This window comes from Parasteatoda tepidariorum, chromosome 1 (assembly GCF_982258835.1).
Source record: "Parasteatoda tepidariorum strain Cologne lab strain chromosome 1, Ptep-v5.0, whole genome shotgun sequence".
NCBI classification, from domain to species: Eukaryota; Metazoa; Arthropoda; class Arachnida; order Araneae; family Theridiidae; genus Parasteatoda; species Parasteatoda tepidariorum.
The window spans coordinates 72,686,442-72,758,530 of record NC_141755.1 but is presented as its reverse complement, the minus strand read 5'-3'; the positions used below and the strand labels follow the sequence as shown (position 1 = coordinate 72,758,530).

Sequence of the window (72,089 nt, the reverse complement as noted above, 5' to 3'; positions counted from 1 at the left end):
TCCATAATTACCGGTGCATTTTTATCGTCAAGAAAATCACTTGGCAGTTTTACCATATTGTTTTAGTTGTTATCAGCCTAAAATTAATAAAACTTATAAATGTATTATTTTATTATAAATATTTTTATATCCTTATTTTAAAAGTATTTACCTGTACAGCTATTATTATTAAATTTTCTAAATTAAAATTTTAAACCTAAGAGAATTATTATTTTTTATTATTATAACGTATAGTTTCACGCTATACTAAGGTACAGATATTTAAATCGGCGTCTAATCTTAATAAATGTTTTACAATTATAATTTTTTGTGCGAATTGCATTAATATACTATTATGTATATTACAGTTAAAGAGATTCTTTAAATGATTAAGAACTTAACAATCAGCTTCATGTTGAAAAGGATGCATGCAAAAATAGTATTTAACGTATCCGTCCGTTTGATAAGCGAAAATATTAAATCACAGTAGTGAATCATACAGTCGAACCTCGTTAACGTGAAATTGGCTGGACTTCCAGAATTATTTCATATTAACCGGATTTTATCTAATCCGATACATCACGAGTCAAATGTATTACGTAATATTACTAAATATTATGTACTAGTCGGGATAACCTGGTTCGTAGGGTGTTGGGCCTATGTCCAAGAGGTCGTGGGTTCGATCCCCGCCGGCCGAAGACTCCCCGTGTAGTAAATGGTGACTGATGCACGTTAAATCTGTCGAGTCACTAAGTCCTCCATGTTCCCATAACAAATCAATACCTCTAAGGGTACTGATCCAGGAATTTCCTTGTCTTCTGGATTGGGTTCAAAATGACTACGGAGTTGAACATTAGTAGTCGCAAACCCAAAATTTGGTCGGCTGTTCAACGACGGTTATAAAATAAAATATTATGTATTGTATTAATGTACGTAAACAATACTATCATGTCCCAAACGAATTGAAATAAGCTTAAAATTTTTAATCATTTTATTTATTTGCTCATCTGCTACTTCTAACAAGGAAAAATAGAAAAATTATTCTTCAAACTAAATAATTAGCACTTATTATCTGAGGATGTGTCCAGTTTCCCTTCATATTAAGAGATAATCAACTTGAAAACTTCATGGTTAACATGTGAAATACAATTATAATAAATTGCTGACTAACGGGACCAAACATGTGTTTCATGTAAAACGGTATTTCATGTTAAGCGATTTTGTGTTAATGAGGTATTTGTTATAAGAATATTTATTATTTTAAATGTTTTTTTAAAAAATAATAACTTACAAAAATTGCTTACTTTGACTAATAGATCTTGATAGCGAAATGTTTGGATGTGCGAAGTGGAGGCACAAGCGTAAGCAAGCAGAATCCTTTTTAGAACATATATTTTACGAGAGTAATTTCAACTTTCGTAGAAAAAAAAACTGTTTTATGAAAAGAAACAATAATTATTTCGAAGCAATCATTGGGGTTGATGAGCGACAGTAAACGAGGGGGCTTAGCCCTCTAGTCAAATATAAAATGGACAGGTTAACTTCGACGGAAACAAAAAGAAAGATTGTAAAAGAAGTAAGAAAAGATATAGTTATCTAAATCCTTTTCAACTGATATTTTTAATTTCATTTCGCGGTGATATTTAATAGAATCGTTCGAAAGGAAGATATCAAGTATAAAATATTTTGCTAAAACATTTTTTAAAAAAATTTAAAATTTCAGATAGTTTTTCGAAAGCTCCGTCATCATACGAAATAATGCTTTTTTTACGTAAAGTATGCTATTTTCGTAACTGCTGTCAGTTTGCTACACTTACTCTCGACTGTTAGAACAAATTTAGCCTATCCAAATACAGCGCTGTCTATGCTTATTCTGAAATGGCTCAAAACATCAATATGGAGAAAAGCCACAGTTTTGTGAAAATGAAAAGTGTTTGTGGTCTAATTTTTTAATAATTTAAAACTTGCTCCAATGCTGCTTTATCTGGGCTCATAAAAATTTTAAAATAGAAGAATTCAATAATTTTCATCTAAACGGAAAAATGTCGCTAAATTGGTGATTTTTAATATGTGTAATAACTTTCAAAATATTTAAGTTATTTGTCCGTTCTAAAACCCAGATAGTTCTTCATGTCAAGATGATATGTAAGCTTAAAATCGTCGCTTTGCACTCTTCTCTTCAAGTGTAAGGTATTTATGGCTTTTTTTTTTTTTTTTTTTTTTTTTTTTTATTGGCGACAGAGCTTCGAAAGACCTTGTTAAAGAATAAAGTTCATATTTCTTTGGTTTCATGCCTTTTAAGTAGAATCTTATTTGAGATAATTCGTATTTGAAATGTCCTAAATGAAATAAAATCATTACCAGCTATCAGATTATTAGTTCTAGTCACGACGTTTTTTCTATCTAATTTAACTGATATATATTAACAACGGATGAAATGGAACTAGAAATGGAATTATCTCTCTTCAGAAATTATTTTCTGAACATGTGAGCGCCATCTTGTGTCTTATTTTAGAAAAAAAGTGTTATGTTTAAATTTACATCTCATCTTGAATTTACAAATTTTCAACTTCTAATCCAGCATTTAAAAAAAAAATTTAAAAAATCAGTCCTAGAGTTTCTCTATAATTAGGCATAATTCTTTTTCAAGCATCACGAAGCAGTATTTTTAGATTAGAAATCAACTTCTAATTATTAAACAAGATTTTTTTAAATGTATTTAAGAAATGACAAACGTTATGTTGGAAAAACAAAAAGCAATGTTGGTACTATTTTTAACATCTTACTAGAAACGTCAAAATGCTGGTGCCTAACACAAAAGAAGTTTTAATAGCAATTAAAAAATGTGGCGCATATTATTTCGACAGTAAAAATTCGTCATAACGAATACCACATTTATGAGGTCTGCTAGTCTGCTATTACAATAGGTTTTCAAGATGAAATGTTTTAATATATATATATATATATATATATATATATATATATATATATATATATATATATATATATATATATATATATATATATATATATATATATATATATATATTGCCCAGTGTCCCTGAAATTCCAGTTTATAAAAAGTTGTTAAACCAGCAATATTTTTCTCGATTATTCTTCATCATACTTGTCGCTTGCAAAATGTCCTGATTTACTTTCACCCCTTTCGTAATGCTTCGACTTTTATTTCTTCCGTTACATTAGTGGAAGAAGATAAACTTATTGTTTATACTTTATAGCATATCACTGACATGAACTGCCAATAAAAAAAGAAACGAAAACCTAAATCTTATATCGCCGATTTTGACATGAGAACTTGCGGAGTTTTTGAGGAAGAATGTCCACAAAACTTTCCTCTTAAGTCTTACTTACACAATTTTCGACTTTCTAATTGAAAGAGAAAATGTTCTATGACCGTGAAAAGAAAAGAAAATAAGAAGTCAGGTGTTTGACCTAGTGGAATAAAGAATGAAAAAACTTATCAGACTTGGTGACTCTGTTGAGAAATTCATGTATTGTAACATTCAGTTTCACCCTATGCAATTTAATATGATGTGAATATAATTTTGTTTGAGGCATATATTCGGGTAATATAACTGTGCAAAATAAAAGATAATACTAATTTAATTTGCGTTATTAAAATTTATTTTTATCTAAACTGTACCATGAACGTGATTATAGCATTAAGTATCATTATAAACATGATTTGTATCAAGAACAAATTTTTTATCATCAGTTGTATCATAAAAAATGTTTTGTCGTTTTAAAACGATATATATAAACAACATAAACACTTTAAATATACAGTGTTATATGCTACCAATGATGGTTTTTACTAACAATGCTGACTGAAATGGACAACACCTAATCATCCAGAATGTTAAAATAAACATGCTGGTTCTTGTTAGTTATCAACTCAGGGAATAAGTCCTAACCACAACAAGAAAAACATCCACGAAACATCAGAGATACATGGTGTTCAGGGCTTAATTTGCTTGAGGACTTAGTCCCCTTACTTTTTTATTTTTTCAATACATTTTTCCATATTAGATGGAACGCATGGGATGATGTATGTTCTGAAGAATATTAACATACCTGCAAACTTTTACATGTTAAGTTTTAAATTAACCGTTTTTATCCTTTTTTTGCAAAATTTATAATAAACTTCTGTTTTCCAAAGTAAATTATAGGCTACTAATCTCGTGTTTATTGCTGCATATCTGGAAATATGTCTAATTGTTACTTTGTTTCTTTACATAAAGTTATCAGGTTCATTGTTTAGTATAAATAGCATTTTACATGTTTAGAAAAAATGTTTAAAGTGTTGATTTTGCCTGACTATAGAAATTTGCGTGACATTTAAAAATTAAAAATATATGCACAGTTAATATTTTGCTGTTTTTTTTAACTGATTGGTGTGTATCCCTCACTTTTTTTCCTAAAAATTAAGCCCTGGTGGTATTGAATGATTTATTTAGAGATGAATATTTTTTTGTCTGGTGACCTTACACCAGTGATTCCTAAAAGGTGCTTCGAATGGTTCCCAAAAGTTTTCAAATTGGAACAAATCTTGAAACCTGTAATTATATTCATATGTAATCATTATTTATTTAATATTTAGGTTATTTTTATTGAATTATTTAAGCAAAATGTATTGGAAAGGATCGCAGTTTTTAAAAAATAAAAATAATTTTACTTCTATTTTCCATCAAACTTTTTAATACTAAGGAAATAATTAAATTCAACTGTAAAAAAAAATTTGTTTTTTTTTTTTTTTAATAACCATTTTTAATGCCTGTTACAGTACTTTTTAATGCAAAGAAAATCATAATCCAGCTTATTTTATTCAGTTTCAGTGTCTGCATACAAATTTAAATAATTTTTCAGCTAAACATAAATTCAGAACTAGTCTGAAAGCCAGTGAATATCTGGCATGATACCTAATTTCACAACTATTATTGTTAAAACGATGAAAAAATTTATTTAATTCCTAATCGAAAATAGTTTTAAAATTACTTTTTTTGTCTTTCTTTGGTTACTATGTTCAGAATTGCTTTTATTACACTTATTACATCGGGGTGCCGCCAAAAGAAGGTCGATCATTTCGGGTTCAGTAACCGGAAAAAATTGAGAACCACTGCCTTACGCATCCCTTTGTACTTCAGTGTCTCGTACGGGGTGGGGCACTAAGCAAAAGTCGGGGGGGGGGGGAATTACATTCGGTAAGACAACAGATCCATTTTAAAAAACCGTAAAAGATACAAACAAAACAACATAAAGATTAAAAAGAATATATATACTTTGAAGAATAGCTTATTTTTGCCGAAAGAAATTTTTAGTTGTTACTTAGATAAGAGATTACGTGGAAGAAAAATAAAATAAAATAAACTCAATCTTTCTAAATTTAATAGTTTTTCTGCGCTATCTCTTAACTGTGACCCTGATGGGTATGTTATTAAGTGCCTTCCGTGGAGGCGGTCCGAAGTTTTACTCTGCTTTCCAACAATGGAAGGGCACTTTAAGAGGGACCACCTAATGAGTTTGATGTCGATGTCCAGAGGTAAAAGTCACGTGTCATCTCTCTTTTAACCCCGTCTGAAGAACTCAGTGAGAGTGAACTTCTGACTTCCATCAACGGTATCACGATCTCCTCTAGAGCCATCATCGTCAACTTCTCGAACGTTCAAGTTTTAAAAAATAATTCCGTAGGACAAGCGTTAAGTTAATAAACATGAGAAAGTTCCACCATCTTGATACCTGAAGAGATTAATAATAGGATTTTGGAAGAAAATAAAGGCAAGGCATATTAAAATCTTATGGTAACTTTAAAACCTTAAAATTATATATCCAAAGAATAATTCTATTCTGTAGAACAAGTGTTAAGCTAATAAACATGAGAATGTTTAACCATTTTGATACCTGACGAGATGGATAATAGGATTTTGGAAGGAAATAAAGATATATTAAAACCTTAAAATTAAGTATCCAATGAATCATCCTGTAGAACAAGTGTTAAGTTAATAAACGTGAAAAAGTTCCACCTTCTTGATACCTGAAGAGATGGATAATAGGATTTTGGAAGAAAATAAAGGCAAGGCATATTAAAATCTTATGGTAACTTTAAAACCTTAAAATTATATATCCAAAGAATAATTCTATTCTGTAGAACAAGTGTTAAGCTAATAAACGTGAGAAAGTTCCACCATCTTGGTACCTGAAGAGATGGATAATAGGGTTTTGGAAGGAAATAAAGGTATATTAAAACCTTAAGATTACTTTAAAGGCTTAAAAATTGTGTATCCAAAGAGTTAGAAGCAAGAAAAATATCCAATTACTAGACTCGAAAATGTGTGTATCTGTTCACAAGCCAGAAAACTTCAAAAGTTTTCCTTGATATTAAATTTTTTAAGTAGGTTGAACACATGACTTATGCAAATCTTCACAATTTGCCTTCAAACTTAAAATGTATGTTACAAATTAATAATAATGGATTTTAGAAAAAACTCCATTTGTGCAAACATTAATAAATTTAAGAACTACAAACTTCTGTAGTTATTCGCATTGATAATCAGAAACGTTTTAAGTTTCATCCTATATAAAAAAAAAATTAAAGGCTGAATAAAAAATAAATGGCTGAAAAGTGAAAAGGATTCATGAATTTGGAGAATAATATTTATTAGCAATCCCGATTGTGAAAATTCGGTGAAAGACATTCTACCATTTTCTTCTAATGCTCCAAATAATTCCAAAATTCAATTGTAACTTTCTTCAAAAATGACGAAAATTGGAAGCAAAATCTGAAAAATTCGTTATAGAGAAAGAATGTTATGAATGTTAATAGAAAATATATTATGAATGTTAATAGAAAATATATTATGAATGTTAATAGAATTCCAATTAAAAATTTCGTTATACGGAGAAATTCGCTGTAAGAGAGACTATGTTGTAGAGAAGCTTACTGTCAATGTATTTAAGTGTGTGAAAAACAATTATTTGAGCCAAAACCTAGTTTCAGAAAATTTTATAAAGACAAAACAGTATCTTCAACTTATATTTATACCCTTTTCAAGCCCCCCAAAAAGAGAGTGATTTTGAGGTCTTTTAGCTTTTTAGCGTGCAACTTCAGTTATACACATTAGAAAATTAATTTCATAAACATTAAAGACATTCATAACATTAAAGACCTTCATAAACATTAAAGACATTCATAAACATTAAAAAAAAAATTTGAGATAAAATACTTAGCCCCCACCAGTAGGAATTTTGTTTGAGATGTTAGAAATTCGTTCTTATTTGAACATTGTATAGAATTCAAACATAAAAAGACCAAATTTTTGGTTTTAAATAGCCAAAAGTAAGCTGTTTGGAAGGAAACTTAATTTACTAACAAATCATGTTTCATAACAATTTTTTTAAAGAGCTTTAACACAATTTTTCATTTATTAGATATGTGGTATCTTTTTTTGTTAGATTGTGACATCTTTATCAGATATGTGATATTCTCAAAACCTTTAAAATATTCGCACATTTCACCTCATCTTTCACCTACGAACTAAAAAATAAAAGAAAAACAATATGATGACATTCTACACCATAAGAATAAAAGGGGTGGGAAGAATCATTCTAATTTGAAAAACACTTGTTATGATCACATCAAGATACAAAAAATTTAAACTTTTGAAACGTTTCAAGAGAGATATCATAAATTCAAGATAAGGGATGGCCACGGAAATATTACCTCATTTTAATATCAAAGTTCATATACCTTCAGATCTAAGATCGTGCTTAGTTTTATAGTCACATTTATACGGAATCACTTGTCAAAACCGGAACAATTTACTGCCTTCAGGTGGAAGGCCTAATAGACCAATAAAAATTTAACAAGATGTTTTCAAAGATAATATTCTAAGCTAAAGAATATATTTTCTAGTTAGTATCGTGATTTCTTTCAATAGAATATTGCGATGGACTCCTATTTTAGATTCTCAAAACCTTCTAGCAAATTGCCTGCAGTTAGAATTATTTTCAATATAATATTGCGATGGACTCCAGTTTTAACTTTACCATAGTGCATGCAATTGGCATTCTTTTCAATTTAATATTGCGATGGACTCTAAATTTCACTTTCAAAAAGTATCTTGCAATATTGCGTAAAAATTATATTCTTTTCAATATGATATTGTGAAGGGACCCCAGTTTTAACTTTCCTAAAGCCATCTAGCAATATTGGCTACAATTGGTATTTCCTTCAATGGAATATTGCGATGTACTTCAAATTTAACCTTTCAATAGCAATCATGTAATGCTGTTGTTGACGTATGCCTGTTTAGGCAGAGGGAATGTGATTGTTCTTGTTTTCCAGTGGCGCCATCTATGGCCAAGAGTTCGACTTCTGCCACAACATACGTTGCACCCGTTTATAGGGCGGACCCATTCATACATCCACAGATCGTAATTTTGCCCTGCATCAGAAAACGATCGATTTCCAATCCAGTACCCCCAGAGGTCTTGATTTGCTATGGGAACATGGAGGACTTTTGCGACTCGACAGATTTAACGTGCATCAGTCACTTTACTACACGGGGAGTCTTCGGCCGGCGGGGTTCGAACCCACGAACTCTCAGATATGGGCCCAGAAACCCACCGACCAGGCTATCCCGGCCCTCATGAAATCATGTAATATTACACACAATTTACAATCGTTTCAAATATGATATTGCGATGAACTCCGATTCATCTTTTTAAGAGCCAACTTGTAATATTGGTATTTCTTTCAATAAAACATCGCAAAGTACTCTAAATTCAACCATTGAAAAGCCATCTTACATTTTTGCACGCAGTTGGGTTTTTTTAAAAATATATTACGATGGACTCCAATTTCATCTTTTCAGAAGCCATCTTGTAATATTACATACAATTGGTATTTTTACAACGTGGTGATGGACTCGAAATTTAACTTGCCAAAAGCCATCTTGCAATATTGGAAGAATTATTAAATACTTAGTCATGAATCAAGCAAGGCTGATTAACAAAGGTAATGATGTACTTTAAATTTTAAATTACTTATTCAAGTGGAAGAGAATTCGCTATGAAAAGTTTCGGCCACGGTATAGGGTCCTCTTAAAACTAAAACATTCTTTGTATCTTCTCTAACAGCGGGAACAAAAATATTTACTGCAACTTATTTTGAATTCTACTCATACTTATAGTTTGTCTACGATAAGAACTCCCCCTGACTCAAAGTCTGAGGCCGTTTGCTGCTATGGAAACAAGAATAGCGCATTTCAGGGCGGGTAGCTGCGCTTCACTCTAGGGATAACACAATAGACCGAAGAGATTCCCTTTCTCTCGCCGACCCGACTCGAAACCACTCCAAAACAAGAACCCCACACCCCTACTTGAAATAGTCATACCTCGTTGCCATAGTCACCGCCACAGGTCCAGACGAGTTCTTATTTTAGACAAACTATACCATACTTAAATGGTTATCTCTCGTTACCATAGTCACCGCCACGGGTCCAGATGACAAACTATATGTTATCTGTTCTAAATTTTAACTACTTATGAGAAATATTCCATATACAAAAATATGCCACTGTAATAACATTTTTAATTGAATTTTAGGGCATCAGTTTATCTTAAACAATAAATTTATGGGAAAAACTGTTGGCTTTCTGTTGCTATTCGCTGTTTCAAGAGTAAGCATTGTAAAAATATTACATAAAAACATTAGATAATACTTTAAAATATTTGAAAATGTTTACAAGGGATAAATTAACTAAAATATTTACATAACCTATTTTCTATAAAAGTAAAAACATTGTTTGCGGACGTGCATCAAACACTAGCATACTTTTCTCTAAAAATCTATTACCGAGTATAATAATTCATAAATAATTTAAGGTCATTATTTGTTAAAAATATAATCAAATAATCTTTCTTAAATCGAAACTTAATTCACGAATTATATTTTAATATTTGTAAGTCATTTTAAAAATCAATTTTATAGTTACGTTGACTCAGTTAGCAACATGATGTTCAAAATTGGTTTTTTAGTTCTAAAAAATAAGTTTTGAAATAATTTATGTCAATTATTGATTTGGGGAGAATTCAAAATTTACGCTGAAAAATTTTACTGCGAATTAAATTTAAACTTGATTGTTGCCAGAGCTTTAAGCTGAGGTCTTGTTTATGCTTCCACCTTTTTAGAATTTTCTATCTCATTCTAGCATATAATTAAAACAATATATTTTTAATTATTCTGAAATTAAAATTAAATTAGAAAATAACATTCTCCTAATCTTAAACCTCTTTTAAATGTAACAAAAATCCAAAACTATCTTAAGACAGAATCATAAATTCTGTAGAAAACAATAAAAACTAACCTTTATAAAGTGCCTCTGATCTAATCTCTTTCAATCCTAGAGAAATGTGAAAAGAACGATTGATCTCAACGGTGACAAAGAATGCCGACTTGTGAATATATTATTGGAATGAATTTTTATGAATGAACAAAAGTAAAATTAATGGTGTGAAGATAACGGATGCCGTCTAATAAGGATACAGTGAATTGTGAACAATTTTTATTTTTTATTTTTTTAAAGAATAAACGTGATGGTTAATATAAAATGACTTTCATTCATTTTTCATCTTTGAAGGAAGAAAATATTATTTGCTATATCTCAATTGACAAAACAAACTAGATCAGGGTCGTAGCCAAAAAGTTAACTCGGATTAGCAACGCTATTTTTAAAGTGGGGCATTATGTATAAGAATTACCAGAAGAATATGAAAAATTAACAACTTACCATACAGTATGAAAAAGAAATTATTTGTAGGCATTTACAGACACGTAACATGTACAGAGTATTCCAAAATCCCGTCTTCAAATTCAAAAAGGGGACAAAAGGCATCAAGATGAGGAAAACTTACCACTGAACATGAAATCGCAAACCACGTTGAGAGGTTAAAAATCGCGCTCTAAATCTAGAAGAAATGTCTGAATGCAGCAACGTACCTAGTTGTATAGACATGCAACATGTACAAAATATTCCAAAACTCCAACAACAAATCCATAGGAGTGATAAAAGGCATCAGGAAAAGGAAATCTTACCACAGAACATGAAATCGCAAACCACGTTGAGAAGGTAAGAATCGCGCTTCGAATCTAGAGGAAATGTCTGAATGCAGCTACGTACCTAGTTGCATAGATATGCAACACGTTCAAAATATTCCCAAATTCCATCGACTAATCCAGAGGGGTGATAAAAGGCATCAAAAAGAGGAAAACTTTAGACAGAACATGAAATCGCAAACCACGCTGAGAGGGTAAAAATCGCGCTTTGAATCTAGAGGAAATGCCTAGAGAACACACCGGAGAATCTCATTGCGCGGATTGTCGTCGCTTTAGCAAACATTAAAAGCCTACCTAGCATTTTCAAATTAGTCTGGAAATCGTTTTTACGTCGTTGCAGATGTTACAGTAACGTCAGAGTTCATCACTTCGAACAAATGAATTAATTAGTAGTAATTAATCAGTATAATTAAGACATATTAATGATCAATATTATTAAAAGTAGTAATTAATCAAATATATCTTTTTAGTATTTAGCAAGTTTGTAATATATTTTGTATATGTTTTGCAGTTTTGCATCAAAACCCATATAGATTTTTCGTGATTTTATTTAATGCTCTGAATGCCTTTTAACACTATTCTAGATCTGTCGGTTGAATTTTTTGAACATCTTGTAATTACAAAAATGCAAAATTTCTTAAGACTCAGGATCAATTTCTGAGACCTATAAGCTTTATGCTTATGCATAACGGCTTATATGTTAAATTTTTATAGGTGAGTAAAGTTTAATACACTAATGTAGTACCTTAGATCAGGTTTACTTGGGCCCAGCATTCAAAAAAAAAAATGATAGAGCACCAATGAGCGCAAAGGGATCCCTAATTTATGCTGTTCGCAATGATGAAAAGAAGTAAAATGTTGATGATTCGGGAAATTATGATCCATATTGGCATAAATTACAAGAGGAGCTTCAATAAATGTCAAAAAAGATTTCGTTTAAAAAAAAGTATAATGGTTTGGGGTGCTTTGAAGAAATCAAAGACTTTGCCGATGAGTATCTATTTTAAGATATTTTGAATTATTTCAAAAATTCATATAAAATTGCCAAATAGCTTTTATGTGACTTTAATAGTTTACAGATCCATTTAAAAAATTAAAATGTTTAAATATTCGCGAGATTGGGCTTGATTTATAGAAATCAATTCATTTTGCTTATCTTAAAACTAATTTGGTTTTAGGACTTTTTTGTGGATAGGTGGGTGGAAATTTCAAAATTTTACGTACTGTAAAGAACCGACCATAAATTTACACTTCTGAGCTTATTTATAACCGAATTTAATAATTTTGTTTTTATAAATACAATTAACTCGAAGAGAAATAATCAAATAAATGACCGCATAATGCGAAAGAAAACTGCTCCAAATGTTACCTACTTTCAAGTAAGCAAGCACAACATTTTTCTTAATTTTTATTTATTTTTTGAAGTTATCAGCAGATATCATAGATCACAATTAAACATTAATGAAGTTAGGGTAAAATACCTATTAAGCAGTAGAGATGAACCTTTAACCAATAAACTAATTTTTTGGTTAAAAATTTGTTTGGGTGTATTTTATTTCGATGAGTATTTTAACTAAATCCTAACTAGAAATATGAGATTTCTCACTAAGAGGAAACAAATATTTAATCAATTGTACATCATTTTGCTTATATTGAGAATCAGGGTAATACGATTTGAGTCATAATTTAAAACTTTTTAGCTTTACTAAAATAAAAGCAAATAAATTTACTGTTAAGGCTATAATTTTCTGCAAGAATTTATTTCAAACTTTTTTTTTGGTCATATAATTAATTGAGAAACAAGTATTATTAGATATAGTGTACAAAAGTTTAATTTAAAGTTCTAAAAGAAAAAGTAATGATATAAGTATTTTATTTATGTAAAATTAAAGACAAATTGAGAGGGGCTATATTTTTTGTGGATCACTGTTCTTCAGCGAATACAGTATAAAGAAACCTTAATAAAATTTATTTTTCTTCTAAATTCATCCGACAAAAGACCCATGCCTTATTGAAAAACAGATCTTTTTCTGCATCTCTATGAAACCAAATGCTTTCAGCACTGCTATCTTATTCAATAACCAAAAAAATACGTAAATAAAAACAATTTTCATGCCAATGTACACCGAAGAGCTATTACATTATGACCACCCTCCATCTATAACGATGGGCTCGTCCAGGTTTTCATGGTTTCTCGCCCAGGAAAAATGTTTTCATGGGGCACATTAGGACCCATAATCCTCATAGAACAATCCCTGGTGTTTACCAATAGGATAATTCACCATGTCATAAGGGTCGAATCGTCGAGGATCGTCGATCGTGCCACTCTAAAAAAATTTCAAGACTGAACTCATTTTTTGACCAAATAATACTGTATAGCGTTGTTTACCAAACTTTTAGAAATTTATAGCACACTGACACCAAAATTAACCTTTCCTTGATATTAGCCTACATATTAAATCAATCATTTGATTATTTTTTCTAATTTTTTATTTTATGTTTTTTTAACAAACAAAACAAAAATAACGACCAACCTTGTATATTTTTTAACAACTATTACTGAACAACCTGAAACCATTCGTATCCCTGTTTTTCACTTCACCATTACTTATTTTTTGCTCTAGCACTATAATTTCTTTCTTTTTTAAAAAAATAATCTTGATTTATCTTTGACCAGCATGACGATAGGTTATGGTGGAGGAAGCAAACTAGAGCAGACTTAGATTCATTAATAGTACAAAATTTAATTATACAAGTAGATAAAGTTCAGACAATCACATTTGTCAAGACTTTAAAGAATGAGATTTAGTGAAGCTGACAAAAAGAAGATAAATTTAAGTCCTGACATCAATACCATATCATATGTTTTCATTAAAATACAATATTTTTTTATTTCGACAAAAAAAAATTACAAAATTTCTAATGAAAAAAAAAATTATTTCTTTAATTGATAGAATTTATTAGTCTATTGATTTTTCTCAAGACTGAGAGTGGCACCCATGGGAACATTCCAGTGACTTTCAAGTCATGTCTTGGCCCCCAAATTCACCTGACCTTAATCCATTAGAGCATTTGTGGTCTTACTTGGAAAACCAAATTCGTGCTGCCACGCTACCCCCTCGCAACGTGAGGGAATTGCAGGACCAGTTGGTGAGCGCTTGGTACCAGATACCTCAGACTACCTATCAGCACCTTGTGGAATCAATGCCACGGCGAGTGCTAACAGTTTTGAGGGCTAAAGGTGGTCCTACATGTCATTAGCAGGGTGGTCATAATGTAATGGCTCTTTGGTGTATATTTTTGATGGGAGGTCACTATGTCTATCACACCTCTTCAAAGCACACTCCTATTCTTTTCTTCCAATTGTTCAACTGTTATCCCTTCACTCCTCATATTTTTACATTGTGAATTGAATTATGAATAATTTTGATAGAAATTTAATTTCATTACTAACCACAAATAGAGAATATCTTATTTATTTCAGGCTTTAAAAAGTCACAAAATCATATCACACAATTACTGAAAAACAGAAGCAGTAGGACAATAAGTGGAGAAAAATTTATCAGACACAAGTATGCATCACATTTAGTCATATTGCACAGCTTAAAAATATATACCAGTTTTTAGTAGGCATAACGAAAAGCTGCATTTTTTGATCAAGATTATAAGTTGCACCAATCAAAATAGTAATTTTCTTTCCTTAACAATCTTTTTTTAGTTATAGTTAGTTTTTTTCTTTCTCTTTTCACTTCCCAATATTTTATTAGATAAGACTATTCCTTTGAAATATTTAAAAATAAAATTATTCCTTCCCAATATTTAAAACTTTATTTTGATAAGATTATTCCTTTGAAATATTTAAAGTTTCACTATATTCCTTACCAATATTTAAAGTTTTATTAGATAAGATTATTCCTTTGAAATATTTTAAGTTTCACTGGATGAGATTATTCCTTTCCAACATTTAAAGCGTTATTAGATTCAAAATTTAAATGTGATAGATTTTTTTAAGTAGTTGACTCACATTCCTTAGCCAAAATATTACTATTAATCGCCCTATAGAATCTGAAATATATTTCCTACCTAATTTTTGTCAGTCACAGTAATCAGTTCTCAAATATTACAACTTAAAAATTATTTATGTAAAATAATTAATGTAACAAAAATAAAATATTCATAGTTTTTTTTTTTTTTTTTTTTTTTTGTAAAAGAATGAACTACGTAAAAATTAAAAAAATAGAGCACTTTTTCAACAAAATTGTTAAAATCAAACTTTTAATGAAAAAATGAAATTTTTTATGTAGAATGAATAATTATGAATTAATAGTATAATTATGAATTAATAATAACCTTTAAATAATGTAAGGAATAAACAAATTGTTTCAGAGCAAATCCAGCATTATTTAAAAAAAAGGGGAAAAAAGAAAAGAAACTAAGTTTAGAAATTGCACATTTTATCTTTCTTAAAATACAGTAGTAGTACTATAGAAAAAATTATGATTGTTAAAAGATGGTCATAGAAACTATTTAAACTTTTAATGTAAGTAAAAAAAAAAATTGATACTCCACCCCCCAAAGAATGGGGAGGGGGAACATACTGCCTACCCTTTAGCTGTTTAACGAACTGGTAATATAATGATGCATACTTTAAATCATGTTCTGATAAATGAAATTCACATGAAAAATAAAAGCAGTAACTAAAGTTCACAAAAAAAATTAAAAGAAAAAATCATCACCATTCAATTACAAATCGATATGAAACACATATATTACTATAAGTACACATTAAATGTATTCATAAAGAGACTACCTGATTTTGAAAGAAAAAAGCAAAGAAAAAAAAATAATTTAACAAAAATAGCTTTCGTTTTATGGCAATATTGCTATTTAGGTCATTGTATATCACAAAGCTACATTGCAAATCACAGTCAAAATATGATAATGAAATAATAAAAAATAAATAATCACTACTGCAATTAGTCCTCCAACTTAAATTACAAAAGTCGTCACATATAAATATTTCCCTACAATCAATGTTACTGATGTTACAATGTTACCACAGTCTAAGGCCACATAATTGTTTACATAAAATATTCAATAGTAATTTCAATCAAATGTAAGTAAAAAAAAATAATAATAAAATTCAATGAAAGCTGTATTTACAAAATTAGTTAAAGATGCTCTTACCTAATGTGAAAATAAAGTGACTCTCACACCTTCTATAAGCAAAAATTATCTTTTAAATATTAAATAACTTATACGAAAACTTATAACAAAATATTCTCATGCAAAATGCATCATAAAAATTCATTAACTATGACTCTTATCATGTAGGCTTTAATTTAAAGAAGAAAAAAAATCTAATATGAAAATTAGGATGTAATTGAAGATTAGGAATAACTTACATTCTTTACTTATCTTATTTTGTATTACTAAAACTAAAATTTAATAGAGAAAAATTTTAAAAAAATTAAGATCTTAGTGAGAAAATGTGTTGAGAAGAGTTGTACAAAACCAAGTAGGTGAATAAAACTAAGACTCAACATTTTTTACTACACTGCTATTGCAAACATGAATAGAAAAAATTCAGTAGATTTTACAAAATAATATAAACTTCATGATAATTGTTGCATAATGTACTAAATATTTTACGCATAAAGAATTTTAGAGATTTTTACAGTCATCAAAATATAAAAACTGCAATATTTTTCAGTTATGATTGACATTAAACATACTTGAAATGTTATGCATTGTGTTTACTCATAATTTGGAATATTAATCGACATTTAATTCATCAAAGATAATTAAAAAGATTGTTTTTTAATTAATTTGAAAAAAGTGAGTTCTGAATTAAAATAAACTGAACATTTTAAAACAAAAAAAGTTTTGAACTGATTTTGATAATTGAATCTCGCTTCATTATGTATTGGTAATACTTATTTAAATATTCAAGAAAGCAAACAATAATCTGTACAAAAATTCTATTTCAATAAGGATTTTTTTTTTTGATAACTTACTCAATTTTAGTGAATTTTCTAAAATATACAAAAACCTGGAGAATTTTAATTAAACCAGTAGACCAGGAGAAACTGGCAAAATCCAGTAGTCTACTGGTAAATCCAGTAGAGTAGGCAGCTATGCTACTGTCATTTATCAAAAATAACATGAAACTAATTGCAGACAGTCTCCAGATTATTTAAAGATAAATGAAAGACTGTGTAAAATATTTGATAATTAAAGTTATGATTACAGGACTTAATCCAAGATTTCACAATATAAGCCAAAGATAGCCATGCAATAACCATGTAAAACCCGGAAGAGAATCCAGCACTTGCATGGGTACCCATCAATTCCTCTACCAATTTTATTTTATAATTACAAATTGCTTGAAGATTTATTTTAGGTGATTTTAACATCGGGTTATGCATTTTTTAAGCTATTTTTCAATAATTAAAACAGGTTTTAAAACACACATAAAATATGCTAAGCCTTTTTTTTCTTTCCTATTAAATGGCCAAGTCAAATAAAACTGACTTATCAATTTTTCAATTGGATATGAAGCAGTGGCTATATTCTTGATTCTTTAAGTCAAAATCTCTAGAAGGTTGGAAACAGCGTCTCAAGTATAAATAACTGGCACACGAAGCTTCTAGCATTGAATGAGTAGATGACAGGAGTAAAATAATTATTAATTTTACTGTCTTTAGATAGGGTGATTTTTAAAACAACTTCCTAATGTTTCTTGCAGTTTTTATGCTTATTTTCACAATTATTTTAGTAAATATATTTACCAATGTTCTTTCACTATAAGGTTTATTTTTCTGTCATTAAATTTTTATTTATTATCTTTATCATTATTAAACATTATTATTCATTGTATTTATTAATAATATTATTTATTAATATTATTATTATTTATTAATATTATCATTACTTTTAAATAAAACGAGAATTAACAGATTATTTTATGCAAATGTATATTATGTATGTATAAATTGTGCAAAATATGAAATTATTATTAATACAAGCTTCTTACAGAAAGTGTGATAGTAAAACACTCTTTTTTCACAATATATGGTAAAAACAGCCTTAAAGACCACTTCAATAAAAAAATAAAAGAAAATAAAAATCACTTAACGAAAAACACACAAACATTAACAAGGACTAATATATATTTCATTCATATGGACATGAATTGCATCATTTTTTGAAAATACTTTATCAACAAACTTATTGATTTCAAACTATCATGCATAATTACTCTGTTATATACAATACAAATGTAACCACACAGTCATTTCAATTAAGTACACATAAATTTGAGTACATTTTTTAAACATATGCACAAATTCCATCACCATATATGCATAATTTCATCAAATATAAATAAATATTTACAAGTAGTATACAAAATATATTTGTAGAGGTAGAAAAATAAAATGTGCTAATTGCCATACACAAAAAATATTTGACTTACAAAACATGTAAAAGTACTTGATAAATACATTCCATAGAACAGTAAGTAAATTTAAATTGAGCTTGTAAATTCTCTTTTCTAAACTCAAAATGTAACTCAAAAAGGCAAGACAGTGGTAACTACTATTTTTCATATCAACCATAATTTTTTCAACCACCAAATGATACTATTTCTGATTAAACTTAATTTATTGCAAACTTTTATAGTGAGTGTAAGAATATTAATATAATGGAAACACTTAATATAAATTATGTGCAATAATTGCAGAAAATATAATAGTTTGTACACAAATACTATAACACTATTTTTCATAACTATTAAAATTAAACCTTGATATGGCTTTTATTTTTAGAACTTTAATATTTTTATACTTAGACATGAAAAACATAACAAATTTATTTATTTGATACAGTTCAAAATTTATTCCTATATTCTGCTATATAGTGGTTCTTTTGTAATTTAATGATATCATTACTTAAAGCAAATTAATTTAATTTTTAAGGATTTAATTTGATATGTTTTTTATTTGAGATCTTAAATCTTGAGCTTGTTTAGATAAAATAGTAACTATAAATATAATAATACTTTCTTCTCATATTCATTTGGCTAATGTTAAATAATAAACACAAAATACATTATTTTACAGCTTCAGTCGGATATAGTTTTTCAGCCCGCTGTTATTTGATTATTATATAAGTTATTAGTCCCACTTGGCAACTTGAAGAAATCATGGTCTACATCAAAGACAGACACCAAAATGATTAATATATTCAGCAAACATGTAATATCTACATCTAAGACATATTAAGTGATAACATATGAAATGGTTAAATTCTAAAAAAAAAGGAAAGACAATCGTACAAACTACAAATCACAGTTATATAAAAGTCTGAAGAAGTTATTTCAAATTATCATTGTTTTTTGAAAATAAAAATTACCACCAATGCAATACATTTCAAACACACAACATTAATTGCAAGTTCAATAGACAATAATGCATTAATAACAACTAGATTTTTAAATTAAAAATTTAATATTATAATCACAATTCTTTAATAATTTTAAATCAAATTTAATAATATAAATTTTTAAAGCAACTACAAGACAATGGGGCTTTCTTAACTTTGTTTATAAATTTTAAAAAAAAAATTTAAAAAAAAAGCAAACAATGAATTTTAAATAAAGCTCAAAAAATAAATTTAAATCAGCAATAAAATAATATGCTTAACTTATTTATTATATCTATATTCTGCAGCAATATTTATTGAATCTAAACTATCAAACATCAACTTATGTAACTATCAAAATTTTTCAAACTATAAAATCACATAAATATCTATATGCAGCAAATTATTAAACAAAAAAGAAATTTAACAGTTTACAAACTTTCCCTGCAAATTTATTTCATATGACACTTAGTAATATATTAATTTATATTATATTATATTTCAAATATATATATTAATATACATCAGACTAGCAAGAGTTTCAAAATAAGTTTTAAGAAATAAAAATTAATTAAATTTAAGGAATAAGTTTTTCTTTTAAAAATTTTTACACAAAAATTCATCAGTAATTTTGCACAAAAACAAACATCGAATTGAAAATAAAGGGTTGCTGAAGTACAATAGTTTATAAATAGAGTTAAAAATATCAAATAATATTCATTCATCATGCTATTCATTTAAGCTGATAAAACAAAAATTTAATTTAATATATATTTTTATACTTAGTGTGTTCTTTAATAAACCCTCAATAAATATATTTATTAATTTTAAACATTCAAATATAATTTTTAAATTGATTCACTGCACAGAATATGCAACAACAAAAAAAGGTAGTTATTATTTTCATTAGCAAATGAAATAACTTTCAATTTAAAATAACTTTTTAACGGAAGAAATTTTGTAGACTTAGTAATTTTTATTGTGCTTTGTAATTTTAAAAATGTTCATATTAAGTTTTTCAGCACTCTACCTATACACTCGACAAATGAGAAATTTGCTAATCAAAAATAATTGGTCAACTAATGCACCAAGATATGTGGCATTAGAATTTAAAAAAAGCAACTGTCTAGTTTGCATCAAGTATAATCAATAAATTATAATTATATTTAGTTTAGAGCAAAACAACTAGCATTCAAACCCAAAAAACACTTTGAAAACAAATTTTGTAAAAAGAAGAAAAAATTTAAAAGGCTCAGAAAAAAAAAGAGCATTAAATTCAAAAAATAGATTTATGCCTATCCTAAATACATTCGTTGTGAGGTAGATATTATATAAAACAGTGATATATTACTTAGTAAAAATTATTAAACCTCAATATTTCCTGGCACATGAATTAAGAACAATAACAATTTTCCTGCTTCTTTTCCAAATCAAAACCTTTAGTCTAGAGGAGCACAAACTTTTCAAAACAGGGGCATTAAAAAAAAAACTTCTGCAGACTTCAGAGGCTCTAATGACTTCAGTTTTTATGCCAATGATTACAAGTTAATTATAAATTAAAGTGGCGCAACAGCCAATGAAAGGTCAAGGCGCCCATCTCAGTTTTCTTGGCCTTGGGCTCAGAGGTGCAGACGAAAATGTTCCGGTTATGTGGTCAGCCAAACACCGAATCCACAGTATTTAGTACACGAGTATGCATGGTATTCATTTTATTGACCCACTGAAGGGATGAAAGGCTGAATCAACCTTGCCCAGCTCGAGGTTAGAACCCAGGACCTGTGGCACAAGAGCGTGAAGCGCTACCACTCAACCATCGGGATAACTTAACATAATGCATTAAAAACATAATGCAATTGCCTTAAAGAAATGGCAGAGCAGATTTTATATAATATTATATGTATAGATTTACAAAATATATGAATAACATTTTTGAATTAAAAAACATTTGAAATTTTACATGCTTTATAATTATAAGTAACTGATTTTAACTTTCTTAGTGTGAAAATTAATCTTATGATTTGTTATTATATTTAAATCACTAATTTTAAAATATATATGTATCTAACATGTGGTGATTACATTAAAAAAAATCAAAATGTTATGAGATTTATATTATATGCATTAGTACTTCTATATTTCAATTTTCTATGTTATTATGAAAGTATTTTTTCAAAGGTTAATGAATTTAGTTAAAAACTGTGATAACACTTTTTACACTATTAGTTTAAAAAGTTGGTTAGTAATTAATAATCAATTTTTCCAATAAATTTTTAGCTGAGGGGCAGGACCACACACTTGTGAGCCGCAATTCGACTGTAAGGCGTAAAATTGTAACCTAAGCTCCCAAAGAATGCCGTGGAAATTATTTATCACTTTTAAATTCAATTTAAAAAAAGTTTTGACCACTCTATATGTTAAGACCGCGAAGAATTATACTTATTTGCATATGACTGAATATACCTCAAAGTTGACAAAAGTATAAAATTCTTATTAATGCTCAATGAAGTTATATTTTCTAAGATTAGTAATTGACATTCTTTTTTGAGTTGTCACTTTTTTTAGTTTACTAATATAAAATAACATCTAACATTTCTTATAACATTAAGTTCAAATGCTTATTATCAAAATTCAATCAAAATAGTATAGAATAATCATTAATATCAAGATTTATAATAATTAAAGAATAAAAAAGTTACTTATAAATGAGTCTTATTTCAATCAGTAAAATTATTTAGAATTAACAGCAGTCTCACTTTATGAGTAGTTTTACTTTCAACATTTTTCATCAATATTAATAATAACTAAAAAAAAAGTAACTAGTTATGCACATCTTAATTTAGTCAGCAAAATCTATCTTTAGGAATTTATTCTAAACCTTTGCTAACAGTTTACTTTGAATAAAAAAAAAAAAGGAAATTGTACTAATAAACAAATTGCAGGAACTACAATTACATGAAAAACAAAATTAAACAAATCTACTCATGGCTATTGATTCTATAACTAGCCACTAATTATTTTTAAAAAAATTCCTTCACAAAGAATTAAAAATGATAATCAAGTCAAATTTTAAATTACTTGAACTATAATGAACAAACATATACACTGACTCACCTTTGCAATGGCATTTTTTATACATAATCTCTTTAGCTTTGTAACTACTGTTGATGCAGTAAATGTGTTACTTGACTTAAAAATGTTTCTAAAAAAGCCAACTCTTTATAACAATGATAGTTATTTCTTAACATATTAGAGTAAACTTTGTGTTATTGACTTGTAAAGAGATTTACAATATATTATTACAAATAATCTTCAGAAAAAACAACACTGTTAAAATATTAATAGACAATATAAAAGTATAAATTTACACTAGAGTATGTTTTTTTTTTTATTATTAAATTTCACTTAGAGACAGGATTGTGTTTTTTTTTTGTATAATCACATTCTGAATACTAGTACCAATGAGAATGAAAATATTAAATTAAGCAAATTAACAAACTGAAGAGGTTTAAGAGGTTCAACCTAATATAAATTTAACAAATTTTGAAATGTAATAACCATATTAAACTACAACTTTTTCTATACCAAAAAACTAAAAAAAATAATTACAAAGGATGTTTTTTCTCTTATACAAAAATAAAAAACACAAAGTACTCTTAAAAACACACTCAAAATCATTTCTATAAAGAAAACTACAAAAAAGCACCTTAGTACTAGTTTTAATTTGCCATTTTCCTTTAATATGCTTACATTTTTAAAAATCAGTCTTAATTTAATTTACTAGCAAATATACAAATGTAACAAAACATTATAACTTTCCCTTCTTTGTCAGTATTTAGGCGATTCAATATTTTTACAATTCTAATAGAAATTTAAGCAAATTTATAAATATGGCAATAATTAATATGAAGCTAAAAAAACATGAAACATTGTTTACATTAAGTTTTTAATGCTTTTATTTGTGAGAATAGACAAATCACTACAGAAATTTTTTCCGGATCATTAGGTATGCCAGAACGTTACGGGTATTTTCATTTTCTATAAAATGAATTTTCTCCTTAAAATGCTAAAAGTGGTTTCATAAACAATTTTTTGTTAAACCTAAATTAAGCAAATGTTCAACCCAACAAGTATCATTAAAAAAAAAAAAAAAAAATGAAAATGACAAAGCACTTTTTTGTTTAAGCAAAATAACATAGTTTCAGCTAAAGGGCTGAAAAAACATTCAAATTTGTTGCACAATGTGTTTTGTTAGTCTTACAATTTACAAAAAGCAAATCCAAATTTTTCATAAATATTAAAATAAGAAGTTGGATTATTTGTATGTGCAAAAATGTTTATAATAATTACATGTTGTACAATAATTAGATACTTTAATTAAATCACAGCACATTGTCTTAATAACAGGAAAATAATAGTTATGTTTTACTAAAATATGGTTTAGTTTAAGAAACCACTTTTTTTAAGCCACAAAATATTAGTTACATATTTAAAAAAAACACTAAATTTTTTTTTTCTTTTTTGGTCCCTGTACCACAATGGTTAACACAAATAAGCATTATTAATACTTAAAATGCTTAATCTTAAAATAAACAAAATAATTACAATAAAAACTATATATGTAATGAAATCTATTAAAGTGCAGAAAATAGACATTGACATTTGTCGAACCAAATTTCTAACTTAACTTTTTTTTAAACTACTTATATTTGGTTGAATAATTCTAAAGCAATTTTTAAAATCATTGCAGACTAGATTTAGTTTTGTACTTATTTATACTTTGTTCTCATTTAGCAAACACCGTTGCTGTATATGATACTTTAGTTCATTTATTCTAGTTAGATCAATGTTTCTCAAATTTTGACTGCTGCTCTGAGAACCTTTAAAATTTTCACACTTAAGTCTTGGTAACAAAAAGTAAATCAGTGATAAGTTGGTAGGTAGTGCCACAATGTCATCACATAGATAGAGAACTTAAAAGTCTCCGTGTAACATTATTTAGCAACCATCTTACCTTTGAAATAAACTGAAATTGTTACCCATCTTTAAAAAAATGTGTCTATTTTAATGCCAGAAAATAAAAATTGACACTTGTGTTATATGGTAAAAACCATTTTAGATTAAGTGTTTTCCCAAACGTTTCATGAATGGGTAAAAATTTGTCATATATAAGTGAAGTTTACTTGAATGTTACCTAATTAGGTTAAGTCAACAATAAGTTTAACATGAAAATGACATAACTGATTAAGCATTAAAACAAAACTAAATGTTCTGAAAGAGGATTTTCTATTTTTATTTAAACCTTTAAAAATATTTTTTATGTTATAAGATTTATTAGTTAAAAATTAAAGAGGAATTTATTTCTATTTTTTAACTGAATTTAACAGAAAACAAAAAGTTAATGATTTTTTTGTTTAGCTCCTTACTTTTCTTTCCGGAAGAAATTAATTCAAATGGTAATATTGGTAAAAATTACCAAAGCTCTTTAGACAAAAATTTACAGATGAAAAGAAAAACTTGAACGAATTTCAAGAAAAAGTATAATATTTAATGAGTAAAATTATGGAAATTTTATTAACAAATTTTTGCAACATCAAGTAATTTTTTAAAAACGCAAAACAAGTTGTAAATAAAGAAACACAGGAAAATTTTGAGAGTATAGTTCTGCATTGTAATAGTGAGAAATTGGTTTTTCTTTTCTCAATCATTAATAACTCTTATAATTACAAAACTTAATTGAAAAAAAATTTTTTTTGTATTTAATGAATACTACAAATTAAATTTTTGAGGAAAACATAAATTTAAACATTAAAAATTAAACTTAATATTTTTTTCTCTCACAATCAAACTGCAAAAAAATTCATAAGCAGCACAAATATTATAGAAGTCACAAAATTTCTGAATTTGGCACACATCTCAAAAAATACTATCCCAGATAATATTTTATTAAAAAAAAAAAAATACTGTCAGGTGAAAAACATTCAGTCAAGTCTTATTATAATGAATAGCTACATAACACATTAAATTATGAATAACAAGTTAATTCTCATAATTTATATTTAAAAAAAAAGAATTCAGTTTACATTGAGAAATCTATTTTTGACTTTTGCTGCACACTGTATTTATTAGTACAGCTTTCAGAAGATCTTAGGTTTTCAATGACAACATTGTCACATCCTTTGGAGAATGATGGTTTCCTTAACAGCTTCATCCACTGTAGCTTGACACCACCTTAAAGCGTGTATTTGGAGACTATTCTTGAGAGGCAGTGATCTTTAGTTTCCTTCAAGAGTTAGTCCACTGAAGGAAAGAGAGAAGATCTCTAACAGGTACATGATGGGCTAGGGCCTTTACTCTCAGATTTCGGTCATCTGTCAATAAGACTACTTCCCGGAACAAGGTGATGGGATCATCTGGAAAAAAATTACACAATAAGTCTATGCAATATGATGAGTTTGGTAATGAAATTCTAATTTGGTTCAACACGCCTTATTTATATCACATGTAAGTCGACTTTTTGTCTTTGGCTTTGTTTTTAGCTTTTGCTTCATCTTTAGAGTAACTTTTTATTAGTTTCTCTATGCAAGCTATAAGCTGATATACTCATTTCAACATCTGCTTTTACGGGGTTCTCACGCAATTTCAGAAGAAAAAAAAATTATCTGACTTTTCCAAGTATATCAGGAGAATTTAATGAAAATCAAGGCCATATTATATGTAATACCATGCAATTTTTTCTCTGAAAACTTTGATTTTTATTAGTAATATCAAATTTTGTGAGCAAAAAAATATCACTGAATGAGGATGGAAGTATGGAAGTTACACTAAAACGTGAAATTTTTTCAACAAATAATTCTAATGGATGTTACAATTATTTAACTCTAATCTCAATAATGATTACTGTGACTGAAAACTCTGAGACTGGTTATTTTCCAGATGATGTAAGAATTTTCCAGGCTTTTGAAGAAAAAAAATTTCAACATTCTCTAACTATTCCCTGTTTTTTAAGACTCAAAACATTCTCTGACAACTACAAGTTTTCTCTGTTCTCTCTGACCCGTGGGGACTCTGATTTTAATACCTTTAAGAATTTATTGTTTTGATTACAAATTACACAAATACACTCTATGAATCTCTTAGTACTTGAATATTTGACGTAATTGATTGAATTTTTTTTAAATAATAATTTTATTTACGAAAACAGTGTAATAAAAAAAATTTTACAACAGGAATTTATTGCTATGAAAGAAATACATAAGTTTATTATAATTGAATTGATATGGAAGCATATTTCCTTTTTTGCAAAGTCTTAAGTCCAGTTCACATTTAATTTATTGTGAGCAGAATCTGTTTTTGAGATATAAAAGAGAGCTCCGAATGCTCACTAAAACTAATTTTTGGAAACGTTCATTTTTTAAACTCAAGCTACACTTTATAGAGATCATTTAATAAAAATTTTACAGAAGAAATTATTAGCATGCAGAGTGATAAAACCTTCTTATCTATAGATGAAAAAATATATAGATCTACACATGAAAAATATCTAATAAGCCTGTAAATGGACTTATTGAGAAAAAATTTTGTCATAAAGATGAATTATAATTTTACTACATCAACTTAAACATGACAATTTACTGTTGGATATTGAATTTTCTAAAATTTTGTTTTAAAAAAATATTCATAAATTGACTATTTTTATTTTATAAGAATAAAAACCTAAGTCTGGATATCTTAATGAATGCCATTCAAAACTTTATGAGGCAGTAACAAGAATATAACATTCCCACAATGCATAGGATGCATATGTGAGTTGAATATGAGAAACAAAGTAAAACAAAATACTATTACTTCAACAAAAAGAAAGATTTTCTGATTACATAACTAAGAAACAAAAGGAAACCTCACCCATTGAAAAGAGACAAGTTAGGACATTACAAAATGATTTTGTAAGTAATAGATTAAAAAAAAAAACTTTCAGCAAATCAGAATCTTTAGAGGGTTAAGAAATATATGTTTTACTTTGATATAATTAAATCAAATCTTGGGAAATATTTTTAATGCATACCTGGATTTTTAGGCATAAAATTTTCAGCCCTATCTTTGCAGTAAAACAAACAACAAGTTAAAATGAGATCATCATTTGTGCCCTAAAAAAATCAAAAGTAATAAAGTACATAATAAAGTAAAGTAAGTAATAAAGTAAAAGTAAAGACTCTTTACATTAGTAATATGTATACAGCATCCTAAATCAGACTGACAGTCTTTAAAAATTTATGACAAAAAACTTAAGGCAAAAAAAAAAAAAAAATCCAAGTTATTAATTCATGTTACACAGCATGTTTATTTCAAAAATTTTTGATTTAAATTCAAAAAGAATTTTTTAAACCATGCAGTAGATTGTAATAAGTAACTCAAAGGAGTGTGAATAAAAATTGCACCACAATCTATAGAAAGCTTTTAGTGATTGAAAATCACATAACAGTTTTGAAATATCTGTTATCAACTACAATCACTTGTCATAATGTGACAGCTTGTAATGTGCTTCTTAATTATTTTTCCTTCATTTATAGGTGGAATATCCCGTGGAAAATTTTTGAACAAAAACTAGAAATTCAAGGAGAAAAATTTAAGACTTGTCGCATGAAATTGCTGCAAGAATAATTTTAAAAAATCAAAAAACACTTCAGTTACTTTTCTTTGATAATTTTTTTTAAACCATCAATCCAATTTAGGACCATTATTTTAACACTTTTTAGACTTAGCTTGTTATTATTAACAAAATAATTATTTAAACTTGAGTATGTATTTTTCCATACCAATATTGAAACAAAATGTATGAATAAGTTTCAATAATGTAAGCATGAACTAAAAAAAAAATTTTATTATACATTTAATAAACAAACATTTATTTCAGATTCATATATTAATATGAAGCTATTTGTTTTGCTTACCTTGTTTTGACCCATCTCTTCACTTCTGAAACTGATGGTGTCTAATATGGATCCCTTTGAAGTAATTGCTCTCAGATGAGGATGCCTAGAGGCAAATTGTTGTTCAAGGAAAAGAATAGTTTCCCGAGAAAGAGCTGTCACACGACTGGAATGTTCACTACCTCTTGAACCTCTGGCCAAACCATCCAGTTCATTGATCACTATAAAAAAAATGAATTTTATTTTCTATATCATAATGTTATACATTATTTCATTGAATTTATAAAATTTCATTGAATTTGTAATGGAATTAAGAAAAAGCTAACCTAAACATCTCCGTCAATTGACCATATGGGAAAACTATTAAGGGCTTTTCAAACAATTAGATTTGAAAATACATATAACAAAATAAATTTTAAAATGTTAAAATGAGTGTATTGTTAAATCGCAAACAGAGATACTGGAAGCATCTGATTGAGAAAAAAAAACAACTTTAAATTCATGTTTAAAAAAATTAATTACATTTGTAGTCACTTCTGTACATAAAAAATATATGAATAAAGTGACATACATAAGAATTCCATGATAAAAAAAATTTTAAAAAACAGTGGCCGATTTACTCAGGCTAAACCTAATATTTTAGCTTTAAAAAAAAAAAAAGAAGAAACAGAATTGAGTTTCATAAGTTCTCAAATTAGATCAACAATCAACATTAAACAATCAACATTCAACAAAAACAATCAACATTAAAAAAAAAATCTTTTTTTTTTGTTGTTGTTGTTCTCTTCAATATTTTTAAAACTTATTTTCCCGACACAGTTCTGAAATTGTTCTTTTGCACTGAAAACAAAGTTTAATCAATTCAGTCTTTGATTAAAATCATTCATATTTGATTAACTTTTAAACAAACAAAGCATGACTTTTAGAATATTTCAGCAACTTATATAATACAGATTAAAACAACATATTTCCAACATAAATTAAATGAAGACCCTATTTGAATAATGGGGACATCTCCACTTTCGCCCATTTTAAGATACAGCCCTTTCAAATAATAAGTGTACTATTTTTAATCTGTATACTGTCCGATTTGTGGTGTGCTCAATTTAGTACTAGTAAAAATAAGTTTGATGAAAAATGAAATGAAAATAGGGCTAATTCTATTATTTAATAAGTGGAGTTGGGCCACTACTTTAATAAGGCCTTCAAATATAACACAATGCAATAAAATCTTACCAACTAAAGGAATAATTAAATGAAAATCAGTAGAAGCCAAAATATTTTTAAAGAGCTTGAGATGGTCGATGAAGCAATTTGTATCAGGAACCAGGTATCTAGGTTTAATTTTAAGAACAATAGGACGCTGACACTGGTGCTTGTGCAATACAGCCTGAAATAAATCAGAAAGGTAACAGATTGTAATATAATACCCATCAAGACACTTAATGATATAATTTGCTAAATAAAATCTTGAAACTTACTTGAACCCGAGCTTGGTATTTTTGTTGCTCTTCCCTAGCTTTGCTGAGTGCTTCCTTGCGAGACCAGAGATCTGAAAGCTCATTGCTGACTGATGTTCTACTAATTGAGTCCTCTTGCAATTTATCATTCAAATGCTCTTCTCTAAATGAATCCTCTGAGGACTAAAATTTAAATTTGCATTACATAGCTAATAAAATAATTTTTAAAAAATATTTAACATAAGTTACAAATTTATATTTTTCCAAATCATTCCATTTAAAAAAGTTTTGAATTGAATGCACGTAATGCATGAAGATTTCAAAAGGATGAAATTCTTTATTATCCAACAAATATCTTTAATAATGAAAGGAAGAATATTTGTATCCACCTAAGTATGATCAATCTCGGAGTTATCTTTCTTATAACTCCAGAATCGCCAAGCGCCACGATCCTGAAATTCTGGCAGTGGGTGTAAAGAGTGATTTTCTGAAATCCTAAAAGCCATAATTTAAAAGCTAAAAATCAATGTTTGGTGATTTTTATGATATTCCTGCACATTAAAACTCATTACCTTAAAGCAAATTATACTAGATTTTAATTTTATTTTTCATCATAAAATTCACACATTTTCCTTAAAAACAGAGTGTTTCTTATTTTTTTAGGACAAGATTTTCCATTTTTTTTTGCAAAATAATATGAGAAACGTACTTATTTGTGAATTCTCACCAACATGTTTAAATTATAAAATTAATAGATTCTTGGATATTTCAAATTTAGATGATAAAAAATAACAGGATTCTTCTCTCATTTACAACACAATTGACAAAAGAATATTTGATACACTGTTTCTCCATGTTTGTGAAAAATAAGTTTTCTCTCCCTTCCAATGAAGAAAAAGGAAAATATTTTGTTAATCATTCTTAGCTTCGCTCTCTTTCGTGAACCAAACGTTATCCTATCAGGTATCTAATTACCTGATAAGATAAAGTATATCAGGGTATATAATCTTAAAGTATATCAGGGTTGCCAATCAAATCTGGAAAAAAAATTCCCTGTGTTTTCCCTGTACATATTATACGCAATATATTAAGAGGAAACAACAATTACTGTACTCTTGTGTGAACTACATTGGGCTAACTACATGTATTAGTTTTAATTGCTGGAAAAACAGCTGCAAATTAACAGCAACAGCAAATTAATTGCTATAGTAAATGAAACAGTTTAGTATAGCTGAAATATCATGGTTAAATATCCCATAGATAATGCTTTGAATGGTCACCATTTTTTAAAAGACAAAAAATAATAAACAAAATTCTCTGTATTTTCCCAGTTTGTAAAGAAAAAAAAATCAAAATTCCCTGCATTTTCCCTGTTATTTTAGGTGACTTTTAAATTCCCTGTATTTTCTAGGTTTTCCCTGTTCTTCCTGTAGAGTGGCAACCCTGTATATAGGCTTAGCTACATAAATATATTTGCGATTTAATCAACCTAAAAATATATTTAGATATGAATAAAGCAAAATTTAATTTTAAAAATTACTTAAAGGATGGGTTATATATTTTAAAAATATCTTTTTAATAAATAAACTTATAGATGAAAAAAAACTAAAGAACTGATTGACAATACATTTCTATTACATTTACCTTAGATAAAAATATCTTTTAAATAAAATATTTCTTCTTATATTTCTTATATTCTTATAAATATTTCTTCAAAAACGCAAAAATTAATTCACAAATAATATTTAAGAAAAATGATGCTCTTTAAAATCACATTTCATCTTGAAATCATTGAGATTTTTTCACAAAACAATACCATCTCACCCTATTGGCAAGAATTAAACAATGGGGAAAAGCAGCTCACATTTTCTCCTTAAATAGCATTTCAGAACTTCGTAATCTGAAAATTCATGCTGATTCTATAACACTAGATAATGTATATATTTGTATAAACTTTTGGAAGAAACCAATAGTTCAAAAGTTTGAGCAAATTAGATTCTACTACACTGAAATTCGGTCATGTTATGTAAAAAATATAGCACAGTAACTCACCAGTAAAACACTCCGTTCATAAGTTTCTTCATAAGATAAGTTCTCAAGTAAAGCTACAAAACATTTAGCTCCAACATCAAATTCTAAATAAGGAGGAGACACTCCACACAAATAATCCCCAAAAAACTGTATTTTGCTTATTCTTAAACAGTGCCTAGCTTTATCCTAAAACATAAAAACAAACTATTCATTAAAAAAAAAAAAAAAAAAAAAAAAAAAAAAAAAAAAAAAAGTGCACCAAATTACTCTAATCTTACACTTGGAAATTAAAAAAAAAAATTAGGAAGAGTCATTTAGAGTTTAAAAAAATAAATTCTCATGTGCAATAAATGTATGAATCAAGATTAATCAATAACCTAAAATTTCGTTTGTTAATTTTACAATTACTTACATAATTTACTTGCACATAAACACAAGAAAAAATATTAAATAAGAAGAAATATTATCAGGTAATGTTTAAGTAAAAATATATTTAAAAAAAAAATTTTAAATTTAGCAAATTTGCAAAAATTTATATTATAAAAAAAAATGAAATTAGCTTATCAGTGCTGATTTTAAAAAAAAAATTATTAGGACACAAGCATTAATTATGAATTACTTGGGCTTGTACATGAAAATAAGAAAAAATTAAAATAAAAATTTTTAAAAAACAATACACAAGATTAAATTCTAATAATGCTGAAAACATTTGTTTATAACAACAAGTTTATTAAGTATAAATATTTTTAAATGAAAGAAATTCTCAAATTCAATCATCTAAAAATTCTCACAGTATTTGGATTGAACTTCTACTGTAAAATATTTATTAAGTACAGGGTTCATGCTCTACTTTAAAAATAAAATTCAAGTACTTTTCAAGGACTTTTTAAGACTTATTATAAAATTCTCAATGACTTAAATTTCAGTAAAAGATGGACTAAAATGTAACATTTTAAACTAAAATGTTTTGACGATAATAGTTAGTTGACAATAGATGTCAGACGATAATAGCAGCACTGAAAAATAAGACTTCCATTGCTCTCTCTCTTGATTTCGGAAAGTGATCCAAGTATAAAAAAAAGCAAGGGTGATTGGCATCAAGTCAAGAATAAAATTCATGATGAATAAAAACGTTGGACTTGAATTTTGCATAAGGCCTATTTTAAGCTAGGTATACAACCTCTGAATAAGCAAAGATTCGGGCAGAGGACGGGGATGTTCTATATAAAACAGTGATATCAATTAGATATTTAAAAACAACTCTGCCGGGAGATTTTTATTTAATATTTAAAGTGGCAGAAGCATTTAGACAGTGAAATTTAAATTGTTCTTAAATATAATTTTGAAATTTTGACCACTTTCAGTTCCACTTAAATCAGTTTAATATGAAGATCGATGATTGATATTAAAATCGCCTGAATAAGAATAGAGATTTTGTCAGAATCTGGCACAGTTCCCAATATTTAAAATTCCTAAAATCAGCCGAACATTCATAAAATCCTAAAATCAAACAGTACATGTCATCATCTGATAGGAGGGAAAGTCGTTCTCTCACACTTACGCGCGTCAAAAGTTAAACACAGAAATAGATCTGTTTTCCTGAGTTTTCGATACTTTTCAAGGTAATTTTTAATTTTTCAAGGATTTATTATCATTTTCAAGTACTTCTAGGGGCCCTTGAAAATCAAAATAAAATTCAAGTACTTTTCAAGGTTGTTTCAAGGCCGCGGGAACCCTGTAAGTATAACTCAAAAGAGCTGAGACAAAAGACACTGATAAATTTGATCCTGCACTTAAACTGGTATTGAAAAACTAAATTTTCAGCAGGAACTATTAAACATAAAAATTAAATATTACAAAAATAAAATAAAATTTTTTTAAGCACAATAAGAAAAATATCGATTAAATGAAATCTAGAAATTACAATTACTGTTCTTACTTAAATAACTTTGTTTTGAATTACACACTTTTGATAGTTAATAAATGAGAAAATACAAAAATCCTGAATAAATAATAAAAATTTCACAGAAAAAAATTCAATCAAATAAAATGCATCCTTAACTAATGGCCTTAAATTTTAAATGTACTGATCAAACTTTGTAACTTTAAATTTAATTAATGCAAATGTACAAATAGTAGATTTCATCAACTTACAATTGTAAAGTATTGTGAGAAATTTAAATTAAAGTTTATGAAAAATACAGTAAGAATCAAAGCTGTCATATGGAAAAATAAAACTTCAAGCAAGAAAAAGAACGATACTCTTTTTCCATAGAGGAAAAATGGGGGTAATGAAACAGGTTACCCTGATTTGGATACGGTGAATTCGAGCAAGCTTTTATTTATGTATTTGTTTGTATTTTGATTTCTTTTTTATTATAAATTTATTTTGTGTTTATTATACAGTTCTCTTCAAAGCCCATCAGATTTTTTCATTTTAAAATTTTTAACAGGGTAGTCAACTGGATCGTATTTAGGAAAGTTAAATATTACAAAACTAGCATTTGAGGCACGGTGGCTCAGGAGATAGAGTGTCATCACTAGCCATCACTAGTTGATACGAGTTCTGCACCCGGTTTGCATCGCCCACAGTGCTGACGTAAAATATCCTCAGCGGTAGATGTATCATGGGTTCGAGTCCCCTTTCTGTCAGGCTAACCCTGGCAGGTTTTAATGGTTGTCCTCTGCATGTAATGCAAATGGGGGTTAGTTGAATCAAAAAATCTTCCATGAAGGCGAATTTCTCCCAATACTTGATCCAGGAATTCCCTTGTCTTCTGGATTGGGTTCAAAATTACAAGGCTTAGGAATTAAACATAAGTAGTTGCAAATCAAAAAAAAAAAAAAAAATTGGGTCGGCTGTTCAATGACGGTTATAAAATTAAAAAAACTAGCATTTTCAGAATGAGAAAATATTGCTTACTTTATCATAAGGAAGTATTGCATAAGCAGGATTCTGAATAGAGCCCAAAAGAGGAACAAAACCAGCAAAAGTAATATCTTCTTCTAATATAATACATTCACTATCTATTGTGAGGAGAAAAACAAAAATAATCTTAATTTTTAGCTATTGTAAAGTTAGAAATAATTTTGATTAAGATTAGCAATGTAAAGAAGAAAATTGCATCACACAACACTTACTACTAGCATTATGAGTTACAATGACTGGATTAGTTATGTCTATTTCTTGTAGAACAGACAATAGATTAGCAAATGAAACCCATATATTGTTGTTCACCCTAGAAGAAAATGAATAAAAACTTAGTCTACAACTAACAAGTAAAACAAATAATACTAAATAGCTCCTATATCTAAAGAGAAATTTACCACAAGCCACTTTAAAATTATCCAGATTAGGGTTGCAAATAAAAATAAAAGTGGAATCAAATACCATTATTGGGAAATTTTCCCTCAAACCTTACTTTCTTACTTCATACCAGAATTATTTCACTTTATTTTCCAGCAAACAGACACATAGCAACATGAAATTTATACCAATTATTGATTACTTAATTCAGCTCTTGTGATATACAGATTTATTTTAATTTCTAGTTCCTTTGAAAAATAACTTATTTAATATAACAATATAATAACTTTGAAATATTTTAGTAAGAAAACTAATGTTTAACTTACTAACCATTTTTTGGCACACAATAACATAAATAACTAAACAAAAGTGCCAAGCATAGCTTTTAAAAACTAATTAATATATGGTAATTTAACATCGTTATGACATAGAATTGCAACTTTAAATGGTTAAGATTAATTTTATAAACAAGAAAAAACACAGACCAATAAATTGGAGATTCTAGAAAATAAAATACTTTGTTGATACATGCTAACTCAATAGAAATTTTTTTACTTTTTGCCAAAATTTGGCACTCAATCAATCACAAACTGTTAGCTCTATCTCATAACACTCTAAACTACTTCACGAAAGAAGAACTCTGGTACATTTTAATTTTAAAGAAATATTAATTTCACAGAAAATGGTTTGATTTGTTACTATTTGCTACGATTTGGCTCTCTGTCATTCCCAGACTGTTACCTGTATGCTGTAATAGTATGAAGAACCTTTTCAAAACAAGAATTATAGTAAAACATAATTCTAAGAAATGTTTTAATTTGTTACTATTTGCTACAATTCGGTTCTCGGTCAATTCTCTGACTTAATACTCTTAAGAACTTTTTAAAACAAGAATTATAGTGAAACTTAATTGCACAGAAATGTTTTAATTTGTTACTATTTGCTACAATTTGGCTCTCGGTCAATCACAGACTGCTACCTGTATGGCATAATACTGTAGTAAAAAATACTGTGCAGAAAATGTTTTAATTTGTTATTATTTGCAGGGTATCTGCTACATTTTTGATTTTCAAATCCATGACTTTCTATGACTAATTACAAGAATTTTTCATGACTTAACGAAGTTACTATTTTCTCCAACAAAAACACAACAATAAATTTAAAAAAGCATTATAATAACATTAATTGAAATGATAGGTATAACCAAAACTGTTATACCCTGTATCTTATTATTTATAGATTTTAAATTTAAAAAACAGAGTAAAGAAAGAGTTGAAGCAATAAAATAGCTGAAAAAATTACAAAAGCAAATAATTTTATTCTTCTTTTTTTTAGGCAGAATTATATTCTAAAGATACTTTTCATCAGAAAGGAAAGAAATACTCTTGATTTTTCTGTTCTCATTTCAGAATTTAAAAAAATCGCCAATGAATGGAATCAGCTAGAATTTTAAATTGATAAAATAAAATAATAATAATAAAAAGTCCGAAATCACAGAAGGTTAAAAGATAAATTCGCTCCAGATATGATGTTTTTTCTTTCATATTTTGAAAGAACACCAAAATTAAGAACATGATAAAAACATTTTATATTTTAATAAAATATGACTGTGAGTGGGGATTTTGTTAGAAATTTAGATATTCGGAACACCGTGAAATTCAATTTTAAAAATTAGATTTTTCGGCGACCTAAATCCATGAATAATTTTTTTTATAATTTTTCCATAATTTTTTTTAAAAAACATGACATCTCATGACAAATTTTGTTCAATACAGAAATTCATGACTTTCCATAATTTTTCACGACTTTCCAGGTGCACAAATACCCTGTATTTGATGCAATTTAGTTCTCAGTCAATCACAGACTGTTACTTCTATGTTGTAGCACTCTAAACTACATTTAGATACAAGAACTCTGGCGAAACTTAAATTATAAGACTAATGTTAAATTGTAATAAAAAATACAAATTCTGAAGAAAGGATATAATTTTAAAGCATTTGTTTTTAACAAATAGGATACTTAAAATTTAAGCATACTTACTGAACATTTATCTCTTTTACAAGCTGCGAAGAAGGGGGAGGCCACAAATACCTTTGACAGGACATCCAATCCGTCCAGATTTTAATTGATGGCAATAACAGACCAAAATCATCGGATATGATGTTACTGGAGTATTCAGGGAGAGATTTGTGGGCAACATGCAGTAAGCAGCATCGATCCATTAACAGAGACATCATGGCCATACTTGAGTACAGTGCTTGTTCCTGTAATAAGGACCTCCCTCCTTGCTCTCGGCCATGCTCTGAAAGGTACAGTTTAATACGCATTAAAGATAAAAATAGAACAGAGAATTTAATAATTAGCAATTATTTAGTTGCACCTTTAAAAATATAACAAAATTAATTTAAAAAATTCTTAATTTTAGTTGTTTTTTATGAAATACAAAAACCTATAAAGATTTAATTTAAATCTTACTAAATTTTATACAATATGGACTAATTAGCTCTAATCTTTAGCAGCAAAATAGCTTGGGCCTCATTGGTTCAATATTCATGCTAAAAGGGCCCGATATTTTAAAGCCACTTTACAACCAACATTGGCTCTATATACTATATTCTCAGATACTTTCCCTATTTTATATTCATTATTCAGCTAATATAGGACCATTATTGGCTCCAAAAAGGCCGATATTGGACCTATACAGGGTGAATATTAAAAAATATAGATATCCCAATATTGGTCATTCGGTGCATGTTTATAAAGAACCCATATTGAGCCAATTACGAGTTCAAATAGGGACAAGATAAAATTGCTGCTAGCGATGTTATAACTTCAGCCTATGTCTAAAAAATAATTCTGAAACAAAAAAATCTTTCAAACATGGGAAGAAAAGGTAAGCAGCTTATCATTATAATAAACATAACAAGACAATTGTCATTCAAAATCTAACCCAAATCCTACCAAAATGACTTTGTTTGTAAAAAAGTATAATCTTAAATAAAGAAATCGTTCTGACTTTCAACGTTTTTAGAAGCTTTAAAATAATGATTTTTAAATGAAAAAAAGAAAAAACAAAAATGAATATACCTTTTAAGGCTGAGTTTGTGACAGAAAAAATGTTAATAGCTAACAATTGTAGAAGTCGAGCTGAGTTCAATGGTAATGGAGATCTTTGGAGAAGGAAATAAAATTCTTTCAGCATATTATTCAAGGTATCAGGAAATGATTCCATTCTAAAAAAATAAAAATATTATATTTCAAAATAAACTTTAAAAAAAAAAAAAAACATTAATCAAAAATAAAACATTGTAATCACCAGAAAAATAAATTTCTTGGTTATTAGATGCTGTACCACAAATTAAAGGTTTAAAAATCTTTTATATAAATTTACAAAAATTATTTTCTTTTTGCTTATTCATACATTTTCTACTTTTCTTTACATTTAGTAACTCACTAATTAAATTACTCATTCTTTCATTGCTCACTAGTTACTATTTTTAATGCAGTAATTATAATTCACTATCAAGGTAAACCAAACAAAAACAGTATAGTCAGAGTTGCATTGGCAATGCAAAATAAAATAATATATGAATTTATCTTTCAAAGTTCTCTTTTAGATAATTTGATTTTCTAGAACCATAATAAAAATGTCTATTACTTCCCCTATTAACCCTTTGAGCAAAGAAATTCTTTATAATTTCTGAATCCTACAAAATATTTTGTGATTCAACCTATTTGTTTTTCCCTTATTTTATTAATAACTGTTTAAGCTAGATATTCCTTATGATTCCCGGACAGTTTTCTTCCGAACATTATTTTTTTGTTATTTAAACACATTGCTTTCCTGTAATTCACTATCAACTGTCTAAGCTAGAAATTTTTTTGCAATTCTGAAAACGAAATTATGCTCCAGAATTTTTTATAATTTAACCAAGTGGCTTCCTTTATCTTTCACTATTAGCCCTCAGATTTAGATATCCTTTTAATATCTAAACATAATTACATTCCAGATTTTATGACAAGTTGCTTTCCTAAATTAATAAATTTGTTTTGTTTTTTTCTGACACCCGTTGCCTGAGTGGTAGCGCTTTGTGCTACCGTGCCACAGGTCCTGGGTTCGATCCTTGGGCCGGGCAAGGTTGACCCAGGCTTTCATCCCTTCAGTGGGTTGATAAATGAGTACCAAGCATGCTTGGGAGCTAAACACTGGGGGTTTTTGCGTTTGGCTGACCAACTAACCAGAACATCTGCTCCTGCACCCCAGAGCACAAGTAGGCCTTGGACCTCTATAGGCTGTCGCGCCATTGAGTTTAGTTTAGTTCGCTTTTTTCTTGTTCTCCAAATGAAAAGGAATAAGTGGAACTTCCCAATTAAAGGAATAAGAAAGGAATAAATGTCAAATTATTAAATTTAGCACAACAGACCAAAATTTTATCACCAACAATTCTTCGTTCCCAGAATTAATTGTAAACAAGTGAAGTTTTATGTTTTTCACAAACATAAGTTTCTTGAACTTAACCAGCATAAATTGCTTCAAACAATAATGCATAATTCCCAAAAGATTAGTTACTCTTATTATTCATTCCTAAATCAAAACAACTGACTTTATGACATAGTTAGAGACCTATACAATGTAAATCTGAAAGCATAGTTTAATAAAGTATAAAAAACAGAAGAAAAAAAACAATGCCAGGAAGAACTAAGTTTAAAAAAAATTTTAAAGCAATTTAAATTAATTAAACATGATTTGATTAATAAGATTATTCATATATTATTTGAAGAAAAAATTTACAGCTAATTGAATAGAAATATTGTAAAAACTCACCCAACTTTTGTAAACAGTTTGCCATGAACATGTAAAAAGCTAGTTACAAATCTCTTGTTTAACTGAAAAAATTATAATAATAACTATTAACATTTCAGCCAACACAGTAATACAAAAAACTGTATAAACATAACTTATTATCTAAATATTAAGGCTAGATAACACATGTTACAATTGAAAATGTTAAAAGAAATCATTGAAATCAACAAAAAAAGTGAGATTCAAAAAAATATATATATTCTTATAATATTAAATATTATTTGTATTAAAATATTCACTGACCACAAATAAATTAATTAATAAATAAACTAATACCTTTGATTTTATATTATAAAAGAATGCTTTCAAATTAGACTTTTTAAAAAAGGAAAGAACTTGATGCATGCAATCATTAATTTAAAAAAAAAATTTTATGTCAACAAAAAAAGCATCTGCATTTAAGATATATTTTTAGAGTCATCCCTAATGGCACAGTAAGCAACAATAGGCTAAGACATTTTTATCAAAAAAAATAAATCATTTCACAAATTTTCAACTAATTTTTAAATTTTTAAAAAACATTACTGTAATTACAATAGAACTTGAATAAAAGTAACTTTCTATACTCAACCTGTTTATCCATTTGATAAAAAGAAATAGAGAAAAAATTTTAAGTTGAAAAAAATTTTAAATATAATCACCTCAACATCAGTTAATTTCTTCAAATCGCATGCGTCAATAGTATTTCCCACTTCAGCAGGACGCTCTGTACTGGAACCATCATTCTTGATCCAAACTTCATAACGCTCTGTTGCCTGATCCTCAAAGACCTCTGTTTCAGTATTCTCGTGTACTCTTTTCTTCTCATAACTCTCATACTACAATAATGAATTTTAAAAAGCCTCTTGTAATCAGAAGGTTTAGAATAGCATTTAAAAATTTATAGATTCATTCAAAACAAATCAATTTTCTTAGCTAAATCTTTATATCTTACAACAATTTCAACACATTACAGTTTTTGACAATTTGAAGTTAATTGCTATATCAAAATCACCTTTCGAAACATCCACAATCACATTTACATTATACTTGGCTAAAGTATCAAATGTTATTATAAGTTTTCTCTAAACAAAGTTAAAGATAAATCTTTCTCTTCTAAATCATATACAGTCTTGAAAAAAAAACACTACTATTTTTTAAAAAAAAAAATTTAAAAAAACATTACTGCTACTGATACAACCTTAAAATCTTTTTATTAATATGCATAAAATTGACGAGTATAAAGGTAAAAAAATCTATTGCATAAATAAAAGAATGCTTATTCAAAGTGTAATTTTGTCCCCAATTTCAGAACATAAATTACCAGTATCAATAACAAATTTTTTTAGTTAATTCATCAGTGCTGCAGATAAATCCATCAAGGCAATATAGTAGCCTACCATGTGAATATTAGACAACAAAATAAAAATTTATCAAGGATTACCAAACAACTTAAAGAAAGTTGTTTGGTAATAGATAGAATTTATACTAGTATTCTATGTTTACTAATAAAGTTAGCAAAATAAAAAGCTTTTTATGTCTTTTAATTTAAAAGAGAAATATTGTGAATGTTTTACAAATGGTTATCCTTAACAATAATTTATTAGAGAAAGTATAAGATAAAATAGATTTGGAAAAAGCAAATTGGAAAAATTTCCAAAATCAAATGCACATTAGTATATTTCAGAGATTTCAAATGAATAAATAAAACTGTTAGAAATATAATAAGTCAAAAATAAATGTATCATAAAAAAAAAACTTTCCCTAATAAAAAAATAATAATAATTTATTGTGCTTACTATATTATTTTCAATGAAACAAAGACCAACGATATAATTTTCAAGTTAAACTTATATTTTGCTTAAACAGAGCATTAAACACATAGCTTCCTACATGTGAAATGACATAATGTTAAAACATACCTTTCTTTTAGCTTCTTCAAACAACGATAAAAGGCTTTCTTTAGCAGAGAGAAAAGGATTGCTAGCAGCCAAACTTCTCATATAATAATAAACAGCATCCAGCCTCCGTCTCTAATTAAAAGATAATATAAAATTATATTAATAAAATATGAAACAGGCAGCTTTTAAATTAAACATATTTGAAAAGTTTCAGAGTACAACAGAAAAAATGAATTTTTGTAATTTAAATTGAACTACTAAATGCAGTACTCAGTAGTACTTTGTTGCACTATAACTGGAGAATGGATCACCCTTGTGGATGATATGAAGACATGCCATCATAATTTTGAGCCTCTGCAGAGGGAACAGCTCCCCTGCTCTGGTAGTCAGCCAACATGTGTGCAAGTTGAGCATTTCATGATAGAACAGTTGAATGAGGACCAGTATCTCTCACCTCAGTCTCTTCACACTCTGATCAAAGTGGTCACCCACCTGCTCACTGATTGCTGCCAGTGATGCTTGACTTCAGTTATCTACAGGGAACTGCGTCTAATGATCAGTCCACTGTGTGGCAAGTCATTTTTATGGCTTTTTAAAACTTTTTTTTTAAAAAAAAAGCCTTATGTAACCCAACTTTTTTTTTATAATATAAAACTTTAAAAATATTTTTAGATTTTTTAATAAGATTTTATAACAAAACATAATTTAAACATATTTAGATGTAAATTCCTAAGGCTCTTTTTTTTTCTTCATTTGTTTGTTATCAGCAAAATAAACATAAAATTGAGATAAGTTCATTTAAAGCATTTTAACTACCTTAAAATATACTTTAGAAAGATTCTATTTATTTCTTAACTCAGAAGTTTTTTTAGAACATGACGAATCATCGTTCGTTTATACTTAAATGATTCAAATCAGTAGGTTATGTTGAAAACCAAATAACTGTGATTTTAAACCAGACTTACTGTATTTAAGGCAAGTAGAGCTAACTGGTGATAAGGCTTTCCATTCTTTGGAGCTATCTGTTGTGCTTTCAAGTACCAACTAAAAATAGAAATAAAAAAAATACATTGAAATATTGAAAAAGTTGAAAAGTAATAATTTAAAGTATATGTCTTTGTCTTAAAATAGAAAATGAAAACTCAAAAAATAAAAACAATGATTTTGTTTAAGATCTTGAAAATTTATACCATTTTGATACTCCTGATTAAAATGTAATATAAAAATTTTGGCTCAAATTAATAAATAATTCGAAAAAGCATCAATTTATTTATTTTTCTTGCTGGCAAATAAAAAATAAAACCACCTCAAAATACTACATCATATGAAAATAGCAAACCTAGAATAATAACGAACACATAATGAACTTATTTAATAAAGGGAAAAATTATAAAGGAAAACTTTTAAATGTAAATGAAAAAAAGGAGGAAAATAGAAAAAAATTTACAAATTTAAATTTAAAACTTGCCAATTATAAACGTCAGTATAATGACAAAAAGTTTAAATATAATAAACAATTATTATTTTCTTTGAAAATAAGCATTCCTCCAAAACATTGTTATTTAGTGATTATAACTAGATTGAAATTATTAATTTAGCATAAAAAAGGGTGCACAACTTATGGCCCACAGACCAAAAGTGGCACATAAAACCAATGAATTGGTCCTTAAATTGTCTTAAGTATTAATAAAAATGTATTCGAAAATTTCCAACCAGTGAGAAACCGATCTAGTTCGCACAGCATTTTAACAATGTCACCATTTCATAATTAAAGTTCTATTTATGCGATGGATTCAGAGTTTGCAATGAAATGTAATTACTTATGAAATTGTATAAATAAAAAGAGAGAAAAATTAACATTTGATAAATATAAAAAATTTATAATTTCAAAATTCCAGCAACAGTCATCACAATCTTTACTTTATTAGCAATAAATTTTGCTTTCTGCATAGTAGTGAAATCTAAGTAAATCTTTTAAAATTTAAGTAAATTAAGTTACCTTTTTCGTTACATGCCTACAAATTTACCATAGTCTGCTTTTTAATCTAATTAATATATATTTGATTAAATTTATTTACATTAACTATTTTATTATCTATGCAGGAGAAAAAGATTAATTATACATTTGTAACTCACTCATATTACCTTAGCTGAGTTTAAATATTCCCCACATATTATCTTAATTGCAGCATTATATTAATATTTGCCCCTATCACTGTATTTTGTAGTTTTTGTAGCCCACTACCAAAAAAAATGGTTATGTATCCCTGGTATAAAACAAAAAATAATCCTTTTAAGTCTAATGCAAGCAGGTGCATTGAAATTGTTCATTGATTACTCACCTTCGAGCTTTTCCATAGTTAGAGGTCTGTGAAATTTGTTCTTTATAACGAGCAAGATCCCCTAAATAAATTAGATTTTTCTGAACGCTAATAAGAACACATCGTAACTGATCAGAGAGCAAAGAAGTATTTAAATGTTCAGTCTCCAGAAGTTTAGACAGCTTAAAACCATATGTTTCTTGTTGCTTTTCTAACAAATTTTCATAAAACATAGTTCCCTAAAAAAAAATTTAAGAATTGTAATTGTAGAAACAAGTTTAAATTGACATAATAATGCAGGAATTGTAACAAATCATCACAAATACGCATATTAAATTCAATTGAAAAAAATGTAACAAAATAATTTGGTACTTTTATGATTTTGAGAGATCATAAAAAAAAAATCTATCACCACAATATTAGTAGTACCTTTTGACAATTAATTAAGTATCATAGGCATCTTTAACAGTTTGGCAATTTGGTTACAGATACACTTTTTACAAGCAATTTTTTAGAGCTATTTTTTTATTGATAATTATCCCTAAAATTGGCAATTACAAATAATTCTTTAATTCTCACACAACTATCTCCTGTACACTTACTAAAAACTGAATAAGCAGTTCTATGATTAATAGAAAAAGGAGTTTCCAAGCACGAAGTCCAAATAGGTCAACAGCATCATTACGCTAAAAGTTTGGCACTAAGATCAACTGATCTTTGTCTTAGTTTGCACTGCTGAAATAAAAGAACTCCAGAAAGTTTAAATAAAAAATATCTAAAAAATCTTGATCAAGAATCTTAATGCTCAAGATAATATTAACTGTTAATTAAATTTTAACTTCGAGCTGACAGAAGTCATAGTTCTAAACAATATTTAACATGGCATTGCAATAGCATAAATAACTAAATGTGTATAACAGGGTTCCTACTCTTTTAACAAAGCAAAAATTAAGCACTTTTAAGGACCATATTTTGAAAAAATAAAGTACTGTTTTTAAAAAAATTAAGGACTCTAAAAATAGTATGATTGTTTATCATCGAATATACTTATGTCACCAGTGAGTGCAAATTATTTACCTTTCTAAAAATATCAATAAATAAAAAAATGATAAAAAAAACAATTTTATTATAATTTAAGAACTGATATAAATGTATTAATTGAGGGCTTGCCAAAGAAGTACTAGGTAATTTTTGCAAACCCGGGTCAGGTTTTTCATAAAACATTTTCAGACTGTGATAAGTCAATGCCTTTCAGATTGTAAAAGTTAACAAATGAAACTAACCTGTATTCCATTTTTAATGATTTCATTGAAATTTAATTGTAAAATTAAGTGCAGAATTTAAGATTTGAAATTTTTTTCATGCATATTAAAAAAAAAGAGTAAATAACAAAATTTGGCAAGAACATTAAAATAATTATAACAACAAGTTTTTATATTCCGCTACTAAGCCAGCAAATGTGTCTGATTTACTTTTATGATGAACTTTAACAAAATTATTTTCAGCCAAACCAGTTATTAAGAATTAACTTTAATGTTACTAAATATTCCGGCAAAAAACAGGAAGTAATTTTAAAGCAACCTAAAATTGAACAAAAATTGAAAACAGTATATTAAGTTGCAGTGTTAACTGAATAAAATTATTATTAAAATCTAAGGATCATTCAATTGAGTAGATTTATATTTTATGTAACAATTTGCTTATCTTTAAGGAATAAAAATAGCGTAACAATCTAAAACTTAATAGTTACCAAATACTTAACTTTCTTGTTAGAAGCAAACCATGCTTTTTTTTATTTAGGAGGAAAAAAATTTAAAGTATTTTTTTAAAAAAAACTTGAGATTTTCATCAAAAACCCAATAAACTCCATGTTTCTGATGAAAAATCTAGGTGGGCTGGGATTTCTCAAACCCTGTTTCTTACAGATCTGTTTACTTATTAGTACAATCATGAATTTTAAAAAAACATTATGCTTTCTGTATATTTATGTTTACTTATTACACATTTAATTATTATACAAATTTATTTAATTCTTCAAGATTTTAGGAAATAGTTTTAGTTATGGATTCTTGTTCAAAAAATTTTTTGATGCTTCTTTTCTTAGAGTTTTACTTAACCCTTACAAGCAGATGCGTTACCAGTAGAACTGAATTTCTTGAATTCTTTGAATTTTGAAGGTTAGTGTGAGTCTTTCACTTAGGTACTTTAAAACTGTCCCCCCCCCAAGAAAAAGCACTATCTTTTCCATGTGAAGTATTACCCTTGTTCACACTATTATTTTCCTTTAGAGTGCTTCACTCTCCTCATAGAGTATCATTCTGGGCAAAAAGGTAGAATATATTAATGAAAGAACCAATATATTAATAACTGGACATACTTTCTTCCCCTTACCTATAGCTCCCCCCCAGACACATTAATTTTTATATCTCTAAAATGTTTTACCTGTAATGCATGGTCTAATTCTAAGTCTAAATGTAATGCATGGTTTAATTCTAAGTGATAAAAGGACATTTTGTTTTAAAAAATTGAATTGAAAAATTGTTCCTATTAACTATAGTGATGCTAAAAAATTAAGGACTTTTAAAAACCTTGTACCAAAATTAAGTACTTTTAAGGGCCCTTATTTTCCAAAATAAAAATTAAGCAGTTTTTAAGGACTTAAAAGGACCGTGCTAATCCGGTATAAAATTATATTAGCACTTAAAACAGGGTTGACAAGTTTTTGACAATTGACAATTTTATACAGTTTCAACTGCCATGTCAAAAACCCAACATTTTGGTAGAGAAAATAAGTATTGGTAATTATAAAATATAAAGTAATTGTAAATAAAAGGGCATACAAAATTGCAAGTTATCAATATACTATGTTCTTTAATCATTTTGACATTAAACTTCCTTTTTAATATGACAATTACTGTCAAATTTCCAAAATTTTGGAGTAGATAATCATAATTTGCAATAAATATTAATTAATGATACATAAAAATATGTAAAATTGTAATTTGTCCAATCTGTCAAGTTCTTCAATTATTGAATTTAGAACATTGATTGCTTCACATAATTAAATTATAATTACCAAAAAGTTGACAAATAAAAGTTTGGTTAATACAGAAACAAGCATAATAATCTATTATAAAGTTTAATACATAACAAAAGTTAAGATATTAATATTAACATGTATTAGGATACTTATTCTAATTACAGTACTAAATATTAATAATACCATAATTAAACACTGGAATTGATTGATTGAAAAAATAAAAACTTGGTTTAAACAAATAATCATATTTTTAGCTATCATTTTTATCATATTTTTATATGATGCTCATGTGTATATAAATATTAACAAATCATGAGAATCAAAATGTTAAATGTTATGCAAATGTTAAATCATAAAATTTTCCATCACATTAAATATTTAAGAAAAATCTTAGACCAGAAAAGTTAAAAGTATAACTACATGAAAACTAAAGTTGACATTTAAAGGAAACAAATATATTCCATTTTAACATATTTTAAAATAAATAATTTTAAGTAGAGTGAAAAATAAAATCATTCTGTCTAATTAATATTTAATTAAAACACTTTCAAAATACTTTACTACAATTAGGATGGAATAATTATAATACTAGATCTAATTTTCAGAATAGAACTGCATTTGTTTACAAGCCGCAATGGCTGTGGTTAAGGCACTGTACTGTCATAGGGAAAAACTGGTAATCGATCCCCAGTGGCAGCTTCACGCCCACCCAGTTTCAGCTCAATGGGTACCAGATTGTCTAGGAAGTAAAGGCGACCTGTGCACAATGCTGAGAAAATTGTTGCATTCATGCCATTGGTCACAAAAATGTGGAGCCTAAACTTCCATGACCCTAAGTTCAAACAGGCTGTTGCATGAATGTTTTTTTCTTTTCTGTATATGCCTATAACAAACAAGAAAATTGAATTTCTTTCCTTATTCAAATTTGATTTATAGCTAAATTTGGTAATCTCACAGCCTCGGTACATTTAAGTTAGTTGAATGTGGGATCGAATGGCACCAAAAAATGCCTTTAATCATCAGAAAAACTTGTTGACATGCATACTGATGTAGTCTGTAAGCAACCAATATATCAAAATATATAAAAAAGAATAAAAATCCCAATTTTTCAAAATTTACTTTCTTAGCAATGTCAATAATAGTGTAATTTTTAAAACCATGTACGATAATAGTTTATAAATAAATAAAGTAAATAAGCAAAATATTTTAAGTGCATTACTGTTAGTTACAACAGGAAAAATAGTTTAAGAAACCACAGGTATGGTATACCTCTAAAATAATATTCAAAAGAGTTTCCTTGATCTCTTCAGAATTATTCGGATTATCTTCCAATTGTTTTCTATAAGTTTCAATTATATGGTGATAAACTGTCTTCCAGAGAGTTTGCTCAGGATTCTTTTCAGCACAATATTTGGGATCTGCCAAAATTATATTCTCATATCGAAGCTGCAACTTCCATCTACAAAATTAAAAGAGCATTTTTAATTTCAACAAGAAAAATAAAGTAGGTAGGTAAACATAAAAAAACACCACTTTTCAAATCACTGGATCACAAATTAAATGTTTATTAAAATCAAATCTGCAGAACCAGAATTATTGCAACAAACCTGCGAGCTAAAAATAACAGTAATTGAAAGGTGAAATTTGCTCACTTATAAAACAACTATAATACGAATAAATTATGAGTTTAATCAATTGCTACCTTTACCTCGAGGCTACTAAATTGCACATAATAAATCATACTCACACAATTTATGAATCACATACTACAATTCATTATGTGATTTATGTATCCCATACCCTGACTAATTTTCCAAATAAATTTGTCACTAATACTCACATAATTAATGAATCACACACTATAATTCATTACGTGACTTATATGCCCCATACCCTGATTAATTTTCCCACGAAATTAATCATCAATTCTTACACAATTTATGAATCACAATATACAATTCATCATGCAACTTATGTATCCCATACCCTGATTAATTTTCTAATGAAATTAATCTCCCATTGTGATTATTTTTCTAGTCACTCAAAGAACACACTGCAAATATATTCCTGTGGTTTAAGAATCACATGAAATTAATATTACTGACATTTTTGAAGTAATATTTTGAAGTAATTTTGAAGTAATATCGTAACATGTGCTAAAAAAATTAATAAAAATGCAAGCAACCTTCTTGTGTATGTTTTGATGCATTTCTGAAAACCAAATAATAATAAAAAAATTTGCATCACAAAATTCAAAACATAAGAATCTAACAGATCAAAGCTTATCTCACAGGGTAGTGATGATGTATCACTAAAGACAACTGTTGCTCTAGTTGCAAATAGATACAGATATGAAGTGTCTTAGAAAAATTTATATCCATCCATATACAGTCCACATGTTTACCATACTTTAACATAATACCAATTAGGTATTTCAAATATGTATGAAAAACTGGTGTTAGTCCACTTTACAGTTTTTATCTAATTAAAAAATTATCCATAATAGTTCAATGTTTTTTCTTATGATATAAATTGCATGTTTCCTACCCTTAATGACTACTTTAAAAATGAACTGATGGCAATTTTTTTATAATTTTTAGAAGATCCTAAAACAGTGAACCAATAAACCTAAATGCTGAGGTACCTTGATCTACTGCAGAAGGCACATTAAACCACATAACACAAATAATTTTAAGAATAATATCGAAGGGCAAATGTTATCCAATTGAGTAATTACATCAATTTTAGTATAGTTAAAATTTAAAATGCATAGTTGAAAATTTACAAAGCAAATCTTCAATTGTAAAAAATTAAATGAAACATTCTCACTTCACATAATTACCACAAGTCAAAAAAAAATAGAAGAAAACCATCCAGGAAAAAACAAACATAAGTAGAAGAAACTCTTTCTCAATATCTTAATAAAAAGTATCAAATATTTAAACAATCTAATTTAAATAATAAAATTAATTTGCAAGTTATTTAATAAATAATTTTAAATAAGTAAAAACCAAAAATCTACAATTTGGAAAAAAAAATTTATTTTATGAGAAAGTAACTATAATTTTCCAATATTTCATGTGAATGAGTGTAATAAAACTGAATTTTTATAATAATTATAAAGATCTGCTGAAATAACAATCAAATTTTATTAATACTTCTAAATTAAAAAATTACTAAACAAATACACTACTAAAACACAGTGAATTTAAAGTTATAAACAGTGTACAAATTTTTATAATCAAATGCTAAGTTTGAATACTCAAACGAACTCTTAAAGATTTTAAAGTTTCGTATAAAACTAAAACTACAGTTGCTTTTTAAAAAAAAATTTATAAAAAAAACTATAAGAGAAACTTATAATATTCTAAATTATATATTAAATATGAAAAGTTTTAAGCTATTCTTAAACTATTTAAAGCTCAACAATTATATTCATCATTTTTGTCCAGTTTCTTTCATTTTGCTCAGTTACTTCAGTGTCCTGCAAAAAATAGATTTCATTCCTACCCTGTTTTTGAAAAATTTCAATTGTTTACTTAATATTATAATTAATTTAATAAAATTAGAATTTTCTTAGTATTTAAATAATTTATAATATTTTTATGTTTTAAGATATTGTGTACAAATCTAATTTTAAAAAAATACACATTCATGCAGAGAGTAAATCAAAAGAAAAAGGTGAAGAAAACTGCATTAAATAGACTTTAATTTACCTGCATTGCTTCAAGCCATTCAAATTATGCATTAAACCTTTTGCCAAGACAGAAGTGAGTTCTTTTTCTAGCATCACAATCTCATGCAAATTCTTTTCAACAATGGGTTTCAATCTAAAAATAGATATTCAGTCAATAACATTTGAGTTGAGCTTTCAAAAGGTAGAAATTTCTGACCAATCATAATTGGTGAATAAAGAAATGTTTTATATTTCCTAACAAAACATCAATAAAAATTCCAGATACAATATAAATAGAATTTTTATCTTTCTAATAATAATTATATATAGCTACCAGTATTTTTAAATGAAAATTAAGAAGAAAATCATAACTAAAAAATAAATAGACATGGAAATATTTTTTATAAAACAGCTTTTTTTCTAAGTAATACATCCTGAATGTTTTCACATAGATGTAACATTTATTAAAAAGTTTAAAGCATTTCCAATAAGTGTACTGCAGCTTATTTTTCTCTCTAAATATCAGTCTTTTGATGTAAAAATTCTTTTTTTAAGGATATAATAGTTACATTTTTCAATATTTAAAATATAACTATTTGTATAATTTAATATTTAGTAATATAGTATTATTCTCCATATTATTTACCAATTTTTCAGTGAAAATTTATAAATAATATAGAAAATTTTATTAAAAACATTTTTAAAATATAATTCTGATAAAAAATATAAATAATTAAAATGTGTTTAATGAAACAATTTTTCCTAAATTTCTTCTTTACCCCTAAAATTTTTTTTATAACAAGAACCAAAAATAGCATTTTTGCTTACATTTTTTTAAAAAGATTTTTAGAACACTTACGTCATTAGCACTAAAATACTATAGAGAAAATAAGCAAAAACTTTTTAACTGTCAAAGCACAAACTACAATTTAAAAAACTGATGTTTCACTACAATTTTGTTCTAGATAATTAAAAATTTATGCCATGCAGCATATTTTGAACTGAACTATTATGAAAAATAATTGACATTAATTTGAGAAAAATAATTCTCTAAGAAAACACAAAAAAAAGGTGTCACTTGTCCAATTAATGGGTGAATTAAAGAAAAAAGTCAAAAATTTAGATAACTGGAATAATAAAGCTACCACTTCACAAAGATTTTCTCTTAATCAAAGAATAAGAAATAAAAAAAATGATAGAAATTTTTAAAAAATATCTAAATGAAAAAAGACAATTTTAAAACACATAAAAAATTTTAAAAATAAGGATATTGAAAAAAAAAAACTAAATTCAAATCATTAAATTGAATATTGTTTTTTACAAGTAAGCAGAAGTTTTTACAAATAAATAAGCATTCAAGTTATGGCTAATGTTTATCAAGTACAGAACAAAAAGAAAAAATGGGGAAAATAAAAGATTTTCAGCAAATAAAACTTTACCTCCTCTTAGCTTGGTTGACAGGAACAACATCTGAGTAAGAATGAGGAGTTGGATAAATACCATTCATCTGTGGAGCATGAATTGGAGGACTACTTCCACTCATATCTAAATAACCATTTAGAACATTATTGGCACAGATATTACCAGGTTGCATAAACTGGTAATGTGGGTTTGCTTTAGGCGGTTGAGGTGGTGGGATATAAGGCCCGGCCTCCACTGGAGCAGAAATATAGTGGGAATTCAGAGAGTCTGATGCGTACAGCATATGATTCACTTTAGGATATGGCACATGAGGAGGTGGTATTGGTGCAGGAATGTTGACAATCTCAGGTTTACTAGGATTGTTAGGATCAAACAACAGTTTAGGAATGAACATTTTTGGAGGTTCGGGATATACTTTCGGAATATGCAGTTTTTCCAACATCTCCAAAGGAGGATCAATATGATCATGATCTACAGGCAACTTCAAAATACCGCCACATCTACTTTGAACAGAAGAGCTGGAATCTGAGTTTTGCAGCTTCTGTTTCTGAAAACGTGGTGGAATAACAAAATCTTTATCGTGCTTCTTTCTTTCCTGTTTTACATCATGTAAATTTACATTACTGGAATCATTAAATTCAGACACATAACCTTTATTATCTATATTTGTTACTGAATTTTCTCTTTGTTTCATTTTTCCTCTATCTAAGGAATTTGTGTTAGTTTTCTTTTCTTTCAAACGAGCTGCATTATCTAATGACTTGTTTATTCTTCCTAATGATGTATCAGATTGTTTATGAGCATTCGAATCTCTGCTAGATAGATTCCTTGAAGACATATCAGATTGTTTCTGCGGAACAGAATCTTTTCCTGGTAAATTTCTCGTATCATACTGTCTATGGATATTTGAATCTTTACCAGATAGATTCCTTGTAGATACATTCGACTGTTTTTGACAATTTGAATCTTTTCCAGGCATATCAGATTGTTTCTGATTATACAAATCTTTTCCAGGTAGATTCCTCGTAGAAGTATCAGACTGTTTCTGAACAGTTGAATCCTTACTGGAATATCTCCTCGAAGACATTTCACACTGTTTTTGACTATTTGAATCTTTCCCAGAGAGGTTTCTTGTAGATATATTATCCATCTGTTTCTGACTGTTTGAATCTTTTCCAGGTAGATTCCTAGTAGAAATATCAGTTTGTTTTTGATTAGCAGAATCCTTTGCTGATAAATTCTTAGTGACATCATTGTGTTTACTTTTTTCACCCACATTTGTCACTGAAATTTCTCTTTGTTTATTTCCTTTCTTATTTCTATGCCATCTTTGATCATCTCTACCTGATTTGTGATTTGCTTTAGTATAATGTTCAATCTTTTTATCACTGAAAGCATTAGATAAATGTAGATGCACATTACTGTCAGAGTAACCATTGCATAATTGATCCTCTGGTGAAGATCTAGAATTGGATAAGTGCTCTTCCACACAATCTGCCCAAGATTTTGTATTCACAGGAGATTCAGAGTCTTTACTCGATTGGGGTTTACTACTTTTAATCCCATTGGATTCTGTTTTTACTGACTGCGTTTTAACTTTCGCATCCATTGACTTGTGTCTATCACAATGAGAACTGGATTTTTTCCATGAAACCTCACCATCCTCCTCTTCATATTTAGAGGAAGAATCATTCATAGATGAGCTCGGTCTTTCATTGAGTCTTGAGGCATTGAGCTTAGCTTTAGGCATATAAACTTGAATGTCTGGTCTTCTACTTTTTGAGATTTTAGTAGATTTCACAGACTCACATACACTACTTGATTTTTCCTCAGCAAAATTAGGAGGACTTTCAGAACTAGGAGAATCATTTCTAGGATTACTTATGCTTTCTAAGTTAGATTTCTTATCATCTTCAGCTTTTGAGCTTTTATTTTGCAAACCTCTACCTGGTTTATATATCTGTAACTCTGGCTTACGGCGTTCTCTTTTTTCAGATTTTGCTACAGTATTGCCATAACGAGAACTATCATCGCAATTTTTTTCTGAAACAATAAAAACTATTTTGTAGGTATATATAATAATAATAAGATTAATATAATATATAATAAGATAAATAAGTATATATATAATAAGATTAAAATTTTAAAAATATTAGCTTTAAATGCTATATTCAGATAAGATAAGATTAAAAAAAAAAAAAAACTAAGTAATAATTCTTTACATAATGCACCATACCCTTATTGCACCCTTAGATGATAATTTAATAACATATCCCTTGTAAGCAAAAGTAGAAATTAAAATAATAATTTTTATAGCTTTAAAGGGAGTGTTGATTCCCAAAAATTAAAAATTGAAGCTATAAGCTATTTAGATGAGAATATACAAAACACAATCAGAAATTAAACAAAATAAAAATGTGACTGATTTAGAGGTGTGCCCTGCATTACTGAATTTTAATTGTATAATTGAAAAATACTGAAGAGCACGTTCACTAATTAGGGGTCTGTCCAGGCCGAATTTACTACCGTTTAGTGGTACCTTCACAAATTCAACTTCAGGAAAAATGGTAGTTTCACAAATTCAATTTTAGGAAAAACGGTAGTTTCACAAAATACTTTCTCTTAAAATTTTATTTTTGTATCCCTTAAGAAACGATAAATCCATATTTTTGTGTTGATTTTTTAATATAATTTTTAATTTTACACAAATTATGTCTAAATTTTCACAAAATAGGTACCTCTCAGAAAAACCTAGACAGACCCCTGCTAATAGATATAGGTGCTATTGTTTGTAATAGTGTGGGCATTGGGCATTTGCAAAATAAACATTAAAATTTTAAAAGTAAACACTTTTTAAAAATATTTATAAGTCTTAAAGCTTAATAAACCAAATTTTAAAAATAATGATGTAATGCTGCTTTGCGTTACTTATCCATCTGTGTTATTGTGCCCTATGTTACTATCAGTAAAAAGAACAAGAATATTGAGAATAAGCTCGGGTATTTTAACAACAAGAAATGCACCAGAAAAAGAATTCTAGAATAACTATTTCTCTGGTTAAGAGGTGAAAGATGCGATATTTTATAATCATCTGTAACTATACGTAAAACAATCAGGAAAATATTTAAAATTTAACTGTTATTTCAATTGTATTATGAAATAGTAACTGATGTTGTTCAAAGAAAACCTTAGCACATTATTTGTAATTTCTAATAATAAATGTTTTTAAAAAGCTAATTAAAAAATTTTAAGCACAGATAGAAATATAGATAATTCGATGCATGCAATTTGTATTTTATTCTATTATAAACCTAATATTTAGAGCTGATTTGTTAATAATAAAATGCAAGGTTGGGTAAAATATCAACAACCCTGCTTACAGTAGGTATTTTACAAATTCCGAAATGGATTTTACAAAGCACACTATTTTTAAAAAATATTTTACTTCAAAACATATAGATGCAATTTTTAAATTTTTGTTGAAATTTATACCAACTTATCACAATTTGATCTTTTAATAATAAAATTCAAATCAACTACATCCAGCTAAATGTAGCACCAATACAATCGATCTTGTATTCAAGACATTAAAAAACAAAATTTAATAGTTTCAATTTAATCAGAAGAAAAAAAATCAATTCTTAACAATAAATTTTTACTTTCACAACAAACGAGTTTGAACACGAGTAATGGAAAAATTATTTAACTTTTAACTTCACAATTTAAAAATTGAATTGTACCATCAAACACTTTACGATGTATACAATGCAAAATTTCTAAGAATTCTAGAAATAAATTTGGTGTCAACAGCTGTATCATTCATGCAACAGCCAATGTTGTTTACCTTCATAAAGAAACTCTCACTATACTAATTCTCTTAATATAAACACTTCCAACGTATATCTTGTAGAAGCTCGTCAATAAAGAAGGGTAAAATAAATTTATGTTACCTGTGTCATTATTGGCAGGAAATTTTAATTCTTGATTAGAAAGTTGATCATCAATACTAACTGCCATATTACCAAAACACAAAGAGTGTAAACAACTACCACCATTCAATAGTAAAATACTGAAATAAAACGCAGGATATCTCTTTTTGATACTGCGCAATCGCAAAAGAAATAATAAACTGTGATTGGTTAAAAAATACTGATTACAAGCTTGAAATTAAAGTTGTAGTTGGAAAAAAAGCAGTTTACGCTGGTTATCTCTTATTACGTGTCAGGCATCTGTCACTAAGCAAACATAAAAGTGTCATTTATGAAATTGACATATTCTAGTGAAGTTTAAACAAAGCTATAAGAGTGGTTACAGTCTCGCAGTGGACTGATCGTTAAGACACGGCTCCCAGCAGCAGTGGCGTATCTAGGGTATGGCAAGTATGGCGAATGCCATGGGCGCATTATTTCAAAAAGGCGCAAAATCAATCAACATCAACGATTATTTTTTTAATTAAAAATTTTACTAATTTTTTTTTTCAAGTTATGGCAGAATTAAAAAAAGCATCCAACATTTAACCTTTCCTCGAGGGCTCGAAAAGAAGACATCGAGGTCTTTCGAGGAACTCTTTTTATAACTGGGGGAGTGAAATATGAAAGGGAACCGCTAATAATAAAAACAAAGTAGGTGACGAGCGTTAAACAATTTTAACCTCCCACTGTTTTTCATTTTTTTAATAACTTCGTTTGAAAACTCATAGACCACCTCAGTTAGGGATAATAGGAGAGCCAAGGTTTCCAGCGCTTTCACATAACTCGAAAAGCGCGGGAAATCTAAGTTGTTATATTGGATTCAACATTTAAAAAAAATGGGGGAAATAAGAAGAAAAAAAACATTCCACATACCCCCTCTTTATAAACAACTTGACGTCTGTGTAATAACAATTCATACACGTTTCTGCATTCATTCACTAGACACTTTTTCTTTCATTATACTTTCAAGTTGAGCAACAGAGGATTCGAAATAAATAAAAAAAACTTTATATTCATGAATACATTCAAGATAAATACTAAAATAAATCAGTAATTAAAAGTAACTTTTTCTTTTCCACTATTATATTTACGATGATTTCGGCAAAAACCAAATTTTAATTATAATATCGTAATTTAAAGAATAATGCAGAGTTTTTAATAATTATAATTATAACTCTCTTTACTAACTTTTTGATACTTTCCAATAAAAATATTTTTAATTTCTGAGAATTTTCTAAATATTTAATGTCGATCAAAATCCTTTGACAAAAAGACTTTTAGCCCCATATTTAATTTTATAACCGTCGTTGAACAGCCGACCTAATTCCGTAGCCTTGTAATTTTGAACCCAATCCAGAAGACAAGGGAACTCCTATATCGAGAAATGGGAGAAATTTGCCTTCGTGGAGCTAACCCGCATTTGCGTTACATGGAGAGGAAGACCACGAGAATCTCCCACGGTTAGCCTGACGGGAAGGGAACTCTAACCCATGATCCGTCTACAACTGAGGATATTTCCATGATATTTCACGTCAGCACTGTGGTCGGTGCAAGCCGGGTGCGAAATTCGTATCAACTGGGATTCGAACTCTGTTCGCCTCATTGCAAGGCGAACGCTCTATCCCCTGAGCTATCGCGGCTCCCATATTTAAATTAAAAGGAATTTAAACTTATTTTTTTCTAAAATGTAGCTTCTTATTGCTTCACGATACGTCAAAGCTGTAATAGAAGGAATTTAAGTTATCGCTGATAAAATGAAAAGACAAAATGTAAGCTCATTATTCATTATAGAAAATTACAGGGAATTTTATTTTTTTAGTGTATTATTAATTTCATTTTTTCTACTAAAAACAAAAAAATAAAGCACAAACTTAACGTGAAATTTTTTGAGGAAAACGAAAAAAAAAAATTTTTTTTTTCCAGGTGTAAACGATGATAAAATAAACAGTTTAATAATGTTCATTCAGAAGGGTTATTCACGAGTAAGAGTTATAAATATTGAAGTTCCCAATATTATAAACAAGCAAGACATTATTTATAAGACTTTATTGAAACTGTAACTCAGAGTCAAACTATAATATTGCACAAGGGAAAAAAAAAAAAACACTAAAATAGCCACAAAAAATCATGGTTACATATAAAAATAAAATAATTAACGAAAAAACATAATTTAGATTACAAAAGTATGGAATATGTACTAGCATTAAGAATGTATATTGTAGAATTGTATTGAATGTGTATTGTAGTACTATGTATGATGTTATAGCTCTTGAGTAGCAAATATATAGATATAAGTCAATGCCTTTTTCCTCGGCAATACATAGCGTATTTGTTTAAAATCGTGTCCTTTTTTATAATAAGATGATAAAAACAGAAAACAAATCCTAAAAATAATATTTATTAATTTCGTTTATCTAAAATAGTTTACTTAGACAGTCAATTAAATTTAAAATAATTTATTTGGAAAAAATGCTTTTCTACTTAGATTATTTGATATTATTTATGTATAATTGAAAATGCTATACGTTAAATATAAATTATAATAATATAAGCTGAATCTTTAAATTTAAAATATTTATCTATATGAAAAAATTAGTAGTACAACAGACTAAAAAAATGAAAGGCGAACGAAAGAAACTTTGAAAGTTCAAAAGTTGGTGACAAACGTAAAGAAATTTTTCTCCCCTTATCTTAAGGAAAGTGAGTTAAAAGAACAATTTTCGGGGGAGGAAATGAATGGAACCCCTTCAGGCAGAAAAACCAGATGGCCAGATGTTGATGACCAGAGGACAGAGAGATGTGAAAACCATGGGGTGTCCCAGTCTTGCTTAGACTAATTATTCTGTAGTGAAATGCTTGTAAATCTTAAATTTTATCAGGGGTTAAAATCTCTTTGAAAAACGTTTTCCGAATTTGCTGAATAGATTTCAAGTAGAGCCCCTTCTATAAATTAGCGTAAATTCTTCCTCAACAGGAGATTTTTACCACCCATGGTGGGAATCACCGCCACTAAAGTGTGAAATACTAAAAATAGGAGGTTCCTATGATGACTCGCTCTACAAATAATTTAAACCAATGGAACGATTTAATAATGAATACTTTCCACTATTTTGAAAAATAAAGGGCAGGCGTTATAAGTAGTTAGGTGCTCATACAAAAAATTCTGCTCGTTTTAGTTAATGTTTCAAGATTTAAGCCAAGAAAATCAAATATTTAAAGTCTTCAGATTTTTATAATCTATTTTGATGCAGTTTCTGGACTTTTATAGTTGGTTCATAGATTTAAGAAAACAACGTGTACTACAAGGATTTTCTTTGATTGTAAGTAATCATTTCCTAAATATTTAAATTAATGCATTATACTTAAATTATTAATACCGTTATATGCGTTCGTTATATTTTCTAGAAATGATGTCGATATGCAGGGATGTAAGATTTCTCCGAAATATTTTATTAAGTGGTAGAGAGTTAAAAACTAAACCTTGCAAAATTTTAGATGATATTGGTAAAATTTGAAATTCTTACCGCAAGGTAACTGGAGTAAAATTGTATTTCATGGAAAATTTCGAATTATACATACGTAGTGGCGGAAAATATAATTTTAAATCAGATTTACATAAACCAAGAATAAAACATTAAAACATAAATTTTGCTACCACTAGAAAGAAGTTCCCCATTAAGTTGCAAGTTAGCATCTCTGTATGTGTAGATCGAGTGGGACATTTGCTCTCCCTCCTTTTAATGCTATAAATTAGAATTTATAATATTTTTTAGTTTTTATTGTTACTGTTTTATGACAGTACATTTAATATACACATAGATTTTTTGTATTAATAATTATATATTGTATAATTAAATACTCGTTAATGCATTATAATTATAAATAATATGTAATAAAAAAAACAACGAATGTTAAAATTTCTTATGTTAGTGGGAATATATTTTTTTAATTTTCCTGAAAAATAATTGCGATAAGTAAATAATTTTATGTTTATTGCGTAACATTCATTACGTTCAGCAAATAGTTTCCAACAACCGATAAATGTTTCTCTTTCTATTCATAAATAGATAGATTTTGAGTTTAACCACTTGTTTTTTTTCCTTCTTTTCTTTGAAGGGTTATATTAAGAAACAATGCTTTAAGTGTAAGTTTCAATAATCCTTTTACTTACAAATTGATTTTTTTTAATTCATAAAGACATGTTTTTTTGTACTTTTAAATTACATTTATTTAATATTTATCAACCTTTCTTCGAGTTATGGAACACGCTTCCATAGCATCTCGGGTGCAAAATTTTGTCATCTTTCTTTCCCCTATATCTTTTATTTTATTTCAGATTACAATTTTCTTCCCTTTTCAAAAAAAAAAAGAAAAGAAAAATTAGATTAAATAATTACTTTTTTTTTTAAATTTTATAAGTCTTTTACAATACATATCACTTACATTATGTTTATATCACTACATATTATATTACTTGAAAAAAAATCAATAAAGTAACAATCACAATAATTATTTTTCATTAAATAATTATCCTTATTTTAAGAATATAAAAAAAACAATAAGCATTTTAAATATTGAAAAATTAGACCTTGTTTAATAATGAAGTATACACATTCTTATAATGTATTTTCATAAAGATACAAAAAAAGCCCTCTTTTCCTCAAATATTCCAATCACTTATATTTCTCTTCTTCCTAAAAAGCAAATTTTAAAGCTAATTAATTTTGATTATCTTTTTAAAAAAAGTTTTTTTCCCTGTTATACAGGTTGGTCTAAATTCATGTTGTTTGAATATGGAGTTAGGATTCCTGAGAAATAGAATTAAAAAAAAGTCGGATATTTAAAATTTGATTTCTATTTTGACTATTGACTATAAATTTGACTATTTGATCAATTTCGCTAAAATGTAGTATTTTTTAAAACAATGTAAAAAATGTACATCTAACAATTGAATTTTTTTACGACTATTATAAGTAAAATAATAAATATTTACGAAAATATATTTTTTAACAAAGGACCTTTATAGTTATGGGAAATTTTTTTTAAAATTCGATTGAAAAGCTCTCGAGTTACTTCTCATATTGTGACTACCCCCAATACTTAGGGGTACAGAAATCCAAATCAGTCAAAAAAATGGCATGTTTATTCAGAGAAAGTACGTTTTAGTGTTTGATTTCGTAACTTGAAATATTGTCCCTGCACTTATTAATTAGCATATTTTAAGTCACCTCCTTGAACCATTGACATGAGAAGAACGTGAAGATCTGATTATTATATCAAAAGTTATCAGGGTAGTCCGCTTATTTATTTATTTTTTTGCGCACCGAACGTCTACAAACTTGTGATTCAAATCTGTTTAATTTTTTTCTGCTTTTTCTCTAATTTGTCCCATTCTGATGCGAAGAAAATTTTTCATAATTTGATTTTTTTTGGTCTATTTCTTAACTTTTTGCCTTTTTTTTTTTCACTGTTAAAAAATCACTTATTTCTAGATATTCTTAAACTAAGACGTCAACTTCCTCTAATTTATTTCTCATTAAAGAATGTATTATTGTCGCTATTTTGTCTAGAGTTCTGTATTAATTACTATATGTATATTTTTACTTATTATCGGTTATTATATAATGTTTGTAAAACTTAATTATATTAAGACCATCGGTTTTTTGTAAATAAAAAGCTAACGAAGTTATAAAATTTGATTGTAGCTATTTTATTTGTAATTGTCATAACAAATCATAATTATTTACACTGTGATCTTTAATGAATTTGTTATATCTCGATGATCTTATTGTTTTGGTATTAGCAAAGCATGATTATTTCTAAAAACAATTAATTTTATTCAGTTTAAATTTTGAAAATAATGGGTAATCATCTGGTTATGTTATAGTTCTTCTTTAATTCAGAGACATTTGTTGTGCGTGCGTATTTTTGTTACCTAATTGTATTTGTTGCTTAATTAAACAAATTGTTAGAATTGTTATTGACAGTTGAAGAAACGCAAGAGAATCTTCTTTAAATATGATAAAGCAGACTTTTTTTTTTATTTCTAGCTAATGCTGATTTCGAACACACTTGAATGCATTATAATTAAAAAGAGATAATTTTATTGTTGTAGTTAATTTTTATTTATTTATTAATCTATTAAAAAAAATTGCGTTGCAATCTTTTTGGAAAATTTTATAAATGTTGTTGAACAGCCGATCCAATTGTTTGAGTTTGCGACTGCTGATGTCCAACTTCGTAGCCTTGTAATTTTGAACCCGATTCAGAAGACAAGAGAACGCCTGTATCGAGCATTTTGGAGAAATTTGCTTTCGCGGACCACTTTTTTGATTGAACTAATCCGCATTTGCGTTACATGGAGAGGAGGATCACGAAAGCCTCCCGCGGTTAGTCTGACGGCAAGGGTAACCAATGATCCGTCAAAGAGGATATTTTACGTCAGCACCGTGGTAGGTGCAAGCCGGATACGAAAATCGTATCGAGCAGTCATCGCTGGGAATCGAACCCGGCTCACCTCGTTGGAAGGTGAATGCTCTATCCCCTGAGCCACCGCGGCTCTTTTTGCAATATTGCCAAAAGGCTTAAATACTTCAAACAACGCTTTTATTTCGCATCGCATAAAAAAAGAGATTATAAATATTTTAGGAAGGGCGCCAGTGCGAGATTTGCCATAGGCGCTTCTTTCCATAGATACGCCTCTGCCCAGCAGATCACCGAAGTCAAGCATCACTGGCTGCGGTCAGTGTGCGGGTGGGTGACCCACTTGGATCAGTCTGCGTAGGGACCGAGGGTGTGCGGTATTGGTCCTCGTTAAACTGTGCTACCGTAAAGTGCTCGACTTCGCGCGCAGGTCGTCGGGCTACCGAAGCGGGGGTGCCATCCCCTCCGCAGAGGATCAAAATTGTGATGGCATGTCTTCGGATCATCCTCCGGGATGTTTCCCAGACCGTAGCCAATAGCCCATTGTGCAGCTCTAGTGCGACGTAAATTAACAACAACAACAAGAGTGGTTACGAATGCATTATTTACAAATAACTCTTTCTATGTGCTTGATGAATGGTCAAACTAAAAATTTATGAAAACATTATGAGTTTACATATATTGAATTAAGATCAATATAGTTCTAAATATAATTGAAAGGAAAATCAGGCCATTTTTTTTTAAAAAAAATAATTATACTTTGTCTAAGGCAAGAACTCCCCCCGCCACAAAGTCTGAGGTCGCCTGCTGCTATGGAAACAAAAATAGCGCATTTCAAGGAGGGTACTAAAAAAATAGACCGAAGAAAAAGATACCTTTTCTCCCGTCGACCAGACCCAAAACCTGTCCTAGACAGTATCCCCACAACAAAAAGTTACAAAAATATACAAAATATACAAAAAGTTTTCATAATCATTTGCAGTTAAGCTATTCCAATTAATATCATAAAAAGAGATTAACGTAATATTAATATATGCAACACTTTTTCTTGCCATGTCAGTGGTTAAATTCGACTCTATATTAATATATTCAAAGATTTAGTTCACCCACTTTTAACTACATGAGAAACGCCATATTGTTTGCTCCGTTCAGAACTTTGTTTGGAACGAGGAGAGCTAGTGACGTCGTTGATGACGTAGGACTAACCCTGTCTATAGGACATCCGTTATTAGTGATGCAATGTCCTCTCCAGTTGTTGCCGGGGTCTTATAAAATCCTATAAATGTTTCTTGTGGTTCTAAATTTTCATCTACCCACCTTATGCAAATGCTCTCTTGCTCAGTCCCTGAAATATCTCTCGTTCCATCACAAATTACGGAAAAAAGGAAAGGAGAAATTGACTTCATTTTCCCTTAAGAGAGTAAGACTTATTTCCCTGCCAAATATTTCAAGGATTTCATTTTGAATATCCGGATGGGTGTAATTTTTTTCTCTTTTTAACCATTGTTTTAGATTTTGCCTATCTTCACTGCGAAGTCTCAAGAGTTCCATAAAGTTTCCTTCATCATTGGCATGACCTCTGATTGCTAAACCTTGCCTTGCGAGAAACTTTAGGCTGCTGATAACAGTTAAGAGAGACTCAGAAGCAATTTTTTGCTGCTCGGCTTTCATCGTACTAAGTTGCTTCTCTATGGGAGCTTTTTGCTGTGCATGACTCAGTACAGCTTGAGAATGAGCCGCACTCTGTTCATGATTTTTGAATTTCTCCAGAGCTTTTTTCCAATTTTTAAAGCCCTTTCGATAAAAAATGTCATCTGCTTTGGAAGCAAGCGTTTTTTCGGGGGAAATGTGAAAATATTTTATGCAATAAAAGCATCCAATACCGTCTAATTCAGCAACATGCAACCACGGAAATTGTTTAAACCAATGCTTTTGGAAGCTTAACGTTTTTTTGGGTAAATGTTGGTGAATGGGAAAATCATCAGGAAATATATCTGGTTGATTTGGATGAGACGCAATATTTGATGTGGAAATCGTGTAAGTCGAGCTTTCAACTAGTTCATTAAGATTATCATTTTGTTTTGGGTTTGCTATTTCCTTATCTTTTATTTCACTATCGTTAGTTCGAATAACTGAACTTTCTGAAAGTAAAAAGAGAAAAAAAGTAAGATGCAGTGGTTTCTTTATATTATAACAATTAGCGTTAAAAATGCTCGAACTAAGCCTGATATACTTCAGATATTAATATATTTATTTGTTTTTTAATTAGTTGACAAAGTCAATTTCTACATTTAGAGTAAAAATGTCTAAAATAAAATGAAAAAAAAATTTTTTTATACGGCTTTGTGTGACATAAACTTTAATATATATATATATATATATATATATATAAATTTGTTTCGCATCTATTTTATTCCAGGGTTAAAAATTTTAGGAGCAATAACGTATATAAAATATAATTAATCAAATATTTTCAAAAGGATATATTATCAAATAATTCCAAAGCAAATTAATATTTTTTAAACCTCTAAATTCTGTTTAACTGTTAAATGAGTCCGAAGAGATTGGAAAAAATAGATATATTTACCTTTCATTTGTTCATCTTGGCTGGCATTAGATGATTTTGTTTTATTAGAATTATTGGAAGTAATCCATCCCAGAATAGAAAATTGGCTTCTAGAACTCTCACCTTCTCTTCTTATTCTCTTCATAACGAAAAGTAAAATGAGCACTGAAGTGCCCGAAAACTTTTCAGTATATTAATGAAATACAAGGGAATATTCAAGTATCTTTTTTTTTTTTTTTTTTTGGAAAAAATAAAAATAATCAATTTTCTAAGCGACATTATTAATCCAACTCTCTGAGCTAATATATGTATTGCGCTTATGTTGTTCATGATATATGTGATTTGAACATATTTATTAATCTAGTTAGATACTTTTGGTTTAATTTCACTTGATAGGTAGTGTTAATTTTTAATATAATTGCAGACGAATGAAATGCAGAATTTAATGGTAAAAGACCAAAGTCATGTGTGCTAAAGTAAGGTGATCATTTCTCTAATGTAACTTTGACTAAAAAAAAAAAAAGGAAAAATCTCTGGGGTTGACGAATGCGTGTTTACATTCTACGGATGAGAATAATATGACGAAATGAGAGAAACATTCCCTAAGATTCCTAAGAATCAAACATTATTGTTTGTTTTTAAATTAATCCCATCCTACATTAATAAAAAAGTTACTAATGATTATTCTTTAAAAAGTTAATTTTATTTTTAAGCAAATTGATGAAAATTCAAAGTTATTAAATGAAGGAATACCGATTTTTTCATCAATCTACGCCTCTACCTGAAATATGCTATGAGAATTTACCTCGTATTCATAAAAAAATGTTCTCAAAGATACTTGTCATGCATTATTTGAAATAATTACATTTTTGATAGCATCATGGAAGCATTTTTCATGAATGAAGTTTGTTATAGCAGTTAAACGAGTTATCTAATATCGAGCGATAATGTAATAATAAATTTTGTTTCAAAACTTTTTTTTTTCAAGTATGCTTCTTAAAACATGAATTAACTGAAATTCCTAATATTTTTTGAAGAAAATTGAAAAATATAATTTCCGATTTAATTAAAAAAACGTCATTTGTTACAAATTCTTTATTAATAAAATATTTTTTGATTTGTTTCAACAGGTAAACTCAAGGAACATAAATGGCATTTTAGAGCAAGGTACACTGTCGTGTTTATTTTGTTTATAGTTGCGCTTTTGTAAAATTTTTATCAGACTAAATATGTTAAAATCAATGGCAATTGAAATAAATAACAAAAGTTATTATTATTATTATATACAGTGGAGCATCGTTTATAAGACGATCACTTATACGACGTTTACATTTATACGACGTTTTGGTGTGGTCCCAAATCATTCCTATACATTTTAATGTAAAAATATATCGTTTATACGACGCACAGAATCGGTTATACGTCGGTTTTTAGATTTTGTTCACGTTTATTTAATTTTTTATTTTTTCTTGTGTATTTTAAAAAAGGGCGCAATTTGCCAACATAAATGATACAGAAAAGGGTGCCAACGAGAATGCTTGGATAACGACCGTAATTTTTACTAGATGACTGAAAAAACTGGACAATGTTATGAAGAGGCAAAAATGAAAAATTTTGCTATTCTTCGACCATGTCCAGCGCACCCATCGATACTAATTATTTTGGAAAAAGTAAAAGCTCTCTTTTTTCCTGCAAATTGTACAAGTGAGCTTCAGCCATTAGATTTGACCGTGATTAGAAATCTAAAATTGCATCATAGAAAGCAGTAAGTTCAACTCGCTATTCAAAGCATTGTAGAGACTAATAGCAAGAAAATATAATTCGAGGTAACATTCAAATTGCTCACTGCAATCTTTCTTCTTTGGTTATTTGTTTGTTTTGCTTTGTCTAATTTAGAAATTTATGTAAATCAACACGTTAAACATCAAAATTAACTGAAAACAGAGTCAGTTTCTGTTTTAGAAGTAAAAATCGATTATACGACGTTATCGTTTATACGACGTTTTTCGGTGGTCCCTTCGGCGTATAAACGATGCTCCACTGTATATATTTTTTTAGTAAAATTATTGGAGAAATTTGTCTGTGGTAAATTTTAATTATAAATAGTTGGCATCCCTGATCAATGGCAGCTATCTATTGTTAATCTTTATTTTGCTTCTTAAAAACTGTGTTGCTCTTAATCTAATGTTAAGTCCTCAGAAAGAGCAACAAATAATAATAAATATTATTTTAACCTTATTAATTGCTTCGGTGCATACTTGTGCATGCCGATTAATATCGATTTATTGATTATTCACTTTTCTATTTTCTATCCTGTGCGCAGAACTGGTATTCAGCTAGTAGATAAATAAAAATTTTAAACTAGAGAGTTTTTCCTGATAATGCAGATCTAACTGTGCAATATTAAGGTGTGATTCAAAATGGGAATCAATAGAATAAGCTGTAAATGTAATTTTGACATTAATATTAATTAAAAGTTGAGTTGCGGTGAATCGTAAGTTTTTAACTACTTCATATTTGTCCCTGAAAACTGCCTTGAGAGATAGGCTTGTTAGTTTACCATAGCTAAATATTTTTCATTTTTTTTTTTTTTAATGAAAATAATTTTTATTTCAATTATAGTAGTATACTAAAAAGAAAAAAAAAACAGAGTTCAGTTAGTCAAATTTTTGCTAAGTATATAGGCAGAAACCGCAGAGTATTGTATAACATTTTGACAAATAAATATTTTATTCATTTATAACTTTTGTAAAAAAAAAGTTATAACTTTCCAATTTTGTTTTTATTAAATGATTATTTCTTCTTTTTTCCAATAAATTTTTTATAAAATAGCATTCATTTTTTTAGAAAAAAAACATCAATTTTATTTTTTAACTTTTGAAACTTTCATATTTTTGTTTTTTGTGTTTGATTACTATATAATATATGAAATAACGAAAATTTATTTAATGATTATAAAATGAATTTTATCATAGAAAAGACTACAACTATGCAAACTGATATTAATTAATAATTAGGTAAGTCAATGATTACGGCTCTTAACACCTCCGCTGTGCAATTTTTAAAAAAAAGATAGAAGAATAACACTGGGGACCAAATATTTTGTTGCATTTATACCAGTGCTCCATCTTACCAAATTCGGATAAGAGGATTTCCAATCTGAAATTATTATTATTATTTTTTTGATCGGGAACAAGACTTGCAAACAAAATGTGTAGTAAAGGATTAAATAGTTTTAAAATCGTTCTTAAGTTCTATAAAACACACGTATGGTGTGGCGATTTAATAATATACAAATAATGCTTTTTCGACCAGGCATTGTTTTAAAGATTCTTTATTGAATCGTTAAATTAAAATACTTTAAATTCTGTTGATATTTTTAACTTATTAAAAGATTTAGCCGCTGAGAGACTGTTGATTGATACATTATTTATAACAATATTATAAGTTGAATAATTAAAAAAATTAAAAATATGTAAACATTAAAACATATAAAGTATTAAAAATATATGAAGCATCATGTAACACATTTCATTTTAATGTATCACGTATGTCCCCCTTTTTAAAAGTCTCAATTGAAAAATAAGCAGAATTCATTTCTTTAAATAAATTGAAGTAAAAGTAACGTTACTTAAATCTAATAGGTATAGTGTTTTAAAAATATAGTTTTATTTTGAAAATAACGTTTTGTCTTAAAATTTTTGATGAGAATGACATGAGATTTATAAATGTCATGTAATCCTATGTGTTAACAGAATCACGAATGAGATAAATTTTTTGGGACATATTTTTACATTTTAAATAGCAGTCGAACTTTTAAAGAAATATTAGAAAAAATCATAAAACGATTTGATATGGATTTCTGAGATGAAAGATACAACATTAAAAATAATACTGGAAGAACTATCTTAAACATTAGTTACAATAGAGATTATATTGATTAAAATAAACATATTTATAAAACTCCAATAAATTGCAACAAAAAGTGGAAAATTCAAGACTATTTCAAGTTTAGTTATTTCCTTTACTTATTTTAAGACAGTTTTAAATTTGACGTTTTTCTCATCTTTTTCCGGTTTAACTTATACGGTTTTAAAATTCTAAATTGTTGTGCTTAAGAAGGAAAATAAAATTGTTCAGTTGATTGACAGAATTAGTATTCATATTTTTAAGAAATGATAAATTAGAATAATTGTGGTCGGAATAATTTTTATGCATATTTTATTTAACGTATTTACCTTTTTATTATTTACAAGAAAAGAATCAGATAAGATGAGATATTTCGATTTTCTTGGATAACATGGTTCATTTTGGTAACCATAAAAACTTTACGTAAATTTACACAAAGAAATACAAAAGACATAGAGCTCGCATTTTTTTTCTTTTATCAGCAGTATTTATAATTTCAGTATTAAAATTTTATTAAAAATAATGCTTTTAATTCAGAAAAAATATTAGTTAAAAGTACCAAATTATGAAAATGTTAATTAGCGCAAAATAATTACTTTAAAAATCCCATTGTTAAAAAAAAAATAATAAATAAATAAAATTACATAAAGTACGCTTAAAACACTCAGACAATAAATTAGGTTTAAAAACTTATCCCATCCTTTAAAAAAAAAATTAATAATAAATAGTTTTTATTACTGACCATAATAAAATCATATGAATTTTTTTTATAGAACTCTCGCATTTAAAATATATTTTCATTCTTTTAATTAATTAAAATGTAAACTGATATTAATTTTTTGTATTATGACATAAATAATCAATATTTGTATAATTTTTTTTATTAAGTTATATGTAAATTTATAATCGTAAACCTGACATTAAATTTCTGGAATAAAAACAAAGTAATAGAATGATCATAAAAATTCTAAGTCTTATAATTTTAAAAATTTAAAAGTTACATTGATTTGATAAATATAAAATAGGAACAAACTTCGTGCGTTAAAAATGAATTCATGCACAAACAATGAATGGTAAAATCATGAATATGTAAATAAATATATAATATATAAATAAATATATCATGCAAACTATAAAACAATTAATATAATTCTATTTATTACATTACATAAACATACAATTATAAATGTATTAAGTGATTTAATACAAACATTTGCTTACCTCCTCAGAAATGGATTTATTTAAAGACTTCTTGTTAATAAACGATAAACTTTATTAAAAAAACCTTATATAAACTTTACATTAAAAAAAAAACAATTAATAATTTAAGTTTTAACAATTAATGAAACAAAATGCATAAGTAAACAAATATTTATATTTTAGTAATTTAAGTAATTGAGTAAGCGCTTTGTATATGAGACGATTTAGAATGTTAAAATGTCAGAGAAATTCCCTTGAGAAAATCACCAAAAAAAAAGTGTGAACAAGAGGCTCCCCCTACTTAAATCCCTAAAAGTAAGCTTTTATACATCTGTTTTCCAAGAAATATAATTGCCTGTTTGAGACAATTTCTGAATAGATAGCCGACAAAGTGATGGGTCTGTTGATACCCCACATTTTAAGAAAGAGGACAAAAAAGCCCAGCAAAATGCAAAGGCCATTTCCTCATCAACCCCCTTCAATCAGTGACATCAATTATCGAACTCTCCTCCTCACCAAAATTCGTCACGGGAGGGGAAAGAAAGTAGGAAGTACATTTTAAAAGAAATAGTTTAAAAGGGTAGCTACAAAATTGGCTGTTTTTCGCCAAAAGATATTCTTTCTCAATATTCTCTCGTTCCTTTCTTTTTTTTTAAATTCTTCCGATTGTTAACATAAGCAGGAAATTGATAGACACTTATTTTCATAATTTATAATCAAAGATTTTTTTTTTCCAATCACATATAATAAATAAATAAATATTATATTGAGAAATATTAAATAAATATGTTTAAATGGGCAGAATTGGACGGATTTATATTAAGATCCTTTTTTATGTGGGAATAGCTGATAAGTTTTGGTTTCATTCGTTTAATTAGAAGACATATTAAAAATGTGAACCTCTAAATATTATTTTTCAATTTTGAGGATTTCCCCAAAGTGGGAATCAAATACTGTTTCCACCTATTTACTCTAAAATAAGTTTACGGTGAAAGTATTTTTAACAGTTTTTCATTGTAAAGCATATATTGTATAAAAATGTGTAATTTTTAATGGTCAAATACTGAGATTGAAATAATTAAAATGGTATCTTTGCCACATGCGATATTACCATTTTATTTAAATTGAAAAAATATTAAAAGTAAGAAAAAACTGTTATTAATTTTTATTTATTTATTTTATTTGTATATTTATTATTATTTTTTTTATAAGATTTAATCCTCGAATGCGTGAATTTTATTAAAAAATGCTGAGAATTTTTGGTTTATTAATTCGTTCTAAAAGCGAGATAAAACATATTAAAATAGTACCAAAATTGTTTAAAAAAAGTTCCAAATTTATCGTACTTGTCATGTTTGTGTGCGGTTTTGAAACTTAAATTATCATCTTCACTGTTATATAAAATATCTTCCGTTATGTTAGGAATATTGCATCTTAGTTCAGAATTTTTCGATTTTAGGATCAAAAGTTATTCAGAATAAAACGTTCTGTACATCTTTTTATTTTATAGACTTATTTCTGGGCTAAGATAATGGAATTTTTAAATGAAAAAAAA

At 27.7% G+C, this 72,089-nt stretch overlaps 1 protein-coding gene across 2 annotated transcripts; it reads right to left on the bottom strand.

The window, feature by feature from the left end:
* Positions 1 to 25,653: 25,653 nt before the first annotated feature.
* Positions 25,654 to 65,590, bottom strand: LOC107444705 (telomerase-binding protein EST1A). 2 transcript variants are annotated; one of them, XM_087166555.1, is made up of 19 exons: positions 65,447 to 65,590; positions 52,483 to 54,508; positions 51,084 to 51,197; positions 48,637 to 48,826; positions 44,349 to 44,566; positions 42,972 to 43,050; positions 42,028 to 42,138; positions 40,768 to 40,944; positions 40,088 to 40,149; positions 38,350 to 38,495; positions 37,303 to 37,564; positions 35,097 to 35,194; positions 34,879 to 34,982; positions 31,977 to 32,141; positions 29,946 to 30,107; positions 29,701 to 29,854; positions 28,486 to 28,685; positions 27,600 to 27,681; positions 25,654 to 25,947 (listed from the first exon to the last, which is right to left on the bottom strand). In XM_087166555.1, exons 1-19 carry the CDS (start codon positions 65,568 to 65,570, stop codon positions 25,820 to 25,822), a joined length of 4,602 nt encoding a protein of 1,533 aa, XP_087022681.1. In that variant the 5' UTR covers positions 65,571 to 65,590; the 3' UTR covers positions 25,654 to 25,819. The 2 variants fall into 2 exon arrangements, with proteins under 2 accessions (XP_087022681.1, XP_087022688.1); XM_087166562.1 differs by lacking the exon at positions 65,447 to 65,590 and adding an exon at positions 56,416 to 56,593.
* Between the last annotated feature and the right edge of the window lie 6,499 nt (positions 65,591 to 72,089).

What these genes read in the sequence shown, in the direction of transcription:
- LOC107444705 (XM_087166555.1), bottom strand. Translation starts at nt 65,570, where the DNA reads ATGAAGAGAATAAGAAGAGAAGGTGAGAGTTCTAGAAGCCAATTTTCT. An exon ending in AATGGCTTGAAGCAATGCAG is followed by an intron (nt 48,827 to 51,083) that starts GTAAATTAAAGT and finishes TTAATTTTGTAG; the next exon opens with ATGGAAGTTGCAGCTTCGAT. An exon ending in ATGAACGGAGTGTTTTACTG is followed by an intron (nt 30,108 to 31,976) that starts GTGAGTTACTGT and finishes TTTAAATTTTAG; the next exon opens with TCCTCAGAGGATTCATTTAG.